This window comes from Schistocerca piceifrons, chromosome X, assembly GCF_021461385.2.
Source record: "Schistocerca piceifrons isolate TAMUIC-IGC-003096 chromosome X, iqSchPice1.1, whole genome shotgun sequence".
Classification (NCBI taxonomy): domain Eukaryota; kingdom Metazoa; phylum Arthropoda; class Insecta; order Orthoptera; family Acrididae; genus Schistocerca; species Schistocerca piceifrons.
This window is the reverse complement of record NC_060149.1, coordinates 777,406,912-777,479,000: the sequence shown is the minus strand read 5'-3', so window position 1 is coordinate 777,479,000 and position 72,089 is coordinate 777,406,912.

Genomic DNA, 72,089 nt, shown 5'->3' with positions numbered 1-72,089 from the left:
CTGTAGCGCCTAGAACCGCACGGCCACTCCAGCCAGCGCCATGGTCTCCGAGCTGATAGTCCATGCTGCTGCAAACGTCGTCGAACTGTTCGTGCAGATGGTTGTCGTCTTGCAAACGTCCCCATCTGTTGACTCAGGGATCGAGACGTGGCTGCACGATCCGTTACAGCCATGCGGATAAGATGCCTGTCATCTCGACTGCTAGTGGTACGAGGCCGGTGGGATTCAGCATGGCGTTCCATATTACCCTCCTGAACCCACCGATTCCATATTCTGCTAACAGTCGTTGGATCTCGACCAACGCGAGCAACAATGTCGCGATACGATAAACCGCAATCGCGATAGGCTACAATCAGACCTTTATCAAAGTCGGAAACGTGATGCTATGCATTTCTCTTCCTTACAAGAGGCATCACAACAACGTTTCACCAGGCAACGCCGGTCAACTGCTGTTTGTGTATGAGAAATCGGTTGGAAACTTTCCTCATGTCAGCACGTTGTAGGTGTCCCCACCGGCGCCAACCTTGTGTGAAGGCTCTGAAAAGCTAATCGCAGCATCTTCTTCCTTTCGTTTAAATTTCGCATCTGTAGCACGTCATCTTCATGGTGTAGCAATTTTAATGGCCAGTAGTGTATTAGTTCTATAGAAAAAAATAAGCAAGACCTTTTTGTAATAAATTTAAAAGAGTTAAATTACACGAGAAAAACGCACAAAAGTGACCTTCAAAGGCATGTCCATCCCACATTCATTCCTCACCAGTCAGGACTTCCAGTATGTCGTCCGTGTCACTTCTTCCTACTACAGTGCAAAAATTTTGGACTGTACGAATTATTCCCTATATTCGACATTTTTGATATCTGTTGAGTAGGCTGTTATCCCACCAGAATAGTCGGTATTAACATTAAAGATTCAAACTAGATGGAAATGTTAATGAACGGAAAACGACTTTTGTAAACGTTGCGCTAAAACTACTAACGTTGACACTTCGATCCAAACTTAACCCTTACAAGCATAGTAGTTTCGTTCTCAGAACGACTGAGGAACTGCTGATTTTATGCTGTTGAAGTTCATAAAACTGTTAGGTAAAAGTTCCACAAACGTCAATTTTACAAATTGTAAGCGCTCGAGTAAGCCGCTGGCGTAATAAACTCAGTTAATGAAGACCAAAACTGGTTGAATATGGGAAATAACTCGTGCAGTCTCAAATATTTGTGCAGTGGTAGGAGGGAGCGCCATGAGCAACATACTAGAATTCCTGACCGGTGTAGGCCGAGTGTGGGAGTGCGGGTGAGTTTGAAGGTCACTTTCGTTCGTTGTTCTTGAATAACTCGAAAACTACGGCCTCTAGCGAAAACGTATTCCAGGACAAAATTTAACTACATTAAATTTCCTACAAAAAATTCCCGTTCGTTTTTTCTCTATGACTAACAGTTAGCGTGTACCGAGCGAGAGAATATTGAAATATCGCGCGGGGTTTATAAAGGCCACTATAACACTGTCGACTGCATAAAACAACAGCTGCAGAGACAGCTGAATCACCCTATATGAAACGAAACTAGCATACTTTCCTTACTTGCGAAATTTTGTTGTGTTGTGAGAGTCAATTGAGAAATAAATAATTTAACGAGTGTGTTTAAACACGGACGCCCTTACGAGCCCTTGTTACCTCCGTGTGTTATTTACATAATAACTGCTGATCGGTATGAGGCGATCACATACGTAGGTTGCCAGCTCTGATCGAAACACGCTCTCACGACTCCTCTAGAGGCGTAAGATATGTCATTCTTATTCCGCTCCGTTTCCTGGAGCCAAACCGTCCTCTTTCCGTAGAAGTACGAACAGGAAAAAAGACTGTTACTAAACGAAAACGTTTCGAGATCTGTCGGCCAGGGAGCTTCATCCGTCGGTGGTACTTCCCAAGATTAACATTTACAGTAGTGATCACTGACGAAATATACGAAGGAACTGACAATCAATTAGAGAACTGGGAGGACGTTGAAAAAATATTGTAATCTGCAGATCCCGGAAGTTACGGGAGAGTTGGTCACCCTAACATATTACTCACTTCCTCGATGTTGTCATCTGTTGTTGAAGTTTCAAAAAATGGTTCAAATGGCTCTGAGCACTATGGGACTTAACATCTGTGGTCATCAGTCCCCTAGAACTTAGAACTACTTAAACCTAACTAACCTAAGGACATCACACACATCCATGCCCGAGGCAGGATTCGAACCTGCGACCGTAGCAGTCCCGCAGCTCCGGACTGAGCGCCTAGAACCGCGAGACCACCGCGGCCGGCCGTTGAAGTTTCCGGACGTCCTTTGCGTGGACCACGTTCATGAGACCCACATACAAATTGACCCGCTCATTCCTTAAAACCTCGAAATGGACCAGCAGACTTCTTACAATTCTCCACTGTTACGAATTTAGTTCCGTTTCCGAATAACTGCCCAAAACAAAGAATTTTATGATGTCACGGTGATCCAGTTTCTATAAAGAAAAATGTGCCGTAGTTCACCTTGAACAAAATACAGCTACATTTAAAAAACTGACTGAAATCGACACCGCACTGTGCTTACATAGAAATTCCGTGTATTTGAATCATTCTCTTAAGAACGAAAATGGGACCTGTAGAGTCTTGCTGACGTAACGAGTTTTCGAATAATGTGTTCTCCATGATTTCAACGTACGTCTGCATCTGTGCAGCGAGCCAATAACGAGCGAGGGAAAAGGAAAGAAAAGAACATAACCGTGCAGCATTCTTGCGGTCGAATAGCCCTGACCGAGGTCAGATGCTGAAGGGGCAGATGTGCGGAGGAACCGTCGCACAGTAGCCTACACAACGAACGAACCACACCTCTGGAATCAATACTACAAAACTCGTTATGGTAGCTAAGACCTCCACGATTGTGAAGAACCTAGAAAGCAGTTTGAGCCTATCACAAACTTTCTGTTTGCTGAAGATAGATCCTGGTTTACTACTGGCCTGATTGTAGACAATTTTCGAGAAGGTGGATAAAAGTCTGATTTGCAATCAATTTTAAACTGCGAAGGTAACCAGTAATTTAATTTCTAAGTACATTATATGATATTGCTCGTAAAATATTAAATACAATGGCTTCAAAACGGTGACGATGAAGATGCATCTGACATTTAACATTCTCTGATTCTCCATGTCATGTGTGATGTGTGATCGCTACAATGAACTCAACGCTGTTGACATGGACTGGGCTATATTCAACTACATGTTATCCTGTTCGATTTTTCACTTCATACACTTCGGGCCCTATATTTGTAAAAACAACAAGATATCGACAGAAGACTAAGTAGATTATCTGTTTCAATAGCAATGGATAATTTGGAAAATTTGAACTGAAGTACATCAAAATCTGTCAATAATTTCTAACACTTGCACTCAGCACTTTGGCTGGAGATTAAATCGTATTCATAGAAATAAATAAGTGCGTCTGGAGGGAAATAAAGCCTTGATGCTGCTACGCAGATTGTTTTTTAATTTTTGCTTTCCTTCGAATGTTGGTGGAGCTGAAAAAGTTTTTTGAAAGAAAATAGTATTCAATACAAGAAAATCTTTTCATTTGCTGATGGTATTTAATTTTTTGTTATTTACGTATGGGTATGTCTACGAGTGTAGAACTCATTTTCTTTATGTAATTAACCTCTTTGTTTGACTAGTGGCTAAGGAGTGGCGGCGCATTTTAACTCTTTATTTTGGATATTGATTCTATTGAAATACCGATGGACTAAAGGAATAATTCTGACATTAAAGGTGTGGTGTCACCGCCAGACACCACACTTGCTAGGTGGTAGCCTTTAAATCGGCCGCGGTCCGTTAGTATACGTCGGACCCGCGTGCCGCCACTATCAGTGATTGCAGACCGAGCGCCGCCACACGGCAGGTCTAGAGAGACGTCCTAGCACTCGCCCCAGTTGTACAGCAGACTTTGCTAGCGATGTTACACTGACAAATACGCTCTCATTTGCCGAGACGATAGTTAGCATAGCCTCCAGCTACGTCATTTGCTACGACCTAGCAAGGCGCCATAGCATTTGATATTTATCATAAAACATGTACCATCAAGAGCGATGTTTTCCAATTATGGATTAAAGTTAAGTATTACATCAAATACGCACTTTATTTGCTACTATTAATTCCCTAAACTGTTCCAGACCTCACGCCAGTTTGCGTGAGCTTAAACGCGTGCCTTTCGGCCTCCTCTAGCAACACAGTGTTGGCTCTTTTGCCAACACTACAAAAGGTACACAGCATATTTCCTCCCCGACTGGCGAGGGTCAGGTGCGGCTATAGGTAAGGATGGAACACTCACATCCCCCAAAAACAAAACAAAGATATAAAAAATAAAAAGATGTAATCGTCGCGCAGCGTAGTCGAAATATTTAACCTATTCATTATTTTATTTTTGAGCAGCATTAAAAAAGTGAAGGTAGAGAAGTATAACTTACGTCGCTGCGTGCTAGCTGGTGTAAAAGAAAACTGGTGGATATCCGGATCCAATCGCACGGCAAATTAATGACCGTTGCTATGGTACACCGGCTACCATGGGAATGTTATTTAGGTGACTTTCGCCGCTGGTCATGGCAGATGCTGGGTGTGCGATCTCCGCCTCAGAAAATGCGGTCATAGAAAGCTACATACAACACACACAACAAAGTTTGCACAGTTTCATAGACAAATTGTCCCAAATTTGATGGGAATTTGATTGAAATATTTGCATTACAAATAAATTTTTACTAACTACACACTGAAAGTCAGTGAAGTTTCGTAACAAAACAGGCCTATTCACAATATTTTGGAAATGGCTTGATTGCTAACCCACGTTTATTTGGACGTCTTTGCTTCTATCATCATATACAGGGTGATTCAAAAAGAATACCACAACTTTAGGAATTTAAAACTCTGCAACGACAAAAGAAGAGCTAAGCACTATCTGTCGGCGAATTAAGGGAGCTATAAAGTTTCATTTAGTTGTACATTTGTTCGCTTGAGGCGCTGTTGACTAGGCGTCAGCGTCAGTTGATGCTAAGATAGCGACCGCTCAACAGAAAGCTTTTTGTGTTATTGAGTACAGCAGAAGTGAATCGATGACAGTTGTTCAGCGTGCATTTCAAACGAAGTATGGTGTTAAACCTCCTGATAGGTGGTGCATTAAACGTTGATATAAACAGTTTACAGAGAATGGGTGTTTGTGCAAAGGGAAAAGTTCTGGACGGCCGAGAACGAGTGATGAAAATGTAGCACGCATCCAGCAAGCATTTGTTCGCAGCCCAGGAAAATCGACTCGCAGAGCTAGCAGAGAGCTGCAAATTCCACAATCAACTGTATGGAGAGTCCTACGAAAAAGGTTAGTTATGAAACCTGAACGTCAACTACCCGAGGCGACGGATCGGCCGCCAGGCAGCCCGTGACAGAGCACTTCATCACTGGCCTCCAAGAAGCCCTGATCTTACCCCCTGCGATTTTTTCTTATGGGGGTATGTTAAGGATATGGTGTTTCGGCCACTTCTCCCAGCGACCATTGATGATTTGAAACGAGAAATAACAGCAGCTATCCAAACTGTTACGCCTGATATGCTACAGAGAGTGTGGAACGAGTTGGAGTATCGGGTTGATATTGCTCGAGTGTCTGGAGGGGGCCATATTGAACATCTCTGAACTTGTTTTTGAGTGAAAAAAAACCTTTTTAAATACTCTTTGTAATGATGTATAACAGAAGGTTATATTACGTTTCTTTCATTAAATACACATTTTTAAAGTTGTGGTATTCTTTTTGAATCACCCTGTATTTTCACCCCTATCAGTTTTGGTATTAATTATGTGGCATTCTGTAGACACGGAGGTTTATTGCAACAACAATTATCAAACACAATCACCAAAGTAGTAGAATATTAAAATTATCTCGCTTTTTACTAAAAGATAAATTTATATCATAAATCTGTTGTTCAGTGAACGTATGTTGTCGCTCTTACTGTTTTTAGAGGAAAGAGGACCATGAAATCAACGATGATTGAGTCTGAGGCTTCCTAAAGGTTACAAATAATTAATCAGCTTTTTTTGTCATGGCGTGTTAATTCCCTTAAACGTGAAATACGAAGAAATGCCTCGGGACAACGCAGTAATCAGAAGTGAGTGCAGCTAGTATTGCTGACTGCATTATCCAGAGTTTAAAAAAAAATGGTTCAGATGGCTCTGAGCACTATGGGACTCAACTGCTGAGGTCATTAGTCCCCTAGAACTTAGAACTATTTAAACCTAACTAACCTAAGGACATCACACACATCCATGCCCGAGGCAGGATTCGAACCTGCGACCGTAGTGGTCTCGCCGTTCCAGACTGCAGCGCCAGAACCGTGCGGCCACTCCGGCCGGCCCAGAGTTTAAGAGCTATAGACTACTGCGCTTCACGCCAAACTTAAGCATCATTCAAAGTTTTACACTCGTGATTCCCGATATGAATTACTGACTATACTGTGTGTTTCAAAAGTGATGGTCAATTGCCGACCGGTGTGGCCGAGAGGGTCTAGGCGTTACAGTCTAGAACTGCGCGACCGCTACGGTCGCAGGTTCGAATCCTGCCTCGGGCATGGGTGTGTGGGATCTCCTTAGGTTAGTTAGGTTTAAGTAGTTGTAAGTTCTAGGGGACTGATGACCTCAGAAGTTAAGTCCCATACTGCTCAGAGCCATTTTTTGATGGTCAACATTCAGGAATATGACAGGAATTATCATTCGAAACATGGGCTCTAAGACGCATACTTTAACAGAATTCTTCATCTTCGATACTGTGAAACAAATCTCTTCTACTGCAAGCTCTTTGCTTTCTATATTTTCGGAAGTGGTTGTATGGACCAAAACAAGAAAACATCGTCGAGCAAACATGTGCTCTAAAATGCATACCTTATGAAATATTAGCACTTGTTCATCTTCTCAACTTTGAAATACAACTCTTTCTAATGAACAAGTGCTCTTAACTTTCAAGGTACGCATTTTAGAACACATGTTTACTGGACATTTTTTTATTGTTTTGGTCCATACTATCACTTACCAAAATATGGAAAGCAAAGAGCTTGCAGTAGAAGAGATTTGTTTCAGTGTATCGAAGATCAAGAATTGCTCATAGGTCTTAAGATATGCGTTTCAGAGCCCATGTTTGCTTGACCTTTTTTTTTTTTTTTTCGAATGATCGTCCTGTCACACCCCTGAATACTGGCCATCACTTCTGAAACACCCTGTATACCGCTTTCTCCAACTTATATATTGTGCAAAATTAGAAAATCTGGGACGTTTTCAGAGATTATATGCGAGTGGAACAGTAAAGCGGATGAGGATGGGGATGATCCTGATACGCTGTACACTTTCCACCTCATTTAGTACCCTGGCTTGCGGAGAATGCTTGTGGGAATGTACACAAAAAAGCCATTCCCTTTTTAGCAATTTTCCTTTAGTGTTAGGTAGCTTATGGGGCATAATGTTGTTGGTGGCGCACGTATGAGCTATAAATACTGCCAGAATATCAAGCAGAAAGCTGCCAGGTGAATATGAGCAGATGACAGGCAGTGGAGAGCTGATCCCACGCGTTTCGCGGCTGCAGATGTCCCTTGGCCCTCAAGATACACCTGCAGCGTTGCGTCACGAGCCTCTATCTTCTCGTCGACATTCAGTATTCAGCGACCGCTGAAATGAATTAAGATCTGCATGACAATAGACGAATTCTACGTTTCTTACATGTTTACGCACTCAAATAAGAAATGACCGTTTGTTGACACCCGAAAACAATGTGACACGTACAAAACGCTATCAAGTGTTCAGAACTGGAAACATATATAAAAAGCATTAAAGAGCATCACAAATGGCAGTCGCTGTTTGGTTCCATTGATTGTCACGCCGTTGTTTGTTCCTCACAGAACGGTGAATATTCGGGCAAAAAAATTTTTTTTTCTAGTGCGTATCTAGATACTGCATGTCGTTTACGATATACAACTTAAAGAGTTCGCAATGTGAAACAAAAACTTACTTCTACCTGCTGTAACCAATAAATCTGGAAGAGCTATTCAGTGTTATATTTCATGGCGTCGCTAGAGAAGCAACAACTGGATGTAGAGCAAACACCACTGCGAACCCTTCTTATCTTACTTATAGACGCTTGTCGTTCTTAAACGATCTTTTTACAAACATACTACATTCCAACATTCAAACGTGATATCTGAACGGGAAAGTCCTCATATCGAGAATGAAGATGCCTACGAAATGGATTCGCATTTTACGAATCCGGATTGACGGTAACTGTTTGTGAGAAATGGAACTTTGTGCCGAACAGGGACTCGAAACTGGATATCCCGCTTATCACTAACGGTTGCCTGATCCACTTCGGCTGTCCGAGCACGCCTCCACGACCGATACAAACTTCCATATGCCACGGGGTCGACAACCTTTACGATCGCAAATTTCGTGAATCCCACACAGGGAAAGACAAATATTTTATTGTTATTTTCGCCCGTCGAGGCATGGATGCATCATCGGCCACAATGTCTCTGTATACAGGGTGGTCCATTGATAGTGACAGGCCAAATATCTCACGAAATAAGCATCAAACGATAAAACTACAAAGAACGAAACTCATCTAGTTTGAAGGGGGAAACCAGATGGAGATATGGCTGGCCCGCTAGATGGCGTTGCCATAGGTCAAACGGATATCAACTGCGTTTTTTAAAATAAGAATCCCCATTTTTATTACATATTCGTGTAGTACGTAAAGAAATATGAATGTTTTAGTTGGACCACTTTTTTCGCTTTGTGATAGATGGCGCTGTAATAGTCACAAACGTATAAGTACGTGGTATGACGTAACATTCCGTCAGTGAGGACGGTATTTGCTTCGTGATACATTAGCCGTGTTAAAATGAACCGCTTACCAACTGCGGAAAAGGTCGATATCATGTTGATGTATGGCTACTGTGATCAAAATGCCCAACGCGCGTGTGCCATGTATGCTGCTCGGTATCCTGGACGACACCATACAAGTGTCCGGACCGTTCGCCGGATAGTTACGTTTTTTAAGGGAACAGGAAGTGTTCAGCCACATGTAAAACGTCAACCACGACCTGCAATAAATGATGATGCCCAAGTAGGTGTATCAGCTGCTGTCGCGGCTAATCCGTACATCAGTAGCAGACAAACTGCGCGAGAATCGGGAATCTCAAAAACGTCGGTGTTGAGAATGCTACATCAACATCGACTGCACCCGTACCATATTTCTATGCACCAAGAATTGCATGGCGACGACTTTGAACGTCGTGTACAGTTCTGCCACCGGGCAGAAGAGAAATTATGGGATGATGACAGATATTCTGCACGCGTTCTATTTAGCGACGAAGCGTCATTCACCAACAGTGGTAACGTAAACCGGCATAATATGCACGATTGGGCAACGGAAAATCCGATGTTACTACAAGATGTTTCACTGCATGACAGAATGGCGATGTTCTTCCAACATGATGGACGTCCGGCATATAGCTTGCTTGCGGTATTAAATAGCATATTTCATGACAGGTGGATTGGTCGTCGAAGCACCATACCATGGCCCGCAGGTTCACCGGATGTGACGTCTCCGGATTTCTTTCTGTGGGGAAAGTTGGAGGATATTTGCTATCGTGATCCACCGACGACGCCTGACAACATACGTCAACGCATTGTCAATGCATGTGCGGACATTACGGAAGGTGAACTACTCGCTGTTGGGAGGAATGTCGTTACACGTATTACCAAATGCATTGAGGTTGACGGACATCATTTTGAGAATTTATTGTATTAATGTGGTATTTACAGGTAATCACACTGTAACAGCGTGCGTTCTAAGAAATGATAATTTCACAAAGGTACATGTATCACATTGGAACAACCGAAATAAAATGTTCAAACGTACCTATGTTCTGTATTTTAATTTAAAAAACCTACCTGTTACCAACTGTTCGTCTAAAATTGTGAGCCATATGTCTGTGACTATTACAGCGCCATCTATCACAAAGGGAAAAAAGTGGTCCAACTAAAACAATCATATTTCTTTACGTACTAAACGAATATGTAATAAAGAATGAGGGTTCCTATCTAAAAAAACGCAGTTGTTATCCGTTTGACCTATGAGAGCGCCATCTAGCGGGCCAACCATAGCGCCATCTGGTTTCCCCTTTTCAAGCTAAACAAGTTTCGTTCTTTGTAGTTTTTTCGTTTGACGCTTATTTCGTTAGATATTTGGCCCGGTCACGATCAATAGACCACCCTGTATAAAGTGTCTGTACCTTCACATTACAATGTCCTTCAGATGTAAATGAAGTTTCTCCTACCAACTTTGTGTTGTTTGTTTGATGCACAAATCAACTGGTTACTCAGGCATGTAGTACACTTTGTACCAAATTGATGTTTGGTGCCAGCTGCCTTCGTGGAATTTCAATGGGCAGCAGTATACTTCTTGGAAGCATTCACCCACAAGACACTTGCGTTCCCACATTCGACATTGCAGATCTCTAGAGACATAACGTACCGCCAACACGTAGCAGAATTGTTTCTGCTAACCGTGGATGGCACACTGATTTCACTCACTTCAGAAGGGGGACTAACAGAAGTCGATAACAAACTCTGGCCGAGCAAGAATGGGAAAGGAAATTGTTCGTGTCCGTTTTCATCGGAACTTTCGCGGAATTCACGTCTACATCTACCTCTGCATGTACATCTGCATGACTTCTCCATAACTGCCACTTAAGTTCCTGGCAGAAGGTTCATCGAACCACATTCCCAATATTCCTCTACCGTCTCACTCCCGAACAGCGTGCGGAAAAAATGAAAACTTAAATTATTCTGTGCGTCCTCTGTTTTCACTTATTTTATTACTATCCGTATTTCTCCATATTAAGGTTGGAGACAATAAAATATTCTCACATTCAGAGGAGAAAGGCGATTTAAATTTCACGAAAAGAAATCAGCGCAACGAAACAATACTTTTGTTTTAATGATTGCTCCCCCCCCCCCCCCCAAATCGAATATCACATTTGTAACACTCTTTCTCTTATTTCGTGATAATACGAAACGAGCTGTGTTTCTTTGAACTTTTTAGATGTCCTCCGCAATTCCTACGTGGTATTATGTGCTGAGAGGAAGATAGTAAGTGCATACCCTCAAAGATTTTAAAAAGACATATGAATACATAGTGATGTACAACCTAACACACTGGCAGAAATACGGTTTCTTGAAAAGCTAAAGTGTGTTATAAGAGCAAACGTGACTAAACCAAAGCAGAAAATAAATTTTCAGTTATGTTTCTCGAAACCTTTTGAAACCACTACAAGAGCTCGGTAGGGACATTAACTGTTGCCACTCTTCTTCAGCTAGGTTCTATGTGATCGTTCCATTTTATGTCGTTCGTAATTATGATCCTTAGGTATTTAGTTGAACTGATAGCCTATACATTAAGTCTATACATTACCATGATTTGTCGTGTGAGTAAAGTTTAACAGATTCCTTTTGGTATCCATTCTTTAGACCCAACTGCCACTTTCCGCACCATACAGATATATTGTCTAAACCGTTTTGCAAGTGGATTCGTTTTCAGTGGACTACTAGATAGTAGATAGCAGCATCATCTGCAAACAAAATTCTTAGATTGTCTCCTAAATGGTTTATACAGCTTAGGAATATCAGAGGGCGTACAACACTTCCTTGAGAAACGGCAGATATTATTTCTGTTTTATTCGATGACTTTCCGTCAGTTACTACGAACTGTGACCTTTCTAACAGGAAATCATGAGTCCAGTAGCACGACTGAGACGATACTCCATAGGAACGCAGTTTGCTTTGAAGCCGCTTGTGAGGAGTGGTGTCAAAAGCGTTTTGGAAATCTACGAGGGCATGCAGAAAAGTAATGCCTCCGAGTTTTTTTGTGTGAAAACTCTTAAAGCTTTTTAAATAAAACATACGTTACTAATATTCTGCAGCTTTATTCTTGATATATACGTATTTGTCTCTCAACATAGTCACCCTGGCGACGAACATACACTCCTGGAAATGGAAAAAAGAACACATTGACACCGGTGTTTCAGACCCACCATACTTGCTCCGGACACTGCGAGAGGGCTGTACAAGCAATGATCACACGCACGGCACAGCGGACACACCAGGAACCGCGGTGTTGGCCGTCGAATGGCGCTAGCTGCGCAGCATTTGTGCACCGCCGCCGTCAGTGTCAGCCAGTTTGCCGTGGCATACGGAGCTCCATCGCAGTCTTTAACACTGGTAGCATGCCGCGACAGCGTGGACGTGAACCGTATGTGCAGTTGACGGACTTTGAACGAGGGCATATAGTGTGCATGCGGGAGGCCGGGTGGACGTACCGCCGAATTGCTCAACACGTGGGGCGTGAGGTCTCCACAGTACATCGATGTTGTCGCCAGTGGTCGGCGGAAGGTGCACGTGCCCGTCGACCTGGGACCGGACCGCAGCGACGTACGGATGCACGCCAAGACCGTAGGATCCTACGCAGTGCCGTAGGGGACCGCACCGCCACTTCCCAGCAAATTAGGGACACTGTTCCTCCTGGGGTATCGGCGAGGACCATTCGCAACCGTCTCCATGAAGCTGGGCTACGGTCCCGCACACCGTTAGGCCGTCTTCCGCTCACGCCCCAACATCGTGCAGCCCGCCTCCAGTGGTGTCGCGACAGGCGTGAATGGAGGGACGAATGGAGACGTGTCGTCTTCAGCGATGAGAGTCGCTTCTGCCTTGATGCCAATGATGGTCGTATGCGTGTTTGGCGCCGTGCAGGTGAGCGCCACAATCAGGACTGCATACGACCGAGGCACACAGGGCCAACACCCGGCATCATGGTGTGGGGAGCGATCTCCTACACTGGCCGTACACCACTGGTGATCGTCGAGGGGACACTGAATAGTGCACGGTACATCCAAACCGTCATCGAACCCATCGTTCTACCATTCCTAGACCGGCAAGGGAACTTGCTGTTCCAACAGGACAATGCACGTCCGCATGTATCCCGTGCCACCCAACGTGCTCTAGAAGGTGTAAGTCAACTACCCTGGCCAGCAAGATCTCCGGATCTGTCCCCCATTGAGCATGTTTGGGACTGGATGAAGCGTCGTCTCACGCGGTCTGCACGTCCAGCACGAACGCTGGTCCAACTGAGGCGCCAGGTGGAAATGGCATGGCAAGCCGTTCCACAGGACTACATCCAGCATCTCTACGATCGTCTCCATGGGAGAATAGCAGCCTGCATTGCTGCGAAAGGTGGATATACACTGTACTAGTGCCGACATTGTGCATGCTCTGTTGCCTGTGTCTATGTGCCTGTGGTTCTGTCAGTGTGATCATGTGATGTATCTGACCCCAGGAATGTGTCAATAAAGTTTCCCCTTCCTGGGACAATGAATTCACGGTGTTCTTATTTCAATTTCCAGGAGTGTATTTCTACCAACGAAAGATCTGTTTATTGATATCATCATTGTAGAATGTTTGACTTTGCTAACAGAGCCACAGCCTCATCTTTTCTTGCACAGCTTCATCACTGTGGAAGTGCAGCCCTCAAAGATATTTTTTTAAGTTTTGGAAACAGACGAAAATCAAAGAATGGGTCGTAGTCGGGTCTGTATGAAGGATAATCGATGAGAGTGAACCCACGACGTCGGATTCTTGCAGATGTCTCAGCCCTCGTGTGTTTTCTGGCATTGTCATGCTGAAGGAAAGAGTGCTCCACGTGTGGACGACCTCTCCAAATTCGAAACTAGATTATAGTACGCAGTTTCTCACGCACCGACAAAATTAAGTTACACGCAGCCATGTTACAGCTAACGCAGGATGCCGTGGTCAATGTGCTGTGACCAGTTTTCGGCCATAGCGCTGGGCGAGTTCATTCGTTTGTTCAGAAGGGGAGGCCTATAAGTGTTTTCCATCTTTCGACTGGTCAGCAATGACAGAACCGAGGCGCCCACCCTGCAATCTTTTTCAAACGATTATACAGAAACTATTCGGTAAAAAAATCTGTTTTGATTTACTTATAGCTTTCCATGTCAGGTTTACGACAATGTACCCATCATTTCGTTAATGGTAATAGTTATTGTGATATTTACGTGAAACAGACACTGCGCGATATCCGGAAAAGTGTGCAATGAAAAATAGAGGTGCTATGATTTTGTGTGTGGTGTATATTACATAATATGTTGATGCCTATGAAATTTAGCTAACATACTGAATTTTTCTTCAGACCTTTAGTAAAAGTATCTACGAGGGGCGTTTGAGAAGTCCATGCAAAAATAAAAACTATTTACGTGTTGGTTGGTTGTTTCGGGGAAGGAGACCAGACAGCGAGGTCATCGGTCTCATCGGATTAGGGAAGGACGGGGAAGGAAGTCGGCCGTGCCCTTTGAAAGGAACCATCCCGGCATTTGTCTGGAGCGATTTAGGGAAATCACGGAAAACCTAAATCAGGATGGCCGGACGCGGGATTGAACCGTCGTCCTCCCGAATGCGAGTCCAGTGTCTAACCACTGCGCCACCTCGCTCGGTACGTGTTTGGGGTAAACCATTTTTTATTTTTCGACTGTCTCTTTTTAGACTTATACACTTCGTCCAACGCTGTTCTAATTTGTTGATCCCTTCCGAATAATAGGAATTGTCCAAGTCTACAAAATAGCTACTAGTTGCTGCAATCATATCCTCATTTGAATAAAATCTTTGTCCCACCAGCCATTTCTTCAAATTGGGGAACAAACAGTAGTCCGAGGGAGCCAAGTCTGGAGAATATGGGGGTTCAAAAATGGTTCAAATGGCTCTGAGCACTATGGGACTTAACATCTGAGGTCATCAGTCCCCTAGAACTTAGAACTACTTAAACCTAACTAACCTAAGGACATCACACACATCCATGCCCGAGGCAGGATTGAAACCACTTATAAACTGTTCTAATCGAGCCGGCCGCGGTGGTCTAGCGGTTCTAGGCGCTCAGTCCGGAACCGCGCGACTGCTACGGTCGCAGGTTCGAATCCTGCCTCGGGCATGGATGTGTGTGATGTCCTTAGGTTAGTTAGGTTTAAGTAGTTCTAAGTTCTAGGGGACTGATGACCACAGATGTTAAGTCCCATAGTGCTCAGAGAGCCATGTTCTAATCGAAGGTGCAGAGTCACCGTAATGTTTATCAAGCTTCTCTTTAGTCTCCTGAGGCGTTTTCCCTTTAATAAAGTAATGTTTAATCACCACACGAAATTCTTCTTCGTCCATTTTTTGACAATCACTCGACTTCCTTGATTCACACGAATGCAAAACACAAAGAATTAGACCAATATGGCTGAAACTTGGTATTCGTTCTTTCCAAAGATGATAATAACTAAACTTGACCTTGATACGCGCCGGTGGTGCCATCTCTCGGACTTTGCACGGACTTTTCAAATTCCCCTCGTATCTGTCACCAATCTTGAGAAAACTGATCTGATATAGCACACTCATTTACGGTCACAGCGCGCCATCGATAAAGCCAGAATGAAATATCCTCATATTTCATAAACGATTTCGGATATCGAAATGAGATTTGGCAAATGATAGCATTACCATATCGTCACGTAAAACGTCGTTGTCCACCATATTATTCAAATAACTGCAGGCGTTTTGGTGAAAAAATGTAATTTTTAAGGGCCATCGATAGCTGGTGATACGAGAAAGGCTATGGGTTCTGCAACAACATATGTGAAGACATTACACTTTTTTTTGTACCGAAGATGTGCTTTTTCATAAGTTACTGACTTTACTTTTCTTCTGTTCCTCATTTAATAAACTTAATAAACCACTATTTCAGAATTCTGTCGCAGTTGTGCCTTCTCAACATGTTAGTGATGTGAGACAATGTCAACTCCGCTGTGTTTTGGCAAAAAAGCAAATTTTGACATGGTTACCAGAGAAATGTGCAGGTTTTATTCAAAATTCGACACTTGTGACACTTCTCTGAAAGTTACAAACAGTTAACAAGCCAGGTGAATACAAATAGCTGCATTTCGGTGGAATTTTTTTTTTGATACTAATTAAAGCAGAGGTGACAGTAGATCATTTTGAATGATCACCATGATGGAGAGGCCCCACTTAATATTTACAAAAATGTGAGCATAGGCCTCAGTTTTGAACGAGACTTCCCCTCCACTGCTCGGCGTTTCCCGTACCACACTCTGAGCTCTGAGCACCCCCCCCCCCCCCCCCCCTCTGCCACTCACCTCATGTTCTCATGTTTCCACAGCCGACTGCGCATCTAGCGCCCACAGCATTTTGCGCGCTATACACGCCACAATTCGGAACCCTCTAGCGGCAGAGGCTTGATATTTGCGTCAGCGAAGTGAGATAGAAATATAATATGCATGACATGTAATATCTCAACCGTAATTGAGAACAGAATAAAAACTTTGGAGCCATTGCTTTTCAGCACGCCCTCATAGAGATACGGAATAAATTTGAAATAAAGGGCCAGGTGCTTATCACAAGAACGATATTTTCTGAATCCCTGCTGAGAATCTATCAATAGATCGTTTTCTTGGAGGTAATTAAAAATGTTCAAATAAGTACGTGTTCCAAAATCCTATTGCAAGTTGACGCCAGTGATATGGGTCTGTAATTTAGTGGCCGGCCGGAGTGACAGAGAGGTTCTAGGCGCTTCAGTCAGGAACCGCGCGACCGCTACGGTCGCAGGTTCGAATCCTGCGTCTGGCATGGATGTGTGTAGTGTCCATAGGTTAGTTTGGTTTAAGTAGTTCTACGTTCTAGGGGACTGATGACCTTAGATGTTGAGTCCCATAGTGCTCAGTGCCATTTGAACCATTTTGTAATTTAGGGGATCACTCCTATTTCCTTTCTTGAGTATTAGTGTGACCAGTGCAACTTTCCAGGCTTTAGGTAGCGATCTTTCATCGTTCTAATGGCTGTATAGAACTGCTAAGTATGGAGCTGTTATATCAACATATTCTGGAAGGAACCTAACTAATATACAGTATAATCTGGACTGGAAGACTTGCCTTCATTAATTAATTAAAGTTGCTTCGTTACAGCGAGGATATCGACTTCTAAGTTTCTCATGTTTGAAGCTGTTATTGATTCAAATTGTGAAATATTTACTTCGCCTTCTTTGGCGAAAACCATGTTTAATAAATCCGCTTTAGTGCACTGTCTTCGGCAACGTTACCATTGCTACTGTGCAATGAAGCCTTAGAGGCTGTCACGAAACTAAGCATCTCAAGGTCATCTCACCGTTCTACAGCATTCCCAGTCGCTGATAATTTCAAATGTTAATAAAAATTTCGAAAAAATGTTCGACATCCCTATTATTAGTCTAGAATATGATGAAGTATTTTTCAAACTAAAATTCTTGCCAGCTGCTACGAAAAAAATCCTTGATGTTACAAGAAATTTTGAAGAAAACAAATTTTTCAACTTCAAACTGTGGAAGAGAACAGAACCACTGACATATTTTGAGTGAAAATGAACATTCTCAAAGTTCATAGATGCACGTGAGTGTGAAATTGTTTCGCCTGTGTAACGAAAAATGTCGTCGCTGATGAATGTGCGTTCTGTTTGACTTTCTAGGCCGGCCGGAGTGGACGAGTAGTTCTAGGCGCTACAGTCTGGAACTGCGCGACCGCTACGGCGCAGGTTCGAATCCTGCCTCGGGCATGGATGTGTGTGATGTCCTTAGGTTAGTTAGGTTTAATTCGTTCTAAGTTCTAGGGGACTGATGAACTCAGAAGTTAAGTCCCATAGTGCTCAGAGCCATTTGAACCATTTTTGACTTTCTAGAAACTTCCAGCGAGAAATTTGTTAACAAATCTATGAAATTAATTTTAGCACCATCTGAGACATCATTATTGCAATGCGTCATGTATGAACGCGTTTTATTTAAAGAGACTCCGCACACAACAACCCGCGAGTATTTGTACGCAGCCGCCAGGATTTTAGTTCCGAAGTTTCGTCTTAATAAGAACGGGAATATTCCCCGCCTCCCCCCTCCCATTAAGTTTTTTATTTGCAGCTGTTACTGACCCTTCGTCACTGCACCCATGCACCCATCACCTAGATCGCCGAAATACCTTATTCAAAAGTAACCGCATGTACACTCCTGGAAATTGAAATAAGAACACCGTGAATTCATTGTCCCAGGAAGGGGAAACTTTATTGACACATTCCTGGGGTCAGATACATCACATGATCACACTGACAGAACCACAGGCACATACACACAGGCAACAGAGCATGCACAATGTCGGCACTAGTACAGTGTATATCCACCTTTCGCAGCAATGCAGGCTGCTATTCTCCCATGGAGACGATCGTAGAGATGCTGGATGTAGTCCTGTGGAACGGCTTGCCATGCCATTTCCACCTGGCGCCTCAGTTGGACCAGCGTTCGTGCTGGACGTGCAGACCGCGTGAGACGACGCTTCATCCAGTCCCAAACATGCTCAATGGGGGACAGATCCGGAGATCTTGCTGGCCAGGGTAGTTGACTTACACCTTCTAGAGCACGTTGGGTGGCACGGGATACATGCGGACGTGCATTGTCCTGTTGGAACAGCAAGTTCCCTTGCCGGTCTAGGAATGGTAGAACGATGGGTTCGATGACGGTTTGGATGTACCGTGCACTATTCAGTGTCCCCTCGACGATCACCAGTGGTGTACGGCCAGTGTAGGAGATCGCTCCCCACACCATGATGCCGGGTGTTGGCCCTGTGTGCCTCGGTCGTATGCAGTCCTGATTGTGGCGCTCACCTGCACGGCGCCAAACACGCATACGACCATCATTGGCACCAAGGCAGAAGCGACTCTCATCGCTGAAGACGACACGTCTCCATTCGTCCCTCCATTCACGCCTGTCGCGACACCACTGGAGGCGGGCTGCACGATGTTGGGGCGTGAGCGGAAGACGGCCTAACGGTGTGCAGGACCGTAGCCCAGCTTCATGGAGACGGTTGCGAATGGTCCTCGCCGATACCCCAGGAGCAACAGTGTGCCTAATTTGCTGGGAAGTGGCGGTGCGGTCCCCTACGGCACTGCGTAGGATCCTACGGTCTTGGCGTGCATCCGTGCGTCGCTGCAGTCCGGTCGCAGGTCGACGGGCTCGTGCACCTTCCGCCGACCACTGGCGACAACATCGATGTACTGTGGAGACCTCACGCCCCACGTGTTGAGCAATTCGGCGGTACGTCCACCCGGCCTCCCGCATGCCCACTATACGCCCTCGCTCAAAGTCCGTCAACTGCACATACGGTTCACGTCCACGCTGTCGCGGCATGCTACCAGTGTTAAAGACTGCGATGGAGCTCCGTATGCCACGGCAAACTGGCTGACACTGACGGCGGCGGTGCACAAATGCTGCGCAGCTAGCGCCATTCGACGGCCAACACCGCGGTTCCTGGTGTGTCCGCTGTGCCGTGCGTGTGATCATTGCTTGTACAGCCCTCTCGCAGTGTCCGGAGCAAGTATGGTGGGTCTGACACACCGGTGTCAATGTGTTCTTTTTTCCATTTCCAGGAGTGTATAATCTGGACTGGAAGACTTGCCTTCATTAATTAATTAAAGTTGCTTCGTTACAGCGAGGATATCGACTTCTAAGTTTCTCATGTTTGAAGCTGTTATTGATTCAAATTGTGAAATATTTACTTCGCCTTCTCTGGCGAAAACCATGTTTAATAAATCCGCTTTAGTGCACTGTCTTCGGTAACGTTACCATTGCTACTGTGCAATGAAGCCTTAGAGGCTGTCACGAAACTAAGCATCTCAAGGTCATCTCACCGTTCTACAGCATTCCCAGTCGCTGATAATTTCAAATGTTAATAAAAATTTCGAAAAAATGTTCGACATCCCTATTATTAGTCTAGAATATGATGAAGTATTTTTCAAACTAAAATTCTTGCCAGCTGCTACGAAAAAAATCCTTGATGTTACAAGAAATTTTGAAGAAAACAAATTTTTCAACTTCAAACTGTGGAAGAGAACAGAACCACTGACATATTTTGAGTGAAAATGAACATTCTCAAAGTTCATAGATGCACGTGAGTGTGAAATTGTTTCGCCTGTGTAACGAAAAATGTCGTCGCTGATGAATGTGCGTTCTGTTTGACTTTCTAGGCCGGCCGGAGTGGACGAGTAGTTCTAGGCGCTACAGTCTGGAACTGCGCGACCGCTACGGCGCAGGTTCGAATCCTGCCTCGGGCATGGATGTGTGTGATGTCCTTAGGTTAGTTAGGTTTAGTTCGTTCTAAGTTCTAGGGGACTGATGAACTCAGAAGTTAAGTCCCATAGTGCTCAGAGCCATTTGAACCATTTTTGACTTTCTAGAAACTTCCAGCGAGAAATTTGTTAACAAATCTATGAAATTAATTTTAGCACCATCTGAGACATCATTATTGCAATGCGTCATGTATGAACGCGTTTTATTTAAAGAGACTCCGCACACAACAACCCGCGAGTATTTGTACGCAGCCGCCAGGATTTTAGTTCCGAAGTTTCGTCTTAATAAGAACGGGAATATTCCCCGCCTCCCCCCTCCCATTAAGTTTTTTATTTGCAGCTGTTACTGACCCTTCGTCACTGCACCCATGCACCCATCACCTAGATCGCCGAAATACCTTATTCAAAAGTAACCGCATGTACACTCCTGGAAATTGAAATAAGAACACCGTGAATTCATTGTCCCAGGAAGGGGAAACTTTATTGACACATTCCTGGGGTCAGATACATCACATGATCACACTGACAGAACCACAGGCACATAGACACAGGCAACAGAGCATGCACAATGTCGGCACTAGTACAGTGTATATCCACCTTTCGCAGCAATGCAGGCTGCTATTCTCCCATGGAGGCGATCGTAGAGATGCTGGATGTAGTCCTGTGGAACGGCTTGCCATGCCATTTCCACCTGGCGCCTCAGTTGGACCAGCGTTCGTGCTGGACGTGCAGACCGCGTGAGACGACGCTTCATCCAGTCCCAAACATGCTCAATGGGGGACAGATCCGGAGATCTTGCTGGCCAGGGTAGTTGACTTACACCTTCTAGAGCACGTTGGGTGGCACGGGATACATGCGGACGTGCATTGTCCTGTTGGAACAGCAAGTTCCCTTGCCGGTCTAGGAATGGTAGAACGATGGGTTCGATGACGGTTTGGATGTACCGTGCACTATTCAGTGTCCCCTCGACGATCACCAGTGGTGTACGGCCAGTGTAGGAGATCGCTCCCCACACCATGATGCCGGGTGTTGGCCCTGTGTGCCTCGGTCGTATGCAGTCCTGATTGTGGCGCTCACCTGCACGGCGCCAAACACGCATACGACCATCATTGGCACCAAGGCAGAAGCAACTCTCGTCGCTGAAGACGACACGTCTCCATTCGTCCCTCCATTCACGCCTGTCGCGACACCACTGGAGGCGGGCTGCACGATGTTGGGGCGTGAGCGGAAGACGGCCTAACGGTGTGCGGGACCGTAGCCCAGCTTCATGGAGACGGTTGCGAATGGTCCTCGCCGATACCCCAGGAGGAACAGTGTCCCTAATTTGCTGGGAAGTGGCGGTGCGGTCCCCTACGGCACTGCGTAGGATCCTACGGTCTTGGCGTGCATCCGTGCGTCGCTGCGGTCCGGTCCCAGGTCGACGGGCACGTGCACCTTCCGCCGACCACTGGCGACAACATCGATGTACTGTGGAGACCTCACGCCCCACGTGTTGAGCAATTCGGCGGTACGTCCACCCGGCCTCCCGCATGCCCACTATACGCCCTCGCTCAAAGTCCGTCAACTGCACATACGGTTCACGTCCACGCTGTCGCGGCATGCTACCAGTGTTAAAGACTGCGATGGAGCTCCGTATGCCACGGCAAACTGGCTGACACTGACGGCGGCGGTGCACAAATGCTGCGCAGCTAGCGCCATTCGACGGCCAACACCGCGGTTCCTGGTGTGTCCGCTGTGCCGTGCGTGTGATCATTGCTTGTACAGCCCTCTCGCAGTGTCCGGAGCAAGTATGGTGGGTCTGACACACCGGTGTCAATGTGTTCTTTTTTCCATTTCCAGGAGTGTATTTTCAGGCCAATATGTCAGCTGAAGTCGCGAAAAATATGTTTTTGCGTGCAGTTTTGTGAAGCGGAAGTTTTATTGATGTATACTACAAGACTAATGTCCTCAGCATGCGGTAAGTGCATTCACAAAACTTCGTTCCTGCTGCTACAATGTCTCTACGTTCCATTAAAAATTTTCGTCCATCATTCGAATTTTTGAATCGGGAACCAAGTGAGCATTGAAGAGGAAAAACGGAGGCCTCTGGGCCAGAATAATGAATTTTTTTCACATATATCGCTGCGTATTTTCCTAGTTGTCAGATACTCTTCTCTGTTGTAGTACAGAAGTATAGTTCTACGCACTAACTTTTTGTTATAATCGTCAAATTCCTTAATTTTCGTTTTCATTTATATTTTTTTGTTGGAGAATCGAAAGACATCTAGAGGTTCTGCTAGGGTTAGTGCAATATCCACGCAACGCGCTCTGAGCCGGCTGCGGCCAGCTGCCCTTGCTTCCAGCACTTTGTCATGCAACCAGCCTCCGGCCAGCGCGCCGCTGCGGCCCAAGTTGCACGCAGTTGAATGGGGCAGCGCGCACTTTGCACTGACATTGTGCGACCAGCCGTCATTGCGGTTCCAGCTGTGGAGATATTTTACATTTTATTATTTGTTTGCTGCTGCGTGTCTGCAGAAGGATCTTTCTGTCGTTATGGACTTTGATACGGAGAAATTTATTATAAACTTAACGGGAGGGGCCTGCTTTGTGGGACTTGTCATCTGAAGAATGTGCTGACAAAAATGTGAAAAAGAGAATATGGGAGGAAGTGACTATGATGTTCGAAGGCAGAGAATGTGCAACACCTAGGGAACGAAACACGCTGTGTGAGATCTATTACTTTCATTTATCTTTGTTAACACAACATGTACATATAATTCAGACTTCAGTGAATGTAATCCAAGTGGCCGGCCGGAGTGACCGGGCGGTTCTAGGCGCTACAGCCTGGAACCGCGCGACCGTTAAGGTCGCAGGTTCGATTCCTGCCTCGGGCATGGATGTGTGTGATGTCCTTTGGTTAGTTAGGTTTAAGTAGTTCTAAGTTCTAGGGGACTGATGACCTTGGAAGTTGAGTCCCATAATGATCAGAGCCATTTTTTTGTAATCCAACTGCCATGGCAGAGCGCCTTCATGTACAAAGTAATCGGCAAAAACGTTTCTGTAGTGTGAACTGGATGCACGTCTACGTATTCGTTGTGGAATATCCTCATACAGTGTATCCGAATATCGAACACCATCACTCTCTCGTACATAGTTGTGTAAAACACAACATGCCTTAACAATGTCTATGGCGAAATCGTCGTCCACATTCAGGGGTCTGTGAAAGATCCTACAGTTATTTGCCATTATCCCGAACGTGCACTCTACGAAACGTCGTGCTCGAGAATGACGATAGTTGAATACTTTTTTTTGTATCAAGGCGCAGACCTACGTATGGACACATAATTCTGTGTGACAGCGAAAATGCGCCGTCAGCAACAAATACATAAGGCACTGGTGTTTTGTTTATGTCTGAAATGTGTTTGTTCAAAAATGGTTCAAATGGCTCTGAGCACTATGGGACTTAACTTCTCAGCTCATCAGCCCCCTAGAACTGAGAACTACTTAAACGTAACTAACCTAACGACATCACACACAGCCATGCCCGAGGCAGGATTCCAACCTGCGACCGTAGCGGTTCTAGGCGCTTCAGTCCGGAACTGCGCGACTGCTACGGTCGCAGGTTCGAATCCTGCCTCGGGCATGGATGTGTGTGATGTCCTTAGGTTAGTTAGGTTTAAGTAGTTCTAAGTTCTAGGGGACTGATGACCTCAGAAGTTAAGGCACATAGTGCTCAGAGCCATTTGAACCATTTGTAGTGCCTAGAACCGCTCGGCTACCCCGGCCGGCTCAATTGTGTTTGTGTTCCGCAATGTTCTAGACAGCATTCGCTTACAGAACACTGTTGAAATACCGTTGAGTCAGCATATTTGCCATACGAGCCCACATCTACAACGACAAATTTATAGTGTGACTCAAAAATAGCCATTAATACAAAAGAGAACGAGTCGCACATGCTTTCCTTCAACTGCACCGAGACAGTTTGGGAAACTGGCCTTAGTTTCAAAATCTTTTGCTATTTGCAGCCAGTCGTTTTTAGTTGGTTCTGACAAACATTCATCTTTTAAGATAATCCAGATTGACGAACATACTCTTCTTACAATTTCTCTGATTGTTGTTAGTCCAAGTCGGAAAGCATGATGCAAATCAACGAACGAATTTCCAGTTGCCAGATATCTGAAAGGGAGAAATTACTAAGTTATTTCACACATTTGCGAGATAGATTAGTTTTAAGGCAACCTTATTCTGAACAAAAGTCTTGAAATATTTTTCTAAGATAATCTAATAAACAGAATGGTTCTAATCATTTTCTTTACGTTGATGTATGTCCCATCAGTTCCTACCACATATGGTATGCGGAAACTCATCTAACATATCAGCACTTGGAACTTCCCTTTACAAAGAATAGACATTGTTGGTAGCTAAGATAATACTTCATTTTTACAGGTATATCGTTGCAGAAGAAATGACGTACCATTAAAGATTCATATAGCCGAGAAAAACGGAGATTAAATGGTAAAGGTGGTTCTGCAGTTGCGAGAAACACGCCATACCTGTATTTTAATCTCCTATCATTTTTGAATATGTCTGCCCCCGGTAGCTGAGTGGTCAGTACGACAGAATGTGAATCATAAGGGCCCGAGTTCGATTCCCTGCTGAGTCGGAGATTTTCTTCGCTGAGGGACTGGGTGTTGTGTTGTCCTAATCACCGTATTTCTGACAGGGGTCACAATCGAATTCCGTAGACTTAAACACATGATTATTCACGGTGAGAAAATTCTTCATACAATTAGACGGGGAATAATGCAACCAATTAGCACCCGTATTATCCTGAACAACATGCTTGTTGGGGGTTACAGAAGCCATGGCCGAACACCTGCACTGCAGCTCACCATACCTCACTGGCAAAAGAGACTAGAATGGACGTGGGAACAGCAGTCACAGTAAAAGTTGGTGCAAGCTGATACCAATAAATCGAAAGCAACACGAAGCACTGTAGCCCGATTGTCAAACGGATTCCGCTCAAGCAGTCGATTGACATATCAACGTGTGAGGGATGTTTACATGGTACGAACCTGAGTCACGGATACACTTGCCTGTTAAACTACCTACAGGGCTATTACAAATGATTGAAGCGATTTCATAAATTCACTGTAGCTCCATTTATTGACATATGGTCACGACACACTACAGATACGTAGAAAAACTCATAAAGTTTTGTTCGGCTGAAGCCGCACTTCAGGTTTCTGCCGCCAGAGCGCTCGAGGGCGCAGTGAGACAAAATGGCGACAGGAGCCGAGAAAGCGTATGTCGTGCTTGAAATGCACTCACATCAGTCAGTCATAACAGTGCAACGACACATCAGGACGAAGTTCAACAAAGATCCACCAACTGCTAACTCCATTCGGCGATGGTATGCGCAGTTTAAAGCTTCTGGGTGCCTCTGTAAGGGGAAATCAGCGGGTCGGCCTGCAGTGAGCGAAGAAACGGTTGAACGCGTGCGGGCAAGTTTCACGCGTAGCCCGCGGAAGTCGACGAATAAAGCAAGCAGGGAGCTAAACGTACCACAGCCGACGGTTTGGAAAATCTTACGGAAAAGGCTAAAGCAGAAGCCTTACCGTTTACAATTGCTACAAGCCCTGACACACGATGACAAAGTCAAACGCTTTGAATTTTCGGCGCGGTTGCAACAGCTCATTGAAGAGGATCCGTTCAGTGCGAAGCTTGTTTTCAGTGATGAAGCAACATTTTTTCTTAATGGTGAAGTGAACAGACACAATGTGCGAGTCTGGGCGGTAGAGAATCCTCACGCATTCGTGCAGCAAATTCGCAATTCACCAAAAGTTAACGTGTTTTGTGCAATCTCACGGTTTAAAGTTTACGGCCCCTTTTTCTTCTGCGAAAAAAAGTTACAGGACACGTGTATTTGGACATGCTGGAAAATTGGCTCGTGCCACAACTGGAGACCGACAGCGCTGACTTCATCTTTCAACAGGATGGTGCTCCACCGCACTTCCATCATGATGTTCGACATTTCTTAAACAGGAGATTGAAAAACCGATGGATCGGTCGTAGTGGAGATCATGATCAGCAATTCATGTCATGACCTCCACGCTCTCCCGACCTAACCCCATGCGATTTATTTCTGTGGGGTTATGTGAAAGATTCAGTGTTTAAACCTCCTCTACCAAGAAACGTGCCAGAACTGCGAGCTCGCATCAACAATGCTTTCGAACTCATTGATAGGGACATGCTGCGCCGAGTGTGGGAGGAACTTGATTATCAGCTTGATGTCTGCCGAATCACTAAAGAGGCACATATCGATCATTTGTGAATGCCTAAAAAAACTTTTTGAGTTTTTGTATGTGTGTGCAAAGCATTGTGAAAATATCTCAAATAATAAAGTTATTGTAGAGCTGTGAAATCGCTTCAATCATTTGTAATAACCCCGTACATCTAAATCTACATCTGCATGTATTTTCTGTAAACGACTGTGAAGTGCTTGGCAGAGGGTACATCCCATTGTACCAGTTATTAGGGATTTTTCCTATTCCATTGACGTACTGAACGTGGGAAGAATGATTGTTTAAGTGTCTCTGTCGTGTGTGCTGTTATCAATCTAATCTTGTCCTCACAATCCCTACGGAGAGACATGTAGAGAGTTGTAGTATACCACTAGAGTAATCATTTATAGCCGGTTCTTGAAACTCTGTAATTAGGCTTTCTCGGGATAGTTTACGTCCAGCTTCAAGAATCTGTCAGTTCAGCTTCTTCACCATCTCTGTGACACCCTCCCAAGGATCGAACAAATCTGTGACCATTCGTGCTGCCCATTGCTATGTATGTTAAATATCTCATGCTAGTTCTATCTGGTACGTACTCCACATACTTGAGCAGCATTCTAGGATGAACCGCACGAGTGATTTATAAGCAGTCTCCTCTGTAGACTGATGGCATTCCCCCATTAATCTACCAATAAACCGAAATCTACCACCCGCTTTACCCACGATGATCACACCATTTCATATCCCCAAAACCCAGGTATTTGTATGAGCTAACCAATTCCACCTGTGACTCATTGATGTTACTGTCGTGGGATACTACTTTTCTCCGTTTTGTGAAGTGCACAATTTTACACTTCTGAACGTTTAAATCGAGTTGTCAATCTTTGCACCACTTTCAAATCTTATCAAGATCTGAGTGGATATTAATGCTACTTCTTTCAGGTAGTACTTCATCATAATTAACTGCATCATCTGCGTAAAGTCTGAGGTTATTATTAATATTTTCCGCAAAGTCAATGATACAAAACCGAACAACAAGGGCCAAACACACTTCCCTGGGGTACACTTCTGCATCTATTGATGAATCTCGATAAAAGATAATAGATAACGTGCTGCGACCCTCCTATCAGAATATCCTCAATCCACGCATAAATTTCGCTTGATACTCCACCGCGACTGTACATTTGATAATAAACGTAGATGTGGTGCTGAGTCAAATGCTTTTCGGAAATCAAGAAATACTTCATCTACCTGACTGTCTTCATCCAAAGCTTTCAGTATGTCATGTGATAAACGTGTGAGTTGGGTTTCACACGATGGATGTCCGCAGCTCATGGTCTAGTTGCTAGCGTTGCTGCCTCTGGATCACGGGGTCCCGGGTTCGATTCCCGACCTGGTTGGGAATTTTCTCTGCCCTGGGAAGTGGGGGTTTGTGTTATCGTCATCATTTCATCATCATCACACTAGTGTCAGTGGTTAGATTGGATTGTGAAAAAATTGGACTGTGTAAAAGTTGGGACTTTGTACGGGCGCTGATGACTGAGCAGTTGAGCGCCCCACAAACCAATCATCATCATCACACGATGGATGCTTTCGGAAGCAGTGCTGTTTGCCATGGAGCAGGTCATTCTATTCTACATACATTATTATGTTTGAGCTCAGTATATGGTCTGAGAATCTACAACAAATCGATGTCAAGGGTATTGGACGGTAATTTTGTTGATTACTTCTACTACGGTACCCTTTTTGTAAATGTCTGAGGTTCAAAATGGTTCAAATGGCTCTGAGCCCTATGGGACTTAACTTCTGAGATCAACAGTCCCATAAAACTTAGATCTACTTAAACCTAACTAACCTAAGGACATCACACACAACCATGCCCGAGGCAGGACTCGAACCTGCGACCATAGTGGTCGCGCGGTTCCAGACTGTAGCGCCTAGAATCTCTCGGTCAAAGTGTCCGGCTAAATGCCTGTGACCCGTGCTTTCTTCGAACTAGTGGACATAGTTTCTTGATCGAGATAATTACGATAGATTGTAGTTCAAAAAATGGTTCAAATGGCTCTGAGCACTATGGGACTTAACTGTTGAGGTCATCAGTCCCCTAGAACCTAGAACTACTTAAACCTAACTAACCTAAGGACATCACACACATCCATGCCCGAAGCAGTATTCGAACCTGCGACCGTAGCGGTCGCGCGGTTCCAGGCTGTAGCGCCTAGAACCGCTCGGCCACACCGGCAGGCGATTATAGTTCACAGACGGGCTAACACAACCACAAATTCATTATAAAATCCCACAGGCATTCCATCGCGCAATTTCTTAACGCCACTGTCACTAACACTTATATCACACATCTTTTTAGTGGTACGAGGATTAAGCTGGGGAAATTTTTATTGGTTTTCCTTAGTAAAGGAACATTTAAAAACAAAGCTAAGCATTTCCGGTTATGCTTTGCTGCTCTCAGTTTCAGTTCCTGTCTCATCCACGAGGACGCTAACTCATGTGCCGCTAACAGCTTTTCATACGATCAGAGTTTCTTTAGGTATTGTGGAAGGTCACTGGACAATACTCTGCTACGGTAATCACTGAAGGCTTCACGCATTGCTGTTTTGACAGTCAAACGCGTTTCACATAGCATATGTCTATCTATAACCCTATGCTATGTTTCACACCTATTACGCAATAGTACCTGTTCTTTTAGAAGTTTCTTTTCAGTGATTGTATACCATTGAGGGTCCCTCCCATTATGAACGTTCTGCAAGGTACATACACGGTCACAATTATTGAACTACACTACTGGTCATTAAAATTGCTACAGACGCGAAATTTAATCGACAGGAAGACGATGCTGTGATATGCAAATGATTAGCTTTTCAGAGCATTCACACAAGGTTGACGCCGGTGGCGAAACCTACAACGTGCTGACATGAGGAAAGTTTCCAACCGATTTCTCATACACAAACAGCAGTTGACCGGCGTTGTCTGATGAAACGTTGTTATGATGCCTCGTGTAAGGGGGAGAAATGCGTACCATCACTTTTCCGACTTTGATAAAGGTCGGATTGTAGCCTATCACGATTGCACTTTATCGTATCGCGACATTGGTGTTCGCGTTGGTCGAGATCCAATGGCTGTTAGCAGAATATGGAATCGGTGGGTTCAGGAGGGTAATACGGAACGCCGTGCTGGATCCCAACGGCCTCGTATCACTAGCAGTCGAGATGAAAGGCATCTTATCCGCATGGCTGTAACGTATCGTGCAGCCACGTCTCGATCTCTGAGTCAACAGATGGGGACGTTTGCAAGACAACAACCATCTGCACGAACAGTTCGACGACGTTTGCAGCAGCATGGACTATCAGCTCGGAGACCGTGGCTGCGGTTACCCTTGATGCTACATCACAGACAGGAGCGCCGGGGATGGTGTACTCAACGACGAACCTGGGTGCACGCATGGCAAAACGTCATTTTTGCGGATGAATTCATGTTCTGTTTACAGCATCGTGATGGTCTCTTCCGTGTTTGGAGACATCGCGGTGAACGCACATTGGAAGTGTGTATTCGTCATCTCCATACTGGCGTATCACCTGGCGTGATGGCATGGGGTGCCACTGGTTATACGTGTTGGTCACCTCTTGTTCGCATTGACTGCACTTTGAACAGTGGATGTTACATTTCAGATGTGTTCGACCCGTGGCTCTACCCTTCATTCGATCCCTGCGAAACCCTACATTTCAGCAGGATAATGCACGACTGCATGTTGCAGGTCCTGTACAGGCCTTTCTGGGTACAGAAAATGTTCGACTGCTGCCCTGGCCAGCATATTCTCTAGATCTCTCACCAATTGAAAACGTCTGGTCAATGGTGGGCGAGCAACTGGCTCGTCACAATACGCCAGTCACCACTCTCGATGACCTGTGGTATCGTGTTGAAGCTGCATGGGCAGCTGTACCAGTACACGCCATCCAAGCTCTGTTTGACTCAATGCCCAGGCGTATCAAGGTCGTTATTACAGCCAGAGGTGGTTGTTCTGGGTACTGATTTCATATGACCTATGCACCCAAATTGCGTGAAAATGTAATCAGATGTCAGCTCTAGTATAATATATTTGTCCAATGAATATCCGTTAATCATCTGCATTTCTTCTTGGTGTAGCAATTTTAATGGCTAGTAGTGTAACCTAAACTAGTTACTAACTACGGCATGCAAACACTTTGTTCAACAGGTAAACGTCACTACAAATATTCGTATTTCGGTTATCACGTGTTCGATATGCCTGCCGTCATTGACGAAGAATGGGCGCAGACGAATAGCGAAATTCTGTGTGATCTGCTGAAGTGTCGGAACGTCTATGCTGTCGGTGACCTTCTGAATGGCTGCTTTCAGCTCAGCAATGGTTTTGAAGTTACTGCTGTATACCTTGTCTTTGATACAGCCTCACAGAAAGAATTCGCATGTGTTCACATCTGGAGAATATGGCGGCCAATCGAGGCTCCTCCAGGACACCAAACACTCTCCTGTTTGCATAAGGTCGAGTTCCGTCTTACGTGAACCACAATTTGTCGAAATCAAGGTCACTTTTGATAACATGGACGAAATCACGTTCCAAAACCTTCAAGTACCGTTCGATACTCACAGTGCGTTCCTATTATTCCGTGACTGGACACTGCACATCACACAGTCACCCATTGAGGGTGAAGCGACTTCTCGATCTCGAAATGCGGATTCTCAGTCCTCCAGATGTGCCCATTTTGCTTATTGACGAACCCATCATGTGCAAATGGCCTGCCGGCCGGGGTGGCCGGGGGGTTCCAGGCGCACCAGTCTGGAAGCGCGCGACGCTACAGTCGTAGATTCGAATCCTGCCTCGGGCATGGATGTGTGTGATATCCTTAGGTTAGTTAGGTTTAAGTAGTTCTAAGTTCTAGGGGACTGATGACGTCAGATGTTAAGCCCCGTAGTGCCCAGTGACATTTTTTTTTTTTTTTTTTTTTTTTTTTTTTTTTTTTTTTTTTTTTTTTGTAACAATTGTCGCCCAATCGCCTCATGGTCACTGATACCAGTTTCGATATGACAACCTCAAAGACGTCAGGTGCGTTTGTTGCCAAAATCAGTACCCAGAAGAACCACTTCTGGCCGTAATAACGGCCTTGATAGGCCTGGGCATTGAGTCAAACAGAGCATGGATGGCGTGCATTGTCCTGACGAAATGTAGGGTTTCGCAGGGATCGAATGAAGGATAGAGCCACGGGTCTTAACACATCTGAAATGTAGCGTCCACTGTTCAAAGTGCCGTCAATGCGAACAAGAGGTGACCGAGACGTGTAGCCAATGGCACCCCATACCATCACACCGGGTGATACGCCAGTATGGCGATGACGAATACAAGCTTCCAGTGTGCGTTCACCGCGATGTGGCCATACACGGATGCGACCATCATGATGCTGTAAACAGAATCTGGATTCATCCGCAAAAATGACGTTTTGCCATTCGTGCACCCAGGTTCGTCGTTGAGTACACCATCGCAGGCGCTCCTGTCTGTGATGCAGCGTCAAGGGTAACAGCAGCCATGGTCTCCGAGCTGATAGTCCATGCTGCTGCAAACGTCGTCGAACTGTTCGTGCGGATGGTTGTTGTCTTGCAAACGTCCCCATCTGTTGACTCAGAGATCGAGACGTGGTTGCACGATCTGTTACAGCCATGCAGATAAGATGCCTTCAACTCGACTGCTAGTGATACGAGGCCGTTGGGATGCAGCACGGCGTTCCGTATTACCCTCCTGAACCCACCGATTCCATATTCTGCTAACAGTCATTGGATCTCGACCAACGCGAGCAGCAATGTCGCGATACGATAAACCGTAATCGCGATAGGCTACAATCCGACCTTTACCAAAGTCGGAAACGTGATGGTACGCATTTGACCTCCTTACACGAGGCAGCACAACAACGTTTCACCAGGCAACGCCGGTCAACTGGTGTTTGTGTATGAGATATTGGTTGGAAACTTTCCTCATGTCAGCACGTTGTAGGTATCGCCACCGGCGCCAAGCTTGTGTGAATCCTCTCAAAAGCTAACCATTTGCATATCAGAGCATCTTCTTCCTGACGGTTAAATTTCGCGTCTGTAGCACGTCATCTTCGTGGTGTAGCAATTTTAATGGCCAGTAATGTAGACAGCTTCCGAATTATGTCTAAATTGTTTGCTGGACGCTCCACGTCTCTAGCACTCGAGACACACCATCGAATGAGAAGAGTGCAGCTTCACTTTGACACGAACAGTTTGTGATCGGTTGCTGAGCGGTGATGGATTACAGTTGCTCAGCATCAGTTTCGGTGTCTCGCGGATTCCATTCTAAGATGCGTAGCCGGGATAATGACGGTAAAATTCGACACTAAACTTCAGACCATGAAACTGCAACTTCATAATGATGGCATACAGCATACGCCAAATCGGTATGAAGTATACAAGGTACTTAGATATGCGCATGGACAGTATTTCAGTGGAACTGCGCGAAGTAAGTAAGGGTAACGTTAACGACAATCTGCGTATAAGTAAAGATTCTGCAGCTCGTTCCTCATTCAAGTATTCTACGACGGTCGTTCAGTAAGTAATGCCTCACATTTTTTAAAAAGCCATTGGTGCTTCACATTTGATGTTTGTTCTGTGCGTCGGTGAATTTTCGAACCGCCCTGGCAGATGGCAGAGCTGTAGTACAACGTCAAATTGGCGTGTACATACGACTTACATTACAAGAAGCATGCTGTTATTGCATTCTTGTGTGCGGAGAAACAAACCGTGATGAACATCCCAAACGTTTGCGTTCAGTGGATGGCGATGCTGCAGTTGATAGGAGTACAGTTAGGCGATGGGTAAAGCAATGCAGAAACCGAGTTCCGTGATCAGCCACGCTCGGGACGTCCTGTCACAGCCACTGCTCCAGACATGCTGAATCGTGCGGATGCCATTATTCGTGCCGACCGACGCATCACAACTCGACAGTTGGCTCTACAGTTGTCGGTCAGCATTGCAAGTTAGTCTGCAATGATCGAGATTCACGGATATTCAAAGAGGTACCCACGATGGGTTCCATGAATGCTCATAGCGGGCCACAAGGTTCAAAGAAAGGCCATTTCATCTGAATTGACCGACGGAGAGGCCGTTCTGTCACGGATCGTTACAGGGGTGAAAGCTGGGTGCAACACTTTGGAGTGGTATCATCCTCATTCACCACAAAAGAAGAAATTCAAGACAGCTCCCTCTGTCGGAAAAAATCATTGTGACTGTCTCCTGCGACTGTGATGGCGTCATTCTCGTGGGTGTGATGTCAAGAGGGTCTACCATCAATTCAGAGGCATACGTGAAGAATCTGAATAAACTCAAGAACCGTTTCCGACGTGTTTGATCGGACAAGAATCCAGCATAAATCTTGCTCCAACGCGATAATGCACGCCCACACACAAGTCTGAGAACCTGGGCACACATCGCCAAATTGGGTTGGACATCATTCATTGCCTCATCCACCCTACAGATCAGACCTGGCACCCTCGAACTTCCATCTCTTTGGGCCCCTTAAAGACTCACTACGGGGAACACACTTTGAAGATGACGAAAGTGTCAGTCATGCTGTGAAAACAGGGCTATGCCTACAGGACAACATCTTTTACCAGTAGGTTCAAATGGTTCAAATGGCTCTGAGCACTATGGGACTTAACAGCTATGGTCATTAGTCCCCTAGAACTTAGAACTACTTAAACCTAACTAACCTAAGGACATCACACAACATCCAGTCATCACGAGGCAGAGAAAATCCCTGACCCCGCCGGGAATCGAACCAGGGAACCTGGGCGCGGAAAGCGAAAACACTACCGCACGACCACTTACCAGTAGGGAATACATGCTCTTCCACATCGTTGGTTTACGGCCATAGACTGTGATGAAGACTATGTAGAAAAATAGGCCATGGATAAGACTTGTTGATGTATATTGTCACCAAATTCTGAATCTTAACAATAAATATGTTCTGAGAAAAAAAGTGGGGCATTATTTATTGAACGACCCTCGTATTTGCGTATTATTTACTTGTGAGGAGATAGTTTTACGAATCACGTTAGAAGTAGAAATTGTACAGTTGCAAAATTATTTAATCAACCAAAGTAAGTTCAGCATGGAACTAGGAACTGAAGTCAGTTAACACCCAAAGAAAGAGCCACAAGCGAAATTAGCGAAACGAGCTGAAGGAAATTTAGGCTCACTTTCCGAATCAACACTGCCTGACAAAAACGTAAATCAACCAAAAGAAAAGGAGAAAAGAAAATGAAAAATCGCGGCTTGAGAGGGTGTGTGCTGGTATTCCAGTGATTAAAAAATCGAGACAAATTTATAATGAACTTGACAGTATGAGCCAACTTATCATCATGACGTTGCACGCTCTCTGGCCTGGATACATGCAGTGATTCGTTTCATAAAGGCTTTGAGTCCTCTCCTGATGCAGGCTGGTCCTTGATATCGTGGGTACTGGCACCGGAATGCAGTTGGTCCTGTAAATGTTCTGTCAGCGACAGATCCGGGGGTTTGCTGCCCACGTGAGTATCTCAGCATCACACTGGTCATCCGGGATTGTGCAGAACCATTCATTAAAGAACACACTTCGGCGCCATTTGGCGGCAGACCACGGCACCACTTCAAACGCAGCCATTACTGTTGGTTTTCCTTGTTCTTAGATGGCCAGCGCGATGTGGTTGGGGCTCAGTATGACGGTTCTCCTTTGTTGAGGTCAGACGTGGCCGATTGCTATGAAAGGGTACAGTACCGCCCGACATTGAAAATAGGTACAACATACTTCATTATTTTTGTCAGAACAACATATTTTTTTTGTAAAACTAACTCAATTTCAATTAATACAGCGAAGCCGGATATCAGTGTGGGAAAGAATGACAATTTATTTATTTAATTGATCACATGTGCACTCTCACAAAGTAAATCCCTACATCCAGTTTGGTGAGATCTGTGAAATGAATGAATGTATGGTCGTCTGCTAACCGCAGATAGTGAATGTGAATATATGATCATCTTTGAGTCGATCCTTTGGCCACCTTTGGTGGGACCAAAGAGATGAAAATTACCAGAGCTTTGAGCGCCTGAAATGTGGCTGACCAATACGATAGCAAGGTGCTTCCCCCACCTCGACAGAGATGGGAGAGAACCTCAGGAACGGCCATGTTTCAGCACTCTGCCGCTGGATCTTGTGCTGTTAAGACCTGTTTTAGTTGTGTTCCGTAATGACGAAAGAGTGGAGACATGGTATGCATGTGGAATATTTAAGAGTAGTTTGAAATAATAATTTCTCTATTTCAGGAACTTTTGTGGGGAGAATTAAATGTCAGGCAGGTAATATTAAAGGGATTGTAGTAATCTTCGGAAGTGACCAACGGTCACAATGAAACCACGTGTAGCAATAAGTTGAAATACTTCCGTGTGCTTAAGTTAAGCTGAATTACTAGCGTGTGTACAATAAGTTGAAATATTTAAGAAATAGCGTGTGTACCATAAGTTGAAATATTTAAGAAATGGCGTGTGCAGGACTTGAAATTAGAGACGAGTACTTCCACGTGGTGAGTACTGTGTGGGTCTCAATCTGTGTATGAGACAAAGGATAAAGAGAAGTACTCGTCCATGGTATCACTTGAGGACTCGCGTGTGTGATGTTCTTAATATTACTTTCGGTAATATGATTCCGTGTGACGCTTGATTCAAACTCTGAGAGAGAAGCAAGGTGAGTCGGCCGTCTATCCAGCAACGCCACTTGGCTTGCATTGCACAGGAAGACGTGCAAATATCTCCAGAGTTCATAGTAGGAAAGTAGAATTACAAAGTGGGGCAGTGTCGTGTGAAACTGGGATAAATATTAATTGAAGTGGGAAAGCTGAAAGTGATAATGTTGTGACTATTCTCTGTGTAGTATTTCATGTTGTAGTGTGGTGTATGTCATGTAATTTGGGTATGTGTGGTTTGCATGGGAGAGTAGCGAGGTAGTTTCAAAAGATTAGTGGGTTATGCTTGTTCCTTCGGTACCGCTCGGTCTGGAGGAAAGTTTCGTGGTGATGATTGTGAGAGTCGAAGTGTGAGGTACAATAAAAGATCCACCATCCTGTCCAGAAAGTGCACTGTAGCGTTAAAAAAAATAATTACGTGACCATAATATATTCACCATTGTAAAGCCATGCCCACTGGGCGGAATTTCTCATGTGTTATTGTTGTAGGTTATAGAATTTGTGTGTTTAGGTTAGAGAATTTGTCGGAATAAATAAGATAGTGAAAAGAAAAAGATTGGCGGACTTTTCCTTCGAATTGTATGTTGTCATAATGTCCCGAATTTATAATGTGTGCGCCATTCATATTCAGTGCGCTGGCCACGTGTTGACAAAAGCCGTTAAATAAAAGACAAAAAGAAAATGTGGTATTGCCAGTGCGTAGTGTACAGTCAGAGGTCTGTAAATTACTGAAAGTCAGATGCGTGTTTCCGTTGCGTATTAATCATATAGAAAGATAACTTGTAACTTAAGTGTGTGTACTAGAGTTCATGTTACTATATAAGTAAGAATGAATCCACTCGCTTGGCAGACCACTCATCTTGCAGGCCTGACTGCTTGATGCCACAGTATGAGCAAGGCATGTGGGTGCCTCTCAGCTAGTTTGAAAACAAGTATGCCTGCTTTCATCTTCCCAGGTAGTCCAATACTGGACCACAGTTCCATCCGAAAGCTCCACAAACTTGGACTCTGCACGATTCGACCAGCGAGCCAAATGGAGAACCACAATGAGACCCATTTCAAACTCTTTCAGGTGCTGTTAATGCTGTCTCACACGAGTACGAATCATCTCTGTGTTCTTCGCAGTGATCACGTCTCCAGCATTTTCTGCCCTCTAAAGGCCCTACCAGGCCTGGTAACAAAACGAAACACGAATAACACAGATACACTATGGTAGCCATGTAACCTTTACGAGAATTGTAACTCTAATCATTTGCATGCAAGCAGATGGTGTTCACATGTACAATGTTACATTGACATTCGACCGTGTTCTCTGGGTACTTCATTTTAGTCGTCTGGCAGTCTATTTTAGACATACGGGGTGACACACGGAAGACGGACGGTTTTTAATGAAATAATACTCAACCAACTTTAAAATTAATGCATGTTTATTTGCACAAAATCAAAGCTCATTATTTGCCATTTTAGTTAACGAAGTTATTTGTAAAAAATAATGTCGTCAAGGTGGTGTCCATCATTTCGAATGCAGGACTCAAGTATCTTCTCAAAATCCTCCATCACACGGACTAAAATCTCTACGGGGATGGCAGCAATTTCTTGCATTCTTCAGCTCGTCGAACTTTCGTAGTTTGTGGTTATAGACACAGTTTTTAAGGTACACCCACCGAAAAAAGTCACATACTGACAAGTCGGGAGACCTGGGAGGTCAAGGAACATTGCCAAAACGTGAGATAATCCGGCCAGGAAACATGCGTCTATAAACTGTCATTAAAGTGTTTGCGCCGGCCTGGGTGACCGAGCGGTTCTAGGTGCTACAGTCTGGAACCGCGCGACCGCGATGGTCGCTGGTTCGAATCCTGCCTCGGGCATGGCTGTGTGTGATGTCCTTAGGTTAGTTAGGTTTAAGTAGGTCTATGTTCTAGGGGACTGATGACCTCAGCAGCTAAGTCCCATAGTGCTCAGAGCCATTTGAACCATTTTTTTTAAAGTGTTTGCGGTGTGCGATGTTGCCCCATCCTGCTGGAACCAAACGCATTTTAAAGGGATTCGTCGTCTTCTCGACCTTTTTGTTCATGAGATTCATAAGGCTTTACGTAATGAGGAGCAGATGCGCACCATGTTAGCGACCGCTTATTGAGTAGCCAGTCCGGTATACGAGAGGTCTGAGGAGTTATTTTGGGGCAGAACACCATATGTTGCTCTTTAAAAAGAAAGTCTGAAAGGTGTAGTACTTGGTGGAAACAGTATAGAACCACAGCTCGATGCGGTCGCCCGGGAGCACTGTTGTAAAAGTCTAGAAGATTTGCAAAACATTAGTTCTTGGTGCAGCGACTGCCATCAGACCCTAAAAATAAATTAATACATCTTAATGTGCTTAAGAACACAGATTACTTCTGTGCCGCTTCAATACAGTCTCAGCGATAGATTATTAGTCACTGACATTGGCCAAATCCTTCATGACAAAGGATATGGAAGAGAATGACCACGTGAATCAAGAGACTTGGATTTATTACAAGATTTTCGAAGATAGCAACAGATAGCTGATGGCTAGTCACTCAGATATCGAAGGATGACTCCTCCTGAGACCTCTAATGATCAGTGGTCTCTTCCAATAAACTTTGATCAATATTATTTCTCTCATTGTGAGTGTCTTGAAAGAACTGAACTCTCTCAAAGATTGAGTTGTTAGTGTATACAGGGTGGTCCATTGATCGTGACCGGGCCAACTATCTCACAAAATAAGCGCCAAACGAAAAAACTACAAAGACGAAACTTGTCTAGCTTGAAGGGGGAAACCAGATGGCGCCATGGTTGGCCCGCTAGATGGCGCTGCCATAGGTCAAACGGATATCAACAGCGTTTTTTTAAACGGAACCTCCGTTTTTTGTTACATATTCGTGTAGTACGTAAAGAAATATGAATGTTTTAGTTGGACCACTTTTTTCGCTTTGTGATAGATGGCGCTGTAATAGTCACAAACGTATAAGTACGTGGTATCACGTAACATTCTGCCAGTGCGGACGGTATGTGCTTCGTGATACATTACTCGTGTTAAAATGGACCGTTTACCAATTCCAAATACTTCCAGGTGCAAGAGACGATCAGAAATTTCCGTTTGAGGACGTTGCTGGAACGTATATACAACGTAGTGCGACTTTGATGCGGGTATACAAGCACCGACATTTAGACAAGGTATTGCAGCGGCATTCTTGTGTTTTCGGCTTGCATGCAGGAAATGCGCAAACATGAACTACGGAGACGTTACTACCAAATGCGTCCAAACAGGACCAATGTGCAGTTAATTTTTATTGGCTAGCGGGAAAGAAAAGCCGGTAGACGCCCATCGGAGAATGAAGAATGGGTATGGGGCAGCATATCTGTCGAAAATCACCGTTGTGGAACAGTGGTCCCGTGCTCGTCACGATTCGACACAAGACGACGTCCCAACATCAAAATGTCGTAATGTAGAAGCTATGCTAACTCAGAGAGACACTCGAGCAACCACCCTATTGTCCTTGTCTCTCCCCATCCCATTATCACGCCTTAGCTTCACTAAAAAAAGAGACCTCAAAGGATCTACGATTCCTGTCCGACGAGGATGTGCAACAGGCAGTTACCGACTTGTTCGCATATCGGGATAAGGTGTCTTGCCGAACGGGTATTTTTATCCTGGTGCCTCGATGGGATGATTACCTCAACACTTACGGCGAGTTTTTTGATTAGCGTACCGATTTTGACTGTAGGTACTTCGAACGTAAGCTTTTTGATCGGTCCCTTATATTTCTATGGGATTAAAATCAGATGATTTAGCAGGCCGGTCGAGATATGATGGAGTCCTTGAGTATTCGTCAAACCAAACCTGTAAGTGTGCACCTCTGTGAACAAAGTTTTAGTCATAAGATGGGAGTGACCATAGGATACTCATTATGAAGGTGTAGGAGAAAGGGAAAACTTGGTCACTGAGAACAGTGGAATTAACTTCCTGGTTGATGTTCACGATGACCTGAATTATTGGACTCGAACCATAGCACGAATAGCCGACCGTGGTGGCCGAGCGGTTCTAGGCGCTACAGTCTGCAACCGCGCGACCGCTACGGTCGTAGGTTCGAATCCTGCCTCGGGCATGGATGTTTGTGATGTCCTTTGGTTAGTTAGGTTTAAGTAGTTCTAAGTTCTAGGGGACTGATGACCTCAGACGTTAAGTCCCATAGTGCTCATAGCCATGTGAACCATTTGAACCATAGCACGAATAACGCCCCAAAAACTCACAGGACCACCTGCAGCCTGAAGAACATCCTCCCCAAATTGTGGATTAAACCTTACAAAGGGCCATTGGTGCCCTCAGTGCCTGGCCTCACTTGAGGACAGGCGAAATTTCTACTCGCTAGACCACAATGAACGGCCCCAGTCTGTTAGTGCCCAATTTCTATGTTGTTTGGTCCAATGAATTCGTGCATCTATATATGCCGCTGTGGGCAATTGTCGTTCCCGCGGTATTCTACCCCAGATGTCCGCTGTATGCAGTTCCCTTCGCAATGTTCACTTGGAAACTGGTTGGGATGGACCTACGTTCTAGAGGCAGCAACAATTCCTGTCAGGTTAGAAACCGACTGTCATTGACAAAGCGTTACGCTTGTCTCCGGTGCCTGTCTGTTACGACATTTGTACGACCATTGTTACTACGCAGTATTACATTGGTACACTATTCGTTGCTGACGCGCTGGGCAGTTCACTTTGATACATCAATAAATGGAGCACATTCGCTCATAGTGTGTCATGGACATTATTGATGACTGAGTGACGCCAAAGCCCAGCTCTGACTCGAGATAAACCAGAGGCTCAAAACACAATGAAAATGAACCGCAGTAGAAACACTCGATCTGCAACAAGGACCCTCCAAGACGTTACAAGGAAGGTACAGAATACGTCACTGAAGGATGGAATAAAGGTCAAATTCAAAGGTGGCTGAGATATCTAGGTCATTACAGAGGGTTTATGAGATCGAATTGGACACGGATGACAAAATAAATCAGCCGTGACCTTGCCGAAAGAACAATGCAACCTTACATCAGATGTGATTTAGGAAGCACTCGCAAAACGTTTATTGTGATGATGTAAAGGTTTTTTAAATGTTTATTGTCCAATGTATTAACCACTGTATGAGCTTGGGGAGCGGAAGGAGGTGTCTTTGTCACTATTTCTAGCGCCTCATGGCGAGGTAAACTTTCATTTTGTCGACAATGGCGACTTCGGAAATTTAGATCCTGGTCGAAAAAGCAGCGTTCAAAATTTCTCTCCAGTAGTTACAGTGTGAACAATACCATTCCTATTTTGACATAACCTTTCTAAATCGAACGTTTCGCGGTTGTCAGTTTCTCCGTGAAACACGTGGTTCATGATATCGCACGATTGTGCATGGAAATTACCGCTCTTCTGCTACGAGAATCTTAATTAGGGAACAGTTTTATCTCCAAGAGTCCGCAGCTCGTGGTCGTCCGATAGCGTTCTCGCTTCCCGCGCCTGGGTTCGATTCCCGGCGGGGTCAGGGATTTTCTCTGCCTCGTGATGACTGGGTGTTGTGTGATGTCCTTAGGTTAGTTAGGTTTAAGTAGTTGTAAGTTCTAGGGGACCGATGACAATAGCTGTTAAGTCCCATAGTGCTCAGAGCCATTTTTTTTATCTCCAAGAATAAGCAAATGCTGTAGCGTAGCGTATTAGGACAGTCTGGGATTAAGAGTCGTCAGGCGCATTTTTTCTGGTGTTTCAGCAGATATTTGCAATTTTGTTTTTCTACTGTGTACCTACCTAGAGTCAGCCCAAACAAATAGTGCTCATCACGTGTTTCATGTGAAGTCCATTGTAGAGGGAAAGCGTAGGTTCGTCTCCTGTTACAAAAAAGTTTGATTTTTAAAGTGGAATTTTATATGGCCATTCGATAGAGTGATTCCAGGTAAGTCTAGTGCGATATTTGTTTCATCGATATGTGTTAACAGGGACACTAAAACTTGAAGAATATCGAGTAATCCTGTTTATTCTTCGTGTTTTAGTGTACCTGTTAATATACAGGGTGGAGAAGAATTGTGTCACGAAAGTTTAACCCGGGATAACTGATGTCAGTAGGAACCAAAATTACTGATGTTATGTAGATCGACAACGCACAATTTTCAAACTACGGAAACTTGACGCCAGCCGGCCGGTTTGGCCGTGCGGTTCTAGGCGCGTCAGTCTGGAACCGCGTGACCGCTACGGTCGCAGGTTAGAATCCTGCCTCGGGCATGGATGTGTGTGATGTCCTTAGGTTCGTTAGGTTTAAGTAGTTCTAAGTTCTAGGGGACTAATGACCACAGATGTTGAGTCCCATAGTGCTCACAGCCATTTGAACCATTTGAAACTTGGCGCCACATCTCCGAATGGCCGCGGGATTGCCCTGTTGCCGGATGCTCTGGACAACGCATGACTGCGAATGCTTTGCGTCCCGGAGATCGCGACTTGTTCAAAGCGGCCCGCATACTCGGTGGTAGCGCGGCAGCCTTCCACTCTGGGAACCTGGGGGTGAATCCGCCGGAGTCCCAACACATCCATTGTAGTTTCATGATAAGACTACCGGGAACAAACCCGTCAACAGCTGTCAGTTCGCGTACAGGAAGTCTTTTAGAAATTTTTTGTAGCTAGGACACTGTTTACTTAAAGCAGGTTCTCGAACTAGCGACCCTCTGACGCGACACAAGCTTGGTAACATCGAACGGTGTTTTGCCGAACTCTTTCAAAGATTCCTGGCATTGACCTGATGTGATTGGCGGCATGTTGAATGTGATCTATTAATTCCTTTTGGTTTCTAGGTGGTTCGCGTCCGGGTGGGTGAACTAGAACCTTGAAGAATGCCCACAGGAAAGTTTCTAGGTGGTTCGCGTCCGGGTGGGTGAACTAGAACCTTGAAGAATCCCCACAGGAAAGTTTCGAGGTGGTTCGCGTCCGGGTGGGTGAACTAGAACCTTGAAGAATCCCCACAGGAAAGTTTCTAGGTGGTTCGCGTCCGGGTGGGTGAACTAGAACCTTGAAGAATTCCCACAGGAAAGTTTCTAGGTGGTTCGCGTCCGGGTGGGTGAACTAGAACCTTGAAGAATCCCCACAGGAAAGTTTCTAGGTGGTTCGCGTCCGGGTGGGTCAACTAGAACCTTGAAGAATCCCCACAGGAAAGTTTCTAGGTGGTTCGCGTCCGGGTGGGTGAACTAGAACCTTGAAGAATCCCCACAGGAAAAAGTCCGGTGGCGTGAGGTCTGGTGATCGCGGGGGCCGTGTCCCACGAGCACCTCTGCCAATCGCCAGGCCACCGAAGAGATCATTTAAATACCTGCGCGCAGCATGACTGTTATGTGCGGGCGCCCCATCATGCTGCAACCACATGCGTAGCCGTATGTCCAGAGGAACATGTTCCAGAATCCCAGGTAGAGTTTCTTGCTAGAAACGAAGGTAATATGCCACGGTAACTTGAAGAGATAGACGGATCAGATGGTCAGCCAAAATGCCTGCCCAAATGTTGAACGAAAATCGTTCCTGGTGTCCGTGGACGTACGTGACGTGAGGATTTCCCCTTGCCCATTGATGAACGTTTCGAGTGTTGTAAAAGCCATGCCGATGGAAGGTGCACTCGTCAGTAAACAACAAAATGGCGGGGAAGTCGGGATCTCGTGCAAAATGTCGCAGAAATTACCGGTAAAATCCTAGCCTGTGTACATAGTCCGTCACAGGATTTAGGTCTTGGACAGGGTGGAAAGTAAATGGGTGCTGGCCGTCATACCTCAGAACCTTCCAGATCTCGTCCGCATTGTTACTTTGTGCCAGGAAGGGATCTCAACAAGGGAAGTGTCCAGGCGTTCAGGCCACCCAAGGGCTACTATTGCAATGGATGACTGCTACCTGCGGATTGTGGCTAGGAGGAATCCTGACAGCAACGCCACCATGTTGAATAATGCTTTTGGTGTAGCCACTGGACGTCGTGTTACGGCTCAAACTGTGGACAATAGGGTGCATTACGCACAACTTGACACCCGACCACGGCGAGGTCCATCTTTGCAACCACGACATCATGCAGCACGGAACAGATGGGTGCAACAACATGCCAAAAGGATCGCTCAGTATTGGCATCACGTTCTCTTCGCTGATGAGTGTCACATATGCCTTCAACCATACAATCGTTGGAGACGCGTTTGGAGGCAACCCAGTCAGGCTGAACGCTTTAGACGCACTGTCTAGAGAGTGCAGCAAGGCGGATGTTCCCTGATGTTTTGGGGTGGCATTATGTGGGGCCGACTTACGCCGCTGGTGATGATGGAAGCCGCCGTAACGGCTGTACGATATGTGAATGCCATCCTCCGACCGATAGTGTAACCGTATCGGCAGCATATTGGCGAGGCATTCGTCTTCGTGGACGCCCCCATCGTGCTCGTCTTGTGAACGACTTCCTTCAGGATGATAACATTGCTCGACTAGAGTGAGCAGTATGTTCTCAGACATGAACCCTATTGAACATTCCTGGGATGGATTGGAAAGGGCTGTTTGTGGACGACGTGACCCACCAGCAATTCTGAGGGATCTATGTCGAATCGCCGTTGAGGATTGGGACAATCTGGACCAACAGTGCCTTGATGAGCTTGTGGACAGCATGCCACGACGAATACAGGCATGCATCAGTGCAAGAGGATGTGCTACTGGGTATTAGAGGTACCAGTGTGTACAGCAATCTGGTCCACCACCTCTGAAGGTCTCGCTGTATTGTGGTACAAAAAAAAAAAAAAAAAGGCGGAAATGATGTTTATGTTAATCTGTATTCCAATTCTCTGTACAGGTTCCAGAACTGTTGGAACCGAGGTGATGCAAAGCATTTTTTGATGTGTGTAGAATGCGTTACAAATACTGGCTGTTAACCTGGGAAATATCTAACATTGGAAAGAGGGAGTTGCAAATATCGGTTTAATACCACGTTCCTTAGTCGAATCACTTCCTAAAATCGGTGATAAGGGTGATTTTATTACAAGCTTACACCGCTAACGACGTCCACCCGCATTTTCGGTCTGTTAATACACACTTCATGATCACCATCTATATTCAATGTCACGGTATTTGTGTGGAAGACAACTCAATTCGGAAGCAATACCATACCTCAATTTATAAAGCATGTCTATTATTTAATGTGGATATTGTTAGCAATACTTGTGTGTGCCTGTAGAACCAAAGCCGCTTTTTATGCAGGGTGACAATAACGTGGTCGCTGCGATCGTGTTTTTAACATATGGTCGCTTCTAAGAGGATTACGTCTCTCTTCCTAAGAGACACTGGTACCACTCGCAAGAACAAAAAATTAGGCATGTCCTTCAGTCACGAATTTTCGCTCAATATTAATTTATGCCACCAGCATTCAGTTATTGGCGATGTATTATACTTAATTGGAGATGCGTGATAGATTTGCTGTGATCTGCAGGCTCATAAAGTTTGTGTTGGGGTGTAAAGTAACTGTGGTCTCTGTTCTGGCATGTTCAAAGAAAATGACTATGTTCTGTCGTAAGGGAGGAATGGATTTGACGTGAGAAATTACGATTTGATTGGGTTGTTTTGAGGAAGGAGACCAGACAGCGAGGTTATCGGTCTCATCAGATTAGGGAAGGATGTGGAATGACGTCGGCCGTGCCCTTTCAAAGTAACCATCAAGGCATTTGCCTGGAGCGATTTAGGGATATCACGGAAAACCTAAATCAGGTTGGCCGGACGCGGATTTGTACCGTCGTCCTCCCGAATGCGAGAATTACGATTTCAGTGCACTGATAGCCGTAAGGAGGATGAAAGATTTTACACGGACAAGTATGTCCTGTCATAAGAGGGATATAGATAGTGATATTTCCAGAACTACAACCGTCAGGGGGAGGTATTTCTCATACTTCCCTCATTGTGGAATGTCATCAGATTGGGCTGCAATCGTAATATTTAATTATAATTGTAATGATAAATATGTGGCTGGTTTCCTCGGATGTCACCATTTGCCATACTGGGTGTGTGGCACAGGTAGCCTGTGGTCAAAACGAATGGGCATCTCTGGCTTAAGGCTCTCGCGAGCGGCGGGTACAAGGAAACGTTCCAGCCGGCCGGAAAGTCACTTCTTGCCCACAGTTGCAGGGGGAAGTCTTGGCGGCGGCGCCTTCTAGGTACACTACTGGCCATTAAAATTGCTACACTACGAAGATGACGTGCTACAGACGCGAAATTTAACCGACAGGAAGAAGGTGTAATGCAAATGATTAGCTTTTCAGAGCATTCACACCTAAAACGTGAGGAAAGTTTCCAACCGATTTCTCATACACAAACAGCAGTTAACCGGCGTTGCCCGCTGAAACGTTGCTGTGATGCCTCGTATAAGGAGGAGAAATGCGTACCATCACGTTTCCGACTTTGATAAAGGTCGGATTGTAGCCTATCCCGATTGCGGTTTATCGTATCGCGACATTGCTGCTCCTTTGGTCGAGATCCAATGACTGTTAGTGGAATATGGAATCGGTGGGTTCAGGAGGGTAATACGGAACGCCGAGCTGGATACCAACTGCCTCGTATCAGTAACAGTCGAGATGACAGACATCTTATCCGCATGACTGTAACAGATCGTGCAACCACGTCTCGATCCCTGAGTCAACAGATTGACACGTTTGCAAGACAACAACCGAACAGTTCCACGACGTTTGCAGCAGCATGGACTATCACTTCGGAGACCACGGCTGCGGTTACCCTTGACGCTGCATCACAGACAGGAGCGCATGCGATGGTGTACTCAACAACGAACCTGGGTGCACGAATGCCAAAACGTCATTTTTTTGGAGGAATCCAGATTCTGTTTACAGCATCATTATGGTCGATTCCGTGTTTGGCGACATCACGGTGAACGCACATTGGAAGCGTGTATTCGTCATCGCCATACTGGCATATCACCCGGCGTGATGGAATGGGGTGCCATTGGTTACACGTCTCGGTCACCTCTTGTTCGCATAGACGGCACTCTGAGCAGTGGATGTTAAACTTCAGATGTGTTACGACCCGTGGCTCTACCCTCCACTCGATCCCTGCGAAACCCCACATTTCAGTAGGATAATGCACGACCGCATCTTGCATGTCCTGTACGGACCTTTCTGGATACAGAAAATGTTCCATTGCTGCCCTGGTCAGGACATTCTCCACATCTCTCACCAATTGAAAACGTCTGGTCAATGGTGGCCAAGCAACTGACTCGTCACAATACACCAGTCACTACTCTTAATGAACTGTGTTATAGTGTTGAAGCTGCATGGGCACCTGTACCTACACACGCCATCCAAGCTCTGTTTGACTCAATGCCGAGGCGTATCAAGTCCGTTATTACGGCCAGAGGTGGTTGTTCTGGGTATTGATTTCTCAGGATCTATGCACCCGAATTGCGTGAAAATGTGATCACATGTCAGTTCTAGTATAATATATTTGTCCAATGAAAACCCGTTTATCATCTGCATTTCTTCTTGGTGTAGCAGTTTTAATGGCCAGTAGTGTAGCTGAATAGCTCAGTATGCATAGGGCTGTCTCCACGATCGCTTGTATCCTCCACGGAAAATTGAGTGATTCAGTATCGATCACTGCCAGTGTTGCCACTGGACGTATTGATAACATCCGAATTTCTACCACTCCAATAGTCCCTGGATGTCCGCCACGGTTGAGGGTGGTGCACTCTTTTGTAAGCCCTCGTCGCCTGTTTTGGAAAGGCCTCGTCGCTACTGCCGTGGAGGCCGAGTTGCCACTGCTGTTACGGTAGGCCGAGTCTGTGAGCTCGTGAAGCAGCTTCTGATGCAGTACACCGCTAAGACAATTTCTCCCTGCCACTGTTACACAGCTGTGCTCCAATGTCAGGTAATAGGATAAGAAAACGAAGGTTCAACAATAAATTAGTAACAAAGTCACACAAATGAGTTAAATAAATTAGTGAAAAAGTCAGACAAATGAGTTAAAAAGGTTTACTTATCTTTGTGACTTGTTGAATTATGAAGTTTGCAACACTAATTGTAATATAACACGAATGGCTAAGTACAAATAACTGCAGGTAAAACTTCCTGGCAGATTAAAACTGTGTGCCGGACCGAGGTTCGAACTCGGGACCATTGCCTTTTGCGGGCAAGTGCTCTACCAACTGAGCTACCGAAGCACGACTCACGCCCCGTCCTCACCACTTTACTTCCGCCAGTACCTCGTCTCCTACCTTCAAAACTTTACAGAAGCTCTCCTGTGAACCTGCAGGACTAGCACTCCTGAAAGAAAGGATATTGCGGAGACATGGCTTAGCCACAACCTAGGAAGTGTTTCCAGAATGAGATTTTCACTCTGCAGCGGAGTGTGCACTGATGTGAAACTTCCTGGCAGATTACTGGCGGAAGTAAAGCTGTGAGGACCGGCCGTGAGTTGTGCTTGGGTAGCTAATGTGGTAGAGCAGTTGCCCGCAAAAGGCAAAGGTCCCGAGTTCGAGTCTCGGTCCGGCACACAGTTTTAATCTGCCAGGAAGTTTCACATCAGCGCACATTCCGCTGCAGAGTGAAAATCTCATTCTGGAAACTAGGTAAACTTCGCAGTGCCTAGCAAACGCAGTTTACAACAACTGTCTGCTCACTTCTTAGAGTTTACAAAACAACGTTGCCTGTAGAATGTGAACGAGAGCTGCTCTTCTATCTCCCGAGTAGGCTTCTGTCTGTTGCCGTCTGGTCATTGGCGGACTGTACTCGGCCAGCAATTGGCCGACGCGAAGTCGATATCTTCCTCCTCAGCGCCGCCTGTGGCGCTTGTGGAACTTATGCAAGTAGCGAGCCTCTATGGCACTGCCAGCAGCTCGCATCTTTGCTTCTGTGGTGCCTTTTGCCCTGGCTGTGTCTTGTTCGGACAACACAGCACATGCGCTTTCACTACGGGGGCTGCGGTTGCGGTGGCAGTTTTCTCCAGCCTCTGAGCGCTGGCACTGGCGGTGTATGAGGGCATTGGTATGCTGCGTATAGACACTGGCAGATGAGTGCATGTGATAGATAAATGTAAATCAATGCAGATGAATAGGAAAAAGAATCCCGTAATGTTTGAATACTCCATTAGTAGTGTAGCGCTTGATACAGTCACGTCGATTAAATATTTGGGCGTAACATTGCAGAGCGATATGAAGTGGGACAAGCATGTAATGGCAGTTGTGGGGAAGTCGGATAGTCGTATTCGGTTCATTGGTAGAATTTTGGGAAGATGTGGTTCATCTGTAAAGAAGACCGCTTATAAAACACTAATACGACCTAATCTTGAGTACTGCTCGAGCGTTTGGGATCCCTATCAGGTCGTATTGAGGGAGGACATAGAAGCAATTCAGAGGCGGGCAGCTAGATTTGTTACTGGTAGGTTTGATCATCGCGCGAGTGATACGGAAATGCTTCAGGAACTCGGGTGGGAGTCTCTGGAGGAAAGGAGGCGCTCTTTCCGTGAATCGCTACTGAAGAAATTTAGAGAACCAGCATTTGAGGCTGACTGCAGTACAATTTTACTGCTGCCAACTTATATTTCGCGGAAAGACCACAAAGATAAGGTAAGAGAGATTAGCGCTCGTACAGAGGCATATAGGCAGTCATTTTTCCCTCGTTCTGTTTGGGAGTGGAACAGGGAGAGAAGATGCTAGTTGTGGTACGAGGTACCCTCCGCCACGCACCTTATGGTGGATTGCGGAGTATGTATGTAGATGTAGATGTTTCAGCGATATCCGACATCTAGCTTTGACAACTACTGCTACGGACTGGATCGTGGTTTAAGTGTGTCATGATTAGTGCTGCAGTAGTATTTGCTGTTGTCTCTAACCTATCACACAGTAGGCTCTTTCTCCTCCTTCTGAATGTGGTGGAGAGAACCAACTTACGGGCTGCAGAGTGCTTTAAAAAATCCAATTGCAACGTCAAATTCTCGACTGATCACTTTACTGTTTCCGATAGTGGTATTGCGAGCATGTATCTGTCCAGACCCTCCCCCAAATTTTTTAAGGAAATGGCATTCAACTGAGCTGAAATTTGAAATTTTCAGCTTCTTCCAACATAATGGACTTCCTACCAAATGATTAAAGTGTGCCAGTATCCACCAGTAGGAGGCAAGGGGTAAAAATCTAGTAGGCTTTGGAAACCAGGCCACTGCGGGATGGAGTCCCACCATATACAGAGGGGTCCAAAAAATGTATCCACTGTTTAAAAGTTCATGACTGGCAAACTAGTTGACAGAGTTGTCTCATCTTTGGTAGTGTAATAGTTTGTAGTTCCGGCAATCGCAACACAAGCGTTGTATTGCGTTGTTTTATTTTTTCAGGTGACAGTCACCAGATAGTGTTTTGTTCTTACTTGCACCTAGTTACTCGAGTAAACATGGCTGGCGCAGGGCTTACATTCGATGAAAGGAAGTCAGTTTTGAAGTGGTATTTTAAGTACGAAAACATTAATGAGGTTCAACGGCAATGGCGAAGTGAGTATCAAACAGAGCCTCCGACACGTTTAACTATTCGTCGCATTCGAGACAAATTTGAAGCCGCAGGCTGTGTTAAAGATGTACACAAACAACGATCTGGACGACCTGTAACAATAACAAATCCAGCTAACTCCCGTCGTGTTTTACAACAATTCACTCGCTCACCGCAGAAGCCTGTGAGACAGTGTGCCCGTGAAACTGGCGTGAGTCGCTCAAGTGTTCGGCGAATTTTGAAGACTGCAGAGTGGAAGTGCTACATCCCACGATTACTACACGCAATGAACGAGGACGACCCAAATGGTAAGCAAGGATGAAGAGTTAGCAGAGATGATTGTGTGGTCTGATGAGGCACAGTTCAAACTCAATGGTACAGTAAATCGCCACAATTTCATCTACTGGGCCGCCGAAAATCCGAACGTCCATGTAGACAAAGCCGTGAATTTGCCAGGAGTAAATGTATGGTGTGGGTTGTCTTACCGGGGCTTGATTGGGCCATTCTTGTTTGACGTCACAGTTACCGGTACCTTCAGAAGCTTCAGACATCCAATTTACCTGCCATCCGAGACTTGTTGTTGTAGGTTGGCTGGAGAGCCAACACCGTGTTACTAGAGGAAGCCGAAAGGCACGCGTTGTAGCTCACGCAGGCTGGCGTGAGGTCTGGAACAGGACAAGGAAATTAGAATTTAGAAAAAACGGACGTAGCTGGTGGAATACTTAACTTTAATCCATTAATGGTGAACGTCGCTCTTGACGGTACATTATTCACAGTATCAATAGTAACTGGTAATGGCGCCTTGCTAGGTCGTAGCAAATGACGTAGCTGAACGCTATGCTAACTATCGTCTCGGCAAATGAGAGCGTATTTTGTAAGTGAACCATCGCTAGCAAAGTCGGTTGTACAACTGGGGCGAGTGCTAGGAAGTCTCTCTAGACCTGCCTTGTGGCGGCGCTCGGTCTGCAATCACTGATAGTGGCGACACGCGGGTCCGACGTATACTAACGGACCGCGGCTGGTTTAAAAGCTACCACCTAGCAAGTGTGGTGTCTGGCGGTGACACCACACTTGTATGGAGACGGAAGAGTTAACTTTCAACAAGATGGTGCCCCAGCCCACTACCAAAATCGTGTTAGGGCGTATCTCGACGAAAGTCTACTAGGAAGATGGATAGGCCGTAGAGGTGCTGTGGAGTATCCGCCACGTTCCACAGACCTAACTGCTCTGGACTTTTACCTATGGGGAGCACTAAAGGACGTCGTTTATCGACAAAAGCCACGCACATTGGGTTACCTTCGAGAATCCATCGTACATTCATGTGCAAATATCCAACTGAACACGTTGTAGCCAGTAGTTCGTGCTGCAGTTCGGCGGCATCGTTTGTGTGTGGATGTTAATGGTGACCATTTCGAACACCTACGCTGATATCTTTAAGTTGGACTTTAAGCTGCACTTTCACCAAAAAATGAGACAACTCCGTCAATTAATTTGCAAGTTATGGACTTTTAAACAGTGGATACATTTTTTTGGACCCCTCTGTATACCAGTCCTAGTATCCACCAATAGAATGCAAGAAATAACTGGCCACACACAAAGGGAATCGATTTAATTAATTAGTCAATCAATCTGACAGAGTGACGGAATATTTGTGAGGGAACATATGTGAAGGAATATTTCCAAAATATCAACAGCTTGGTCATCATGCATCCACTACTTTGTTCAGGACAAAGGTGGGGTTAGTGCGGCACGTGGCAGACGCTACCTACTTCTCATTGAATTTCTTTGCTCCATCAGCAAGAAGTTTCCATAGCACTGGAAGTGTAAGAACAAAGGAACGTACTGGCTACCAATGTCAGGTCTGCATGAGTAGCTAGGGGGCAGGAGAAGGGTAGACGCAAATGGCGCCCTGTTAGGTATTCCAGTACACTATTGTTGGGGGACGGCGTTGAAATCGTTATCATTACATCTACTTCACCCAGGAAACATATGCCGTCATCGGATCAAAAGTGGCTCTGAGCACTATGGGACTTAACTTCTGAGGTCATCAGTCCCCTAGAACTTAGAACTACTTAAACCTAGCTAACCTAAGGACATCACACACATCCATGCCCGGGGCAGGATTCGAACCTGCGACCGTAGCGGTCGCGCGGTTCCAGACAGTAGTGCCTAGAACCGCTTGGCCACCCCGGCCGGCCCGTCATCGGATCAAAATCGACATTTTCATTCCAGGAATACTACTTTTTTTCCTGCGACAATGTATTTGAAATGTGTCCTTGAGAAAACATTTGAAACTTGGTATGAGATTGCGCCTAGAAAGGGAGTGCATGCAAATATTTCCTTTTGTTCTGGTGGTTGTGAATTTACTGCAGGTGATTTTCTGTCTTTCCGCTACGGTCGCAGGTTCGAATCCTGCCTCGAGCAGGGCATGGATGTGTGTGACGTCCTTAGTTTAGTTAGGTTTAATTAGTTCTAAGTTCTAGGCGACTGATGACCTCAGAAGTTAAGTCGCATAGTGCTCAGAGCCATTTGAACCATTTTTTTCTGTCTTTAATTATGTTAGATAGGCATCAATTATTTTTGCGTTACTGCCATTATTTTTGGCTACGATTTTGATAATATTGATTTATTTCCCCTAGTCTGGTGAACTGAAGGAAATTTTATGTGTATGGTTTAATATGGATCTGAAAAGAACCATTTGTGCTGTGTATGCTGGCATAAAGAATAATTTATAGTTGCACCTGTGGTGGTGGATTTTCAGTCAATTTCAAAAGCATACTTTTGATTCAGTTTTCTATTCCAGTATCGAAAAAACTGATACCCTCATCTCTCTGATACTCAATAGTGAATTTGATCTTGAGGTGCATGTTACTTATGGCATTTGCAAAACAAATGATTCTGTTTCATTTACTGTACCACTGACAGGATGAATGTGTTACCAACATATCTTTTATAATAAGTCAGTTTATCTTTTAAACGGGTACTGGCCCTGAAAATCTTTTTCCAAATAATTAGAGCAAATATTTGCTAAAAGACATGCAAAATCGGTGTCCATTGCTAAACCATCCATCTGCATGTAGATTTCTTTGTTGAATGAGAAACAGTTATGCGCTGGAATTAATTCTAACATGCCACAGAGTGTATATCTCTGCCTTGCTAAACTCTTTCCTTTTTATAAAATTGCAGTTATGCAGTTAATTATTTCTTTGGTGTTGGACTGGTAAATTTATGTATGTGTTCACAATTTCAGTGATCCAAATGAACTATGTCTTTGTATTTGTGCTTAATGGATACTCTTTGTATTGTGATTGAGTGTAAGCACACGGCTGTAATTAAATTTTTAGCTAAGAATGTTACAGACCCACATACTGAGTCATTTACTGTCAGCGAAGAAATTTTCATGCTCCACAGACGATGCAGTAGACAATACAACTGAATATTAAACGGCGGGAGAGGCTGCTATATTGGTGGCCCTCATTAAGGCCTAGTGGAGGCGACTGGGGTTACTGGCTCTTTCTGCTTCCGCTTTACGACCACTGTGTTTATAATCAGAGGTCGGCGAGCAGCTGTCCGCAAATTGTTAATTAATCCTAGGCACGTTCGCGCTTGCGCCGTCACGAGACTTGAAAACTCATTCAGTAGCTGACGCCCGAGTAAAGATTTCAGTGACGACAGTATTTTGTTTCGTAAGTTCAGCTGTGCCATTATAAACTAATATATCAATAAGTTTCTATGAGATGAATATGGTTAAAAGAAAGGAAAAGGCACAGAGTCAACAGTAAAAGTGTAATGGCGTCAGTTAGACTTTTGGAGGAGATCAAATGGTTCAAATGGCTCTGAGCACTATGGGACTCAACTGCTGAGGTCATTAGTCCCCTAGAACTTAGAACTAGTTAAACCTAACTAACCTAAGGACATCACAGACATCCATGCCCGAGGCAGGATTCGAACCTGAGACCGTAGCGGTCTTGCGATTCCAGACTGCAGCGCATTTAACCGCACGGCCACTGGAGGAGATCGATAGACCCGATACCTAAGTAAGTTGTAGATTACTGAAAACGTAAGAATAGTTTGTCACAATTTTAAACTATGTGCCATACTAGGTTTCGAAACAGCATTCCTGCCACTGGCTAGAAGTGCAGTACCAGTACACCATCCGAGGAGGCAGTTTCAACATAACTATCGGAAAGATCGATTCCGAGCGTAGGAAAATTAAACAAAAATGGTTCAAATGGCTCTGAGCACTATGGAACCTAATTTCTGAGGTCATCAGTCCCCTAGAGCTTAGAACTACTTAAACCTAACTAACCTAAGGACATCACACACATCCATGCCCGAGGCAGGATTCGAACCTGCGACCGTAGCGGTCGCGCGGTTCCAGACTGTAGCGCCTAGAACGGCTCGACCACTCCGTCCGGCGGACAATTAAAGAAACCGTTAGAGACGAGAGAAGGAGCTATACAAATATCAAGAACTGAGATGGCAAGCTAGCAGCAAGTAAAGTAGTAAATAAATTTGAAGAGAGTATTAAACGAAAGGAAAACCTAAACAGAAGATGAGATAGATGTGATACTGCGAGAAGAATTTGGCAGGGACAGCTGGAGTAGACGACATTCCATCAAAGTTATTAATATGCTTGGGAGATTCAATAATGATAAACCTATCACGCAAGATGTACAAGTTATACGAAACAGGAGAAATAGTTTCAGATGCAAGAAGAATGTGCAATAGTGGCCATTAAAATTCCTACAACAAGAAGAAATGCAGATGATAAACGGGTATTCATTGGACAAATATGTTATACTAGAACTGACATGTGATTACATTTTCACGCAATTTCGGTACATAGAACCTGAGAAATTAGTAACCAGAACAAACACCTCTGGCCGTAATAACGGCCTTGATACGCGTAGGCATTGAGTCAAACAGAGCTTGGATGGCGTGTACAGGTACAGCTGCCCAAGCAGCTTCAACACGATACCACTGTTCATCAAGAGTAGTGACTGGCGTATTGTGACGTGCCAGCTGCTCGGCCACCATTCACCAGACGTTTTCGGTTGGTGAGAGATCTGGAGATTGACCTGGCCAGAGAATCAGTAGAACATTTTCTGTATCCAGAAAGGCCAGTACAGGACCTGCAGCATGGGGTCGTGCATTATCCTGCTGAAATGTAGGGTTTTGCAGGGATCGAATGAAGGGTAGAGCCACGGGTCGTAACACATCTGAAATGTAACGTCCACTGTTCAAAGTGCCGTCAGTGCGAACAAGAGGTGACCGAGACGTGTAACAAATGGCACCCCATTCCATCACACCGGGTGATACGCCAGTATGGCGATGACGAATACACGCTTCCAATGTGCGTTCACTGCGATGTCGCCAAAAACGGATACGACCATCATGATGCTGTAAAGAGAACCAGGATTCATCCGAAAAAATGACGTTTTGCCATTCGTGCACCCAGGTTCGTCGATGAGTACACCATTGCAGGCGCTCCTGTCTGTGATGCAACGTCAAGGGTAACTGCAGCCATGGTCTCCGAGCTGATAGTCCATGCTGCTGCAAACGTCGTCGAACTTTTCCTGCAGATGTTTGTTGTCTTGCAAACGTCCCAATCTGTTGACTCAGGGATCGAGACGTGGCTGCACGATCCGTTACAGCCATGCGTATAAGATGCCTTTCATCTCGACTGCTAGTGATACGAGGCCGTTGGGATCCAGCACGGCTTTCCGTATTACCCTCCTGAACCCACCGATTCCAAATTGTGCTAACGGTCATTGGATCTTCACCAACGCGAGCAGCAATGTCGCGATACGATAAACCACAATCGCGATAGGCTGCAATCAGACCTTTATCAAAGTCGGAAACGTGATGGTACGCATTTCTCCTCCTTACACGAGGCATCACAATAACGTTTTACCAGGCAACGCCGGTCAGCTGCTGTTTGTGTATGAGAAATCGGTTGGAAACTTTCCTCATGTCAGCACGTTGTAGGTGTCGCCACCGGCGCCAACCTTGTGTGAATGCTCTGAAAAGCTAATCATTTGTATACCACAGCATCTTATTCCTGCCGGTTAAATTTCGCGTCTGTAGCACGTCATCTTCGTGGTGTAGCAATTTTAATGGCCAGTAGTGTATATGAAAAAGGAGAAAAAGTTTCACATTCAAGAAGATTGTAACAGTTCCAGTTCCAAAGACTGCAGGTGCTGACATTCGTATGTATTACAGAACCATGACAATAAGTCAAGATTGCAAAATTCCTACAATTACTTGCAGAAGAATCGAAACACAGGTAGAACTTAACCTCGGGGAAGAACAGTTTGGATTCGGATGGACGTAAGCACACGCAAAAAAATTGCTGACCTTACGACTTATCTTAGAAATTATGCCAAAGAACAGCATACCTACAGCTTTTGTGGGTTTGACTGAGAGACCACGAACGGCAGGTTCAAACGTGTAACTGGAGACGTGAACATTTCCTTCACGAAGTGTGAGTGTTGTGGTTTTAAATGATCTAATAAGTGTAGGTGACTGGAGTGTGTGTGTTGTATCGTATTTGTATTGGTTGACAATGAGAGAAGGCAGAGGGTAAAACCAGGTGCTGGCACATAGTCTATTCCTCTTAATAAGCACCTAGGAGGCTGCCGAGTTTATATCCCACTCCGGTGGACGTATAACCATAAATAGTGTCACATGCTCTCACTTCATAAGACACTTCAGAAAGGTTTGGAATTAAATTCTGGCGATACAAAACTCTACGCCCCAATTCCTTTTTGCCTATTCCGTAAAGGCAAATAGAAAGTCGCCAACAGCACGTGGCTGGTAGTTACTCTACAAAAGTACTGACCGCGCTCGGCGTTGCTTAACTTCAGGAATCCGACGAGAACCGGAGTATTCAACGAGGCAGGCCGTTGACTTTCGACAGTGTTATCTATAATATACTGTTTGAATTTTGAAGGTAGCAGGAACGAATACAGGACGCGTAAGTCTATCTACAATTCGTACGGGAACTACACTACCGGCCATTAAAATTGCTACACCATGAAGATGACGTGCTATAGACGCGAAATTTAACCGACGGGAAGAAGATGCTGTGATACGCAAATGATTAGCTTTTCAAAGCAATCACACAAGGTTGGCGCCGGTGGCGACACCTACAACGTGCTGACATGAGGAAAGTTTCCAACCGATTTCTCATACACAAACAGCAGCTGACCGGCGTTGCCTGGTGGGACGTTGTTGTGATGCCCGTGTAAGGAGGAAAAATGCGTACCATCACGTTTCCGAATTTGATAAAGGTCGGATTGTAGCCTATCGCGATTGCAGTTTATCGTATCGCGACATTGCTGCTCGCGTTGGTCGAGATCCAATGACTGTTAGCAGAATATGGGATCGGTTGGTTCAGGAGGGTAATACGGAAAGCCGTGCTGGATCCCAACGGCCTCGTATCACTAGCAGTCGAGATGACAGGCATCTTATCCGCATGGCTGTAACGTATCGTGCAGCCAAATCTCGATCCCTGAGTCAACAGATGGGGCCGTTTGCAAGACAACAACCATCTGCGCGAACAGTTCGACGACGTGTGCAGCAGCATGGACTATCAGCTCGGAGACCATGGCTGCGGTTACCCTTGACGCTGTATCACAGACAGGAGCGCCTGCGATAGTGTACTCAACGACGAACCTGGGAGCACGAATGGAAAAACGTCATTTTTGCGGATGAATCCTGGTTCTGTTTACAGCATCATGATGGTCGCATCCGTGTTTGGCGACATCGCGGTGAACGCACATGGGAAGCGTGTATTCGTCATCGCCATACTGGCGTATCACCCGGCGTGATGGTATGGAGTGCCAATGGTTACACGTCTCGGTCACCTCTTGTTCACATTGACTGCACATTGAACAATGGACGTTACATTTCATATGTGTTACGACCCGTGGCTCTACCCTTCACTCGATCCCTGCAAAACCCTACGTTTCAGCAGGATAATGCACGACCGCATGTTACAGGTCCTGCACGGGCCTATCTGGATGCAGAAAATGTTCGACTGTTGCCCTGGCCAGGTCATTTTCCAGATCTCTCACCAACTGAAAACGTCTGGTGAATGAATGGTGGCCGAGCAACTGGCTCGTCACAATACGCCAGTCACTACTTTTGATGAACAGTGGTATCGTGTTGAAGCTGCATGGGCAGCTGTACTTGTATACGCCATTCAAGCTGTGTTTCACTCAAGGCCGTTATTACGATCAGAGGTGATTGTTCTGGGTACTGATTTCTCAGGATATGTGCACCCAAACTGCGTGAAAATGTAATCAGATGTCAGTTCTAGTATGATATATTTGTCCAATGAATACCCGTTTATCATCTGCATTTCTTATTGGTGTAGCAATTTTAATGGCCAGTACCGTAGATTTATATCCAGATTCGAAGGACATAAGAAGGAGGCAATAATTAAGAAGGGAGTGAAATAGGGTTGTAGCATATCGACGATGCTATTTATGTCCGTACACTGGGCAAGCAGTAAGTGATACCAAAGAGAAATTTAGGAAGGAAATTATAGTTCTGAGAAGATGTAAAAATTTGAGTTTTGGCGATGTCATTCTAAATTGTATTAGACACAACAGAGGACTTGTAAGAGCTATTGAAGGGAATGGATAGCGTCTTCAAAAGAGGAAATACATCGTTTCGATAATACGATCTTTCAAATGATCTATGGAGCATGTAACTTACTAACTAATTAAGACGAATATCAAGGTAGCGGAATGTAGTCGAAGTAAATCAGGTGATGCTGAGGGAATTCTATTAGGAAATACGACGCTGAGAGTAGTAGACATTCAGGCAGCAAAATAAGTTAAGATGTACGAAGTAAAGAGAAAATAAAGTAGCAGGACAAACATATCTGTAGCTTAGTACAGGAGTGAAACACAGACGATAAAAATTTCAGATAAAAAGTGAATAGAAGGTATTGAAATGTGGTGCAACAGGAGAATGCTGAAAATTAGATGCATACAGGGTGGTCCATTGTTCTTGACCGGGCCAAATATCTCACGAAACAAGCGTCAAACGAAAAAACTACAAAGAACAAAACTTGTCTAGCTTGAAGGGAGACACCAGATGGAGCTATGGTTGGTCAGCTAGATGGCGCTGCCATAGGTCAAACGGATATCAGCTGCGTTTTTTTTTTCTAAATAGGAAACCACGTAAAGAAATATGAATGTTTTAGTTGGACCATTTTCTTCGCTTTGTGATAGATGGCGCTGTAATAATCACAAACATATGGCTCACAATTTTAGACGAACAGTTGGTAACAGGTAGGTTTTCTAAATTAAAATATATAACGTAGGTACGTTTGAACATTTTATTTCGGTTGTTCCAGTGTGATACATGTACCACTGTTAACTCATCATTTCTGAGAACGCATGCTGTTATAGCGTGATTACCTGCAAATACCAAATTAATGCAATAAATGCTCAAAATGATGTCCGTCAACCTCAATGTATTTGGCAATACGTGTAACGACGTACCTCTCAACAGCGAGTAGTTCGCCTTCCGTATTGTTCGCACATGCATTGACAATGCATTGACGCACGTTGTAAGGCGTTGTCGGTGGATCACGATAGCAAATATCCTTCAACTTTCCCACAGAAAGAAATCCGGGGACGTCACATCCGGTGAACGTGCGGGCTATGGTATGGTGCTTCAACGACCAATCAACCTGTCATGAAATATGCTATTCAATACTGCTTCAACCGCACGCGACCTATGTACCGAACATCCATCATGTTGGAAGTATATCGCCATTTTGTCATGCAGTGAAACATCTTATAGTAACATCGGTAGAACATTAGCTAGGAAATCAGCAAACATTGCACCATTTAGATTGCCATCGATAAAATGTGGGGCAATTATCCCTCCTCCCATAATGCCGCACCCGCCAAGGTCGCTGATGTTCCACTTGTCGCAGCCGTCGTGGATTTTCCGTTGCCCAATTGTGCATACTATGCCGGTTTACGTTACCGCTGTTGGTGAATGACGCTTCGTAGCTAAATAGAACGCGTGCAAAAAGTCTGTCATCTTCCCGTAATTTCTCTTGTGCCCAGTGGCAGAACTGTACACGACGTTCAAAATCGTCGCCATGCAATTCCTGGTGCATAGAAATATGGTACGGATGCAATCGATGTTGATGTAGCATTCTCAACACCGACCTTTTTGAGACTCCCGATTCTCGCGCAATTTGTCTGCTACTGATGTGCGGATTAGCCGCGACAGCAGATAAAACACCTACTTGGGCATCATCATTTGTTGCAGGTCGCGGTTGACGTTTACATGTGGCTGTACACTTCCTATTTCCTTAAATCACGTAACTGTCCTGCGAATGGCCGGACACTTGGTTGATGTCGTCCAGGATACCGAGCAGGACACATAGCACACGCCCGATGGGCATTTTGATCACAGCAGCCATCCATCAGCACGATATCGACCTTTTCCGCAATTGGTAAACGGTCCATCTTAATACGGGTAAGGTATCATGAAGCAAATACCGTCCGCACTGGCGGAATGTAACGTGATACCACGTACTTACACATTTGTGACTATTACAGAGCCATCTATCACAAAGAGAAAAAAGTGGTCCAACTAAAACAATTATATTTCTTTACGTACTACACGAATATGTAATAAAAATGGGGGTTCTTAATTTAAAAAAAAAAAACGCAGTTGATATCCGTTTGACCTACGGCAGCGCCATCTATCGGGCCAACCATAGCGCCATCTGGTTTCCCCCTTGAAGCTAGACAAGTTTCGTTCTTTGTAGTTTTTTCGTTTGATGCTTATTTCGTGAGATATTTGGCCTGGTCACTATCAATGGACCACTCTGTATACTGGGTAACTAATGAAGAGATACGGACTCGAACTGGAGACAAAAGAAGTTTATGTAATGAAGGAAAGGTCCCTTCATAGGATACACTCTGGGAGAGAAAGGAATCATTAATTTGGCAATCGATGGAAGTAAGGAACACAAAAATTGTGGAACGAAGCCAAGACTCGACTAGGCAAGCACGATAAAATGGGTAGACACTGAAGTGACAATAGTCATGGGATAACGATACGGACAAATACAGATAGCGATGGTAGCAATATACAACGTGTAAGAGGACAGTGCCTTGGCGCAGCTGTCATTTGTACTCAGGTCATTAAAATGAAAGGTTCCCGACGTGGTTGTGACCTCACAACGTTAATTAACAGATTCTGAACGCGGAATGGTACCTGGAGTTAAACGCATTTCGGAAATTCTCAGGGAATTCAATATTCCGAGGTCCACTGTGTCGTTACTGTCCCGAAAATACCAAATTTCAGGCATTATCTGTGAACACGAACAACGCAGTGGCCGATGGTCTTCGCTTAGAGACCGAGAGCAGCTGCGTTTGCGTAGACTTGTCACTGCTATGAGACAGGCAACAGTACGTGAAGCAACCGCAAAAATCAATGTGGGACGTATGAAGTACGCATCCGTTAAGACAGTGCGGCGAAATTTGGCGTTAATGGACTATGGCAGAAGACGACCGACGCTTGTGCGTTTACTAACAGCACAATATTGCCTGCACTGCCTTCCATAGGCCCGTGACTATATCGGTTGGACCCTAGACGACTGGAAAACTGTGGCCTGGTTATATGAGACCGTTTTCAGTTGATAAGAGCTGATGGTGGGGTTCGAGTGCGGCGTAGACCCCACGAAGCCATGAGTACAAGCTGTCAACAAGGCATTGTACGAGCTGGTGGTGGCTCCATAATGATGTGGGGTTTGTTCAAAAATGGCTCTGAGCACTATGGGACTTAACATCTACGGTCATCAGTCCCCTAGAACTACTTAAACCTAACTAACCTAAGGACATCACACAACACCCAGTCATCACGAGGCGGAGAAAATCACTGACACCGCCGGGAATCGAACCCGGGAACGCGGGCGCGGGAAGCGAGAACGCTACCACACGACCACGAGCTGCGGACTGTGGGGTTTGTTAACAAGGAATGGACTGGGTCCTCTGGTCCAACGGAACCGATCATTGACTGGAAATCGTTGTGTTCAGCAACTTGGAGACCATTTTCAGCCATTCATGGACTTCATGTTTCCAAACAACTATGGAATTTTAATGGATGACAGTGCGCCGTTTCACCAGGGCACAATTATTCGTGATTTGTTTGAAGAAGATTCTGGACGGTTTAAGCCAACGATTTGGCCATCCAGATTTCCCGACATGAATCCTACGGAGCATTATAAGACATAATCGTGAGGTCAGTTCGTACACGCCGGCCAGTGTGGCCGAGCGGTTCTAGGCGCTTCAGTCTGGAACCGCGCGACCGCTACGGTCGCAGGTTCGAATCCTGCCTCGGGCATGGGTGTGTGTGGTGTGTGATGTCCTTAGGTTAGTTAGGTTTAACTAGTTCGAAGTTCTAGGGGACTGGTGACCTCAGATGTTAAGTCCCATAGTGCCCAGAGCCATTTGAACCATTTTGAACCAGTTCGTACACAAAGTCCAGCACCGCCAACACTTTCGCAATTATGGGTGGCTATAGAGGCTGCATGGATCAATATTTCTACAGGGAACTTCCAACGACTTTTTAAGTCAATGTCATGTCTAGTTGCTGCACTACGTTGGACAAAGGGAGGTCCGACACGATATTAGGACTTCTATCACCCCAGTGTAGTTTGCAGTCATTATGAAGAAATTAAAAGACTTGTGCGGGATAGACAAGTGCGAAAAGCTGTATCAAAAAAGCCTTCGGAATGAAAACCACCACAACAACAACAGAATGGGAAGGTGTCAGTACCGAGTACGGACTTTTTTGAGACGTTTTATGTTATATTTGTAGTCAGGGAGATTAGCATTTATTGCTGCAGTCCTTCTTATATGGGGCAGGGTCATTTAGATGGGAGGTGGATATAATACTCCAGTTCGGCACCAATAATGGAGGGTATACAGGGTGGTCCATTGATCGTGACCGAGCCAAATATCTCACGAAATGAGCGTCAAACGAAAAAACTACAAAGAACGAAACTTGTCTAGCTTGAAGGGGGAAACCAGATGGCGCTATGGTTGGCCCGCTAGTTGGCGCTGCCATAGGTCAAATGGATATCAACTGCGTTTTTTCAAATAGGAACCCCCATTTTTTATTACATATTCGTGTAGTACGTAAAGAAATATGAATGTTTTAGTTCGACTACTTTTTTCGCTATGTGATAGATGGCGCTGTAATTGTCATAAACATATGGCTCACAATTCTGGCAACGACAGCCAACGAAAGTCAGCCTAAGATACCGAAACAAAAAACAGCACGCAATACATCAAAGACGATCGAGTTTAAGAAGATGCTGATTAGGTTACTGCATATGATGGTGGTGTGGCTATGGCTTGTGCAGAATATGCTGGTGTAGATGCGACTGCTGTGCTTGTTGCTGATAAGGCTGTGAATGCTGCTGCTGAAGCAGTGGCAACTGGCATTCCTGTTGATGAATCCGCTGTTTTGGCTGGTGAATTTCAGGTGACGGTACTAATCATGGTGAACCGGCTGTAGATTCAGTCGTTTCAGTATCTGCAGAAGAAATAGTAGATGAACTAGCATTTGCGGAGAATTTAGCCATGCACTGTAGCAATTGCCCTCGCCGTAGTGTAGATAGGTAAGGCGGGAAGAGTAGGCTGGAATAATAACTGTGGTGTTCAAAGGTTCAAATGTTTGTGAATTCCTAAGGGACCAAACTGCCGAGGTCATCGGTCCATAGACTTACATATTACTTAAACTAACTTGTGCTAAGAACAACACACACACCCATGCCCGAGGGAGGACTCGAACCTTCGACGGGAGGGGCCACGCAGCCTGTGACAAGGCGTCTCAAACCGCGCGACCATTCCGCGCAGCTGACTATGGTGAAAATGTATATGTGCTTGTAGGTGTGGGATAGAAGTGGGTGAAAATAAGTATTGAGTTGGTAGATGAAGGACGGCGCTAAATAGATTTAAGCGGATTTATTAGTATCTTTTACAAAATGGTTCAAATGGCTCTGAGCACTATGGGACTTAACTTCTGAGGTCATCAGTCCCCTAGAACTTAGAACTACTTAACCTTCACGCGCTCGCGCGGGCGGTGGAGTGACCGCCTTTTTGCAATTTCGCGCCATACTTACCCCACAAAGGTAACGAGGCGGCGGGAGGGACATGTATTCTCTAGTTGCACCTTTTTCCGACAGATGCTGCTCAAAGATCGTCCAAGGAGCATCTCTCTCTCTCTCAGGACAAGTTCAAATAGGTCCGAACACGTTCGGCGGTCAGTTTACCGCCTTGCGAGCGCTTACGAGACTTTATTCCACTCGTCTACTTCGGAATGTAAGTATTTCTTTTTGTAATTCCCCCATAATTCCTCAATTTTATAGACTCTTCCAATTCTCTAGTGAATGTGCATTACTTTCTATAAATTTTGCCATTCACAAATTCTGTTTTTCTTTCTACTTTAGCACTTCGTCATTCTAAGAAATTTCTGTTGGCAAAAGTAACAATTATTTTTATTTTTTAAAGGGGACGACGGAACCTTACGTCTGATGACATACACAGAATCTTGGCTGAATTGGAGAGAGAGGGAGCAGAGGGCAAAGGCCATGAGGAATCCCTAGAAGATGACGTTTCCGATGACCCAGATTATGAACAAGAAGGGATTGAAAATGATATACATCAAAGTGAGTCGGAAACTGATTTCGAAAACGGGGGAGAAAATGACATAGATCAACAGGAGCTACCAACAAAGGACATCAGATTTTATATAGGTAAGGACATGGAAACTATTTGGGCTAGTAGTGTCAATATTGCCAGCACAAAATCAAAGTCAGAAAATATTATCAAAACTCTACCAGGTCCTAGAGGACAAGCCAGACAATGTGAAACTCGACTGGAAAGTTTTCAGTGTATAATAACTCCCGAAATGGTAGAAGGGATTGTAAGGTACACGAATATTTATGAGCGCTTACGAGACTTTATTCCACTCGTCTACTTCGGAATGTAAGTATTTCTTTTTGTAATTCCCCTATAATTCCTCAATTTTATAGACTCTTCCAATTCTCTAGTGAATGTGGATTACTTTCTATAAATTTTGCCATTCACAAATTCTGTTTTTCTTTCTACTTTAGCACTTCGTCATTCTAAGAAATTTCTGTTGGCAAAAGTAACAATTATTTTTATTTTTTAAAGGGGACGACGGAACCTTACGTCTGATGACATACACAGAATCTTGGCTGAATCGGAGAGAGAGGGAGCAGAGGGGAAAGGCCATGAGGAATCCCTAGGGGATTATAAGCCGACAACAACGGCTGAAATGCTAGCATTGTTTGGTGCTCTGTTTTTGATTGCGGTCAAAAGAGGAAACCGTGCAAATTTTTCTGAATATTTCAATAGCAATGGAACAGGTCTGATAATTTTGCGAGCCAATTTCAGCCTAAATAGATTTAGATTTTTCCTACGAGCTATAAGATTTGATGTCCTAAACACATCATTGCTGAAGATACCAAAAAACCTGTACAAATCACAAACTATAATTGAACCAAAGGTGGAGTTGATACTGTAGACCTCATTTGCTCCAGAATTTCAACATAAAGAAGAACACAATGGTGGCCTGCATGTATATATTTCCGCTTACTTGACTTGGCAGGAATACGTTACGCATTTTTAAATTCAACACAGGTAATATGAAAGAAAAAACGAGAAGACAATTCTTACATGCGTTATCTCTGGAACTGATGAGCGAAAACCTGAAAGAAAGAGCTAAATTGAAGCATTTACCAAAAGATTTGTTGGTATTTTTGGAAAATTACAGAGAGAGTGACGTAGTTTATCCAGCTGTATCAAACCCCACAAGGAGAGGAATATGTTATTTGTGTGGCTCAAAAAAGAATATAAAAACAGAGCGAGAATGCGGTGAATGTGGAAGAAACATCTGTCTACGACATTCAACCACGACAGTTGCGTGCAATAATTGTTGTCAGCCGCTAAACGAAAATGAAATGGATACAGACTGATGAGCATTTTTCATCTGACAAAAATGTTTGTGACGTTTTCAATCAAAAATTCTTATTTCAAAGCAAAATTAGCTTTTCTTGTGACGACTTAAGACAGTAAATAATTCTAGTCTTAAGTATTACATTATATAGTCCCGAAACATTAAAATTATAAAAATGTTCTTATATTTCATTTTGGTATTTGGCTTCCTTTTTGTATTCCATTGTATATTTTATTGTTAAATAAATAATTTTGATTACAAATGTGTTTGCAGTATTGTGTGAGATATCCTATGTCGATATTTTATGGAAATAAGACCGCCCGCATCTCGTGGTCGTGCGGTAGCGTTCTCGCTTCCCACGCCCGGGTTCCCGGGTTCGATTCCCGGCGGGGTCAGGGATTTTCTCTGCCTCGTGATGGCTGGGTGTTGTGTGCTGTCCTTAGGTTGGTTAGGTTTAAGTAGTTGTAAGTTCTAGGGGACTGATGACCATAGATGTTTAGTCCCATAGTGCTCAGAACCATTTTTGAAATAAGACCTTTAAAAACGGAAAATCTCAAGAGATTTATGAAAACTCTCGGGTGGCCGGCCGACCGCCCGCGCGCGCTTATATATTATGTGCTTATACCGGATTTTTATCCACATCAAGGTTAAACCTAGCTAACCTAAGGACATCACACACATCCACGCCTGAGGCAGGATTCGAACCTGCGACCGTAGCGGTCGCGCGGTTACAGACTGAAGCATCTAGAACTGCTCGGCCACCCCGACCGGCCATCTTTTACATGAATACGTCAAATACTAAACATCAATGAATGGACAACTTGCAAAAGACGACTACTTTTGCCTGGTCCTCTGCTTGCAGATCTGCGCCAAGTAATACCACACTATCCTGCATACATGAAAAGTGCGAAGATCTTGCATGCAAGCACTGTTTCAGTGATTACGATGTCAAATCTAAAATCAGGTACCGTACTCACGATTACGATCTTCCCTGGAAGAGAATGACCATTTATGCTGCTCCCCATTACTCTTGATATGTCCGTAACTCTCTGGTACTAATAGCCATCAAGCTAAAATTACAATAAACGTAAGAGGAATGCATTTATTGCTTTATCGGAACTGTCTCTATGTCTGATGTTACGTTGCGATGACACAGAAGCCTGGAAGTCGAAGTAACTGACTGAAATCTTTAATTATAGCGAACGATCATAAAAAGAAGTTCACTAGAAAGAGAAAGCGGGAGATCATGTACAACTATTTGTCACCAAACTGGTCGTCAATGTCTTGAATTTAACTCCACAGCTCTTCACAGTTCGCTGTGAAGTATGTTAATGGTACGTTGTTTTTGCTGATGAAGACCTTTAAATCGGGGATCTCGGTGGTGCTCTTACAGAGGAACAGGTTATGTGCTTATACCGGATTTTTATCCACATCATATTTCATGTTTTAATAGAAATTGAAACATTCGACACTCGATGAATACTCTAATTTATTCAGTACATTGAAGCAGTCAGCACAGAATAGAACATGATAGTTTAATGAAACGCCTAGGGAAATACGTCGTACACAGTGGCAAAGTCCTCCAATATGGTAATACAGTTCATATCTGAGTCAACAGACAATGGGAAGTTTCCATGATCAGTTCAGCTAATATCACAAGCCGCTTGAAGATCCGAGCCGCGCGGGATTAGCCGAGCGGTCTTTGACGCTGCAGTCATGGACTGTGCGGCTGGTCCCGGTGGAGGTTCGAGTCCTCCCTCGGGCATGGGTGTGTATGTTTGTCCTTAGGATAATTTAGGTTAAGTAGTGTGTAAGATTAGGGACTGATGACATTAGCAGTAAAGTCCAATAAGATTTCACATACATTTGAACTTTTTTTTCAATCCTTGGAAGAAAAGCGGGGCTTTCCGCTCAAAACCATGGTCGGTGAATTATGATAAGCTGTATTTGAAGCAGACGGTCCAACGATTCCAGTGCGTCTGTCGTATACCTCGCGAAGAGACCACGAGAATAAGACCAACGAATCTGTGTGACAGTAGCAACATATAACGAGCGATGAAATGCAAGAATAAACTAGGAAAGCATGCAGGTCGTAGCACGCGGTACAGCTGCTTCGTAATACGTTAAACAATCTTGAAAACAGGATAAAAGTCCGCTTAGAAGAAGACGGATAGTATTTCAAGCATCGCTAAACCGGAATGTGTTGTTTCTACACTATTGGCCATTAAAATTGCTACACCAAGAACAAATGCAGATGATAAACGGGTATTCATTGGCCAAATATATTAAATAGGAACTGACATATGATTACGTTTTCACGCAATTTGGGTGCATAGATCCTGAGAAATCACTACCCACAACAACCACCTCTGGCCGTAATAACGGCCTTGATACGCCTGGGCATTGGGTCAAACAGAGCTTGAATGGCGGGTACAGGTACAGCTGCCCATGCAGCTTCAACACGATACCACAGTTCATCAAGAGTAGTGACTGACGTATTGTGACGAGCCAGCTGCTCGGCTACCATTGACCAGACGTTTTCAATTGGTGAGAGATCTGGAGAATGTGCTGCCCAGGGCAGCAGTCGAACATTTTCTGTATCCAGAAAGGCCCGTACAGGACCTGCAACATGCGGTCGCGCATTATCCTGCTGAAATGTAGGTTTTTGCAGGGATCGAATGAAGGGTAGAGCCACGGGTGGTAACACATCTGAAATGTAACGTCCACTGTTCAAAATGCCGTCATTGCGAACGAGAGGTGACCGAGACGTGTAACCAACGGCACCCCATACTATCACTCCGGGTGTTGCGCCAGTATGGTGATGACGAATAAACGCTTTCAATGTGCGTTCACCGCGATGTCACTAAGCACAGATGCGACCATCATGATGCTATAAAGAGAACCTGGATTCATCTGAAAAAATGACGTTTTTCCATTCGTGCAACCAGGTTCGTCGTTGAGTACACCATCGCAGGCGCTCCTGTCTGTGATGCAGCGTCAAGGGTAACCGCAGCCATGGACTCCGAGCTGACAGTGCATGCTACTGCAAACGTCGTCGAACAGTTCGTGCAGATGCTTGTTGTCTTGCAAACGTCCCCATCTGTTGACTCAGGGATCGAGACGAGGCTGCACGATACGTTACAGCCATGCGGATAAGATGCCTGTCATCTCGACTGCTAGTGATACGAGGCCGTTGGGATCCAGCACGGCGTTCCGTATTACCCTCCTGAACCAACCGATTCCATATTCTGCTAAGAGTCGCTGGATCTCGACCAACGCGAGCACCAATGTCGCGATACGATAAACCGCAATTGCGATAGGCTACAATTCGACCTTTATCAAAGCCGGAAACGTGATGGTTCGCATTTCATCTCTTTACACGAGGCATCACAACAACGTTTCACCAGGCAACGCCGGTCAACTGCTGTTTGTGTATGAGAAATCGGTGGTAAACTTTCCTCATGTCAGCACGTCGTAGGTGTTGCCACCAGCATCTTCTTCCTGTCGGTTAAATTTCGCGTCTGTAATACGTCATCCTCGTGTTGTAGCAATTTTAATGGCCAGTAGTATAACAATCTCGAAACAAAAAAATTGTGCTGGATGTTCTGTAATTATCCCGTTTTTAACTTCTAGGACTTGTAGATGGGAGTGAGTACACGATATTTTGAATAGGATTTCAAGTCCGGAACCGTACCGTTTCTGTTTAGGTAACAATTCGGAAGGAAACATAACGAAACATTCATGTATCACTTAGGCACATTTGTTTGTAATGGCTCTGAGCACTATGAGACTTAACTTCTGAGGTCATCAGTCGCCTAGAACCTAGAACTAATAAAACCTAACTAACCTAAGGACATCACACACATCCATGCCCGAGGCAGGATTCGAACCTGCGACCGGAGCGGTCGCTCGGCTCCAGACTGTAGCGGCACATTTGTTTGTTTTAAGACTTAAACATTAAGTGATTATATTATTCCAAAGCAAAAAAGAACCCAGCATACTGTACTTCTGGAACAGTACTGATGCATTAGAACAGTGGCCTGATGTGGCGCTCGCCAACGTTGTTACAGATGTTGTACCTACGAAGCATGTTGTGGTACAGACTCTCTATGCCACCTGGCGTTTCTTCAATTTCTTGTGCCGTGGCCAGAAAAAGCGCCAGCAGCATATCTTCCTCTGCCTCTACAGAAGTCTCGTAAGTTAAGCTTTGCGTACGACCCTGACAGCAAGGCAGACGTTAAGTGACATCAGATGACAGTCTGATGTAGTACACGTCAACCTGTCCATCCTATTGCGTACCAGGACAAGCAACTCTGAGACATTTCTCTTTCCCCCAGAAGACGTGAACGCGTTATACATCTGAACTGAAACCGTCGTAGAACGGAAACGGTACGTTTCCGGGCATGGGTCCCCGTTCAAAATATTACATACTCACTCCCCTCTGGAAACGCTATAAGCTTGTGACGGGAATTAACCAACACCCTGTGTCTAATTTAATAATCACAAATTCTTAAACTTGCGAAAATGTAAATAATACATTTAAATATCATTGGAGAGTTACGAAAAAGTTCTGAGTTCACGACGACATTAATTACGCGTATTCAAGCGTAATCATTACGATATAAATTTTATATTCGTTTATATTTTCTGATAGTATAACGAAGTTAGTAAAACACAGATAAATATGGTTTTAGAAGTTCTGTGCAATTATACTACCAGTGTGGCACTTGAAATACTAAAACTGAAAACTTTTATTTGAGAGATTCTTTGTAATGTGTTGTTCATACATTCATTTCATTCTTCAGTATTTGCCTGAAACGCATGTAATCATGAAAACCCAAGACACACCAATTTCGAGAGAAAACGGCTGACTCTGTACGCTCGCAACCATGTCAGCTCTGCTTTCTACACTTCGCAGCTACACATCTACCACATTTATTCAAATTACAGGTATTCTAAATCAGGAGGTAAAAGCAGGTAAGCTACAGTCTGCTCGTTACGAAGTTAAAATTTTTTAAAAATATACGGACAGGAATGGTTTTAACATCCCTTCGATGACGAGGCCGTCAAAGCTAACACATCAGGTCCTATTGGACCAGAATGGGGAAACAAATCAGTCGTGCCCTTTCCAAAGGAACCATCCCAGGATTCACGCTAAACGATATACACTCTGTGATCAAAAGTATCCGAACACCCACAAAAA